The sequence below is a fragment of the Dama dama genome, chromosome 32 (assembly GCF_033118175.1).
Source record: "Dama dama isolate Ldn47 chromosome 32, ASM3311817v1, whole genome shotgun sequence".
Classification (NCBI taxonomy): Eukaryota; Metazoa; Chordata; class Mammalia; order Artiodactyla; family Cervidae; genus Dama; species Dama dama.
In genome coordinates, this window is record NC_083712.1 from 16,033,094 (window position 1) to 16,105,182 (window position 72,089).

Consider the following 72,089-nt stretch of genomic DNA (forward strand, 5'->3'; position numbering starts at 1 on the left):
AAAATACTACTAGCAAACAGAATCCAAAAATAATTAAAAGAATCATACACCACAATCAAGTGGGATTTATCCCAGCAATGCAATTCTTACATACACAAGTCAATATTATACACCATATTAACAAATTAAAAAATAAAAAATACATATGATCATATCAATAGAGGTAGAAAAAGATATGACAAAATTCAACACTTATTTATGATAAAAATAAAATAAAACTCTCCAGAAAGTGGGCATAGAGGGAAACTATATTAACATAATAAAGGCCATATGTGACAAATTCACAGAAAACAACATTCTCAGTGGTAAAAAAAGAAAAGAAAGAAAGAATTTTCTGTAAGATCAGAAACAAAACAAGGATGTCCACACTCACCACTGTTATTCAACATAGTTTTGGAAGTCCTAGCCACAGCAATCAAAGAAAAAGAAATAAAAGGAACCCAACTTGGAAAAGAAGTAAAGCTGTTAGTGTTTGTAGATGACATGATACTATACATGAAAAAGCCAAAAGACGCCACTGGAAAACCACTAGAACTCATCAATGGATTCTGTAATTTTGCAGGATACAAAATTAATGCACAGAAATCTCTTGCATTCCTGTATGCTAATAGCAAGACATCAGAAAGACAAATATAGGAAACAATCCTATTTACCATACAACAAAAAGAATATCCAGAAATAAACCTAAGGAGACAAAAGACCAATATTCAGAAAACTATTAAATAATGATGAAAGAAATCAAAGATGACACGAACAAATGGAGAGCTATACCATGTTCTGGGACTGGAAGAATCAATATCATCAAATTATTATCTTTATTGTGAAAATACTATCAGAAGCAACCTATGGATTCAGTGCAATCCATATCAAACTACCAATGGTATTTTTCATGGAATTAGAAAAAAATTTTACAATTTTTATAGAAAGATATGAGACCCCAAATAACCAAAGCAATCTTGACACAGAGGAACAAAGCTGAAGGAATCGGGCTTTTTTACTTAAGAAGATAATACAAAACTACAGTATTCAAGACAGTATGGTCCTGACACAAAAACAGAAATACAGGTCAATGTAACAGGATGGAAACCCAGAAATAAACCCATGCAACCATGGCCACCTAATCTATGGCAAAGGATGCAAGAATACACAGGGGAGACCACACGGTCTTCAATAACTGGTGCTGGGAAAACTGGACATATACATGTAGAAGAATGACATCAGAAAACTCCCCAAAACCATATTTTGAACAGAGATTCAAAATAGATTAAAGACCTTAATGTAAGACCAAATACTATAAAACTTTTAGGAAAACATATCAAAAACATTCTTTGACATAAATTATAGCAACAGCTTTTATGACCCAACTCCTAAAGTAACAAAAATAAAAAAAAATAAGCAAACTGGACCTAAATAAACTTAAAATCATACAGCAAAGGAAACAATAAACAAGAGGAAAACACTACCCTCAAATAGGAAGAAATATTTGCAATGAAGCAACTGACAAAGGATTAATCTCCAAAATACACAAACAGCTCATGCAACTCAGTAACAAAAAAATGAACAATCCAATCAAAAAATTGGCTAAAGACCTCAATAGACATTTCTACAAAGAAGCCATATAGATGGCCGAGTCACATGAAAAGATACCTATCACTCATCACTAATTATTAGAGAAGTTTAAATCAAAACTACAATGAGATATCACCTCATACTGATCAGAATACCCCAAATAAAAAAAATCTACAAAAAATAAATGTTGGAGAGGGTGGGGAGAAAAGAGAACTTTTTTATACTATTTTTGGGGCTCCAAAATCATTGCAGATGGTGACTTCAGCCATGAAATTAAAAGACACTTGCTCTTTGGAAGAAAAGCTATGATCAACCTAGGCAGCACATTAAAAGCAGAGACATTACTTTACCAACAAAGGTCTGTGTGGTCAAGGCTATGATTTTTCCAGTAGTCATGTATGGATGTAAGAGTTGGACTGTGAAGAAAGCTGAGCACCGAAGAATTGATGCTTTTGAACTGTGGTGTTGGAGAAGACTCTTGAGAGTCCCTTGGACTGAAAGGAGATCCAATCAGTCCATCCTAAAGGAAATTGGTCCTGGATATTCATTGGAAGGACTGACGTTGAAGCTGAAACTCCAATACTTTGGCCCCCTGATGTGAACAGCTGGCTCATTTGAAAAGACCCTGATGCTGGGAAAGATTGAAGGTGCAAGGAGAAGGGGATGACAGAGGATGAGATGGTTGGATGGTATCACCAACTCAATGGACATGAGTTTGAATAAATTCCAGGAGTTGGTGATGGACAGGGAGGTCTGGCATGCTGCAGTCCATGGAGTCACAGAGAGTTGGGCATGACTGAGCGACTGAACTGAACTGATACTGTTAGTAGGAGTGTAAATTGATACAGCCACTATGCAGACTACTACGGCGGTTCCTTAAAATAACTAAAAATACACCTACCTTGAAAAGAAAGTCAGTCAATTAGTCATGTCTGACTCTTTGTGACTCCATGGACTGTATCCCACTACACTCATCCAATGGAATTCTCCAGGCAAGAATACTGGAGTGGATTGCCATTTGCTTCTCCAACTACCTTATAATCCAGCAATCCCACTACTGGGCAGATACCTGAGAAAATAATAATATAAAAAGACACATGTACTTGAATGTTCAGTTCAGTCCCTCAGTCATGTCCGACTCTTTCTGACCCCATGGACTGCAGCATGCCAGGCTTCCCTGTCCATCACCAACTCCCAGAGCTTGCTCAAACTCATGTCCATTGTGTTGGTGATGCCATCCACTCATCTCATCCTCTGTTGTCCCTTCTCCTCCTGCCTTCAGTCTTCCCCAGCATTAGAGTCTTTTCCAATGTTCACTGAAGCCCTACTTAGTTAGTATAGCCAGGATATGGAAGCAATCTAAATGTCCATCAACAGATGAAAGGATAAAGATATGGTACATTTATACAATGGAATTGCAGCCAAAGATGGAGAAGTTCTTTAACAGTCACCAAAAAAAGACCAGGAGCTGTCTGTGGCTCAGATCATGAACTGCTTATTGCCAAATTCAGGCTTAAACTGAAGAAAGTAGGGAAAACCACTAGACAATTCAGGTATGACCTAAATCAAATCCCTTACGATTATCAAGTGGAAGTGAGAAATAGATTTAAGGGACTAGATCTGATAGATAGAGTGTCTGAAGAATTATGGACAGAGGTTTGTGACACTGTACAGGAGACAGGGATCAAACTCATCCCTAAGAAAAAGAAATGCAAAAAAGTGTGCTGGCTGTCTGAAGAGGTCTTAAAAATAGCTGTGAAAGGAATAGAAGCAAAAAGCAAAGGAGAAAAGGAAAGATATACCCATTTGCACGCAGAGTTCCAAAGAATAGCAAGGAGAGATAAGAAAGCCTTCCTCAGTGATCAGCGCAAGGAAATAGAGGAAAACAACCAAATGGGAAAAACTAGAGATCTCTTCAAGAAAATTAGAGATACCAAGGGAACATTTCATGCAAAGAGGGGGCTCAATAAAGGACAGAAATGGTATGGAACTAACAGAAGCAGAAGATCTTAAGAACAGGTGGCAAGAATACACAGAAGAACTATACAAAAAAGATCTTAAAAAAAAAAAAAAGATCTTCATGACCCAGATAATCACAATGGTGTGATCACTCACCAAGAGCCAGACATCCTGGAACGTGAAGTTAAGTGGGCCTTAGGAAGCATCACTATGAACAAAGTGATTGGAGCTGATGGAATTCTGGGTGAGCTATTTCAAATCCTAAAAGAGGATGCTGTGAAAGTTCTGCACTCATTATGCCAGGAAATTTGGAAAACTCAGCAGTGCCACAGGACTGGGAAAGGTCACTTTTTATTCCAATCCCAAAGAAAGGCAATGCAAAACAATGTTCTAACTACCACACAATTGCACTCATCTCACACTAGTAAAGTAATACTCAAAATTCTCCAAGTCAGGCTTCAACAATACATGAACCATGAACTTCTAGATGTTCAAGCTGGTTTTAGAAAAGGCAGAGGAACCAGAGATCAAATTGCCAACATCTGCTGGATCATTGAAAAAGCAAGAGAGTTACAGAAAAACATCTATTTCAGCTTTTTTGACTATGCCAATGCCTTGACTGTGTGGATCTAACAAACTGTGGTAAATTCTGAAAGAAATGGGAATACCAGACCTCCTAACCTGCATCTTGAGAAATCTGTGTGCCAGTTAAGAATCAACAGTTAGAACTGGACATGGAACAGCAGACTGGTTCCAAATATTGAAAGGAGTATGTCAAGGCTGCATATTGTCACCTTGCTTATTTAACTTATACACAGAGTACATCATGAGAAATGCTAGGCTGGATGAAGCACAAGCTGGAATCAAGATTGCTTGGAGAAATATCAATAACCTCAGATAGGCAGATGACACCACCCTTATGGTAGAAAGTGAAGAAGAACTAAAGAGCTTCTTGATGAAAGTGAAAGAGGAGAGTGAAAAAGTTGGCTTAAAGGTCAACATTCAGAAAACTAAAATCATGGCATCTGGTCCCATCACTTCATGGCAAACAGATGGGGAAGCAGTGGAAACTGTGGCAAACTTTATTTTGGGGGGGGGCTCCAAAATCACTGCATATGGTGACTGCAGCCATGAAATTAAAAGATACTTCTTGGAAGGAAAGTTATGACCAACCCAGAGAGCATATTAAAAAGCAGAGACATCACTTTGTCAACAAAAGTCCATCTAGTCAAGCTATTTTTTTTCAGTAGTCATGTATGGATGTGAGAGTTGGACTATAAAGAAAGCGTAGTGCTTTTGAACTGTGGTGTTGGAGACTCTTGAGAGTCCCTTGGACTGCAAGGAGATCTAAGCAGTCCATCCTAAAGGAAATCAGTCCTGAATATTCACTGGAAGGACTGATGCTGAAGCTGAAACTCCAATATTTTGGCCACCTGATGTGAAGAGCTGACTTGGAAAAGACCCTGGTGCTGGGAAAGATTGAAGGTGGGAAGAGAAGGGGACAACAGAGGATGAGATGGCTGGATGGCATCACCGACTCAGTGGACATGAGTTTGGGTAAACCCTGGGAGTTGGTGATGGACACAGAGGCCTGGCGTACTGCAGTTCATGGGGTTGCAAAGAGTCGGACACGACTGAGCGACTGAACTAAACTGATACAATGGAATATTAATCAGCCATAAAAAAGAACAAAATTGGGTAATTTTCAGAAGTGGATGCATCTAGAGTCTGTCATACAGAGTGAAGTCAGAAAGGGAAAAACAAATCTTGTATATTAGTGCATATATATAAATCTAGAAAGATGGTTCAGATAGGCCTGTTTACAAGGCAAGAATAGGAACACAGACATAGAAAAAGGACATGTGGACACTGCAGAGGTAAGAGAGGGTGGGAGGCATTGGGAGATGAGAACTGACATAAAACTACCATGTGTCAAATAGACGGCTGGTGGGAACCTGCTGTCTAGCAGAGGGAGCTCAGCCTGGTGCTCTGTGGTGACCGAGGTGGGAGAGATGGAGGGAGACGGAGGGGGAGCCACGTGTGGGGCCGGGGGGGCGGGGGTAGATGTGGACACGCAGCAGAAACTGACACGATATTGTAAAGCAATCGTACTCCAAATAAGTACTTAACCCTGCAATGTTATCTCGTTCATAGCTAACCGGTTTCAGAAAACCTCAGGTTATAAACATATAGGTAAAGTTCAGGTTTAAACAGACATGCTGATGTATTTTCTTTAATTTTTTAGTTTTCTATGGGATTAATGTAAATATTTTGCTAATCCTATGTAAAGACTCTGTGGAAGTGGAATCAACAATGATAATTGGGAAGTGCAACACTGAATTAAAAAGAAAATGCAAATTGATATTTGACTATATAGCATTTAAGTATAAAATGATGAAAATAAAGTGTGATCACACATTTTCTAATTTGGACCAAAATATTTAATATATTTATTATATTTAACAAACCTTTTTTTACCAATTAACTTATAAATTAAAATAATAAAACAGAATCATAAAAATTTAACACTGAATGTACCTTAGCCTAAGTTCAAAAGTTAAGAAATTTTGAAGTACAACTTATTTTCATCTAACTCTGATTCATAGTCAAGAATTACAAAGACCTACTTTATTTTTAATTTTCACTAGAAAAGAGGTCTGTTGCCAAAAGATTTACTTACATTTTAGACCTCCTTGATATTCCTTTTATATTTATAGGCATTGAAGAATGATAGAAAATAAATTATAGAAGAAACCTACAGGGCAATAAAAGTGTTAAGTTTGGAATAAAATATTGCTACAATTATGAGGGACATTTTGTAATTATACAGTGATCAACCACTCCAGTATTCTTGCCCGGAGAATCCCATGGACAAAGGAGCCTGACGCACTACAGGCCACAGGGCTGCAAAACATCAAACATGACTGAAGCGACTTAGTACAGGCATGCCTAACTATTTCTATTTTCTTGTCTGGTTGTCATAAGCAGTCCTTTTAGAACTTGCAGTAATATGAACATTAAGAAAGAATACGGATGACTCTTTTGAATAGTCAACGTGTTTTGCTTAAGGATTATGCAAATCAGTTCTTAAGTCTCATTAAAAGATAATATTTAAGCTGAACACTAAAAATTCTCAGTTAAAATTCAGGTCATCCAAGCATGGAGTCAGTAGGTAACACCTTACTGTTTTATTGTGCATGCTGCAACAGTATATGAATGTTCTATTTGCATCTCTTTTTTTTTTATGTATCGAGTATCTAGGACATCCTCTCTTTATTATGATATATGCATATATATTTTAGTATGTATGGCAGAATATTTCCACACAAATTTGAGGTCCATTTTAAGAGAAATTATAAAATTTTCAATATATAGTCTGAAAGCTTCAATGCAGAAAATTTTAGAACTCCATGTATAACTGAACTACTCTCAACACTGGGAACACAGGATTGGGAAAAGTATGAGAAACAATTAAGAAAACCCCTGTAAACTTAGCACACTTTGTTTTGCCTTCTTTGTGTGAAACAGAGAAATCAAGTGCTAGTAACTGAAATGTTAAAGATTAAATGTGTTCCCTTAATATCTGAGCCTAAGGGAACCTAAGCTTTTAGTGACTGACTTTGTCAAACTGTGTTAAAAACTGAGGCTCAACTCGATACATGTATTGATTAGCAATTTAAAATATATTTTAGATCATTTAAGTGGAATCATGAAAATCTGTTAAATCATAGTAATATTAGACCGGTCAAAATTAAACTTACAGAAGTTTGAATGTCTGGATACTTCTAAACAATTCAACAAATTTCACCAAGTGATGCAAGGATTATAATTTATAAAGAAAGCAATAGTCCCCAAAAGACAAACAAACCTAAGAAGGTGCTCAAACCAAAAATTCTCTCACACTTGATGCTTGCGGTATTTGTTTTCCATTCATATTTATTTACAGAGAATTGACTTGCTTCATAAATATAAAATTATGTTCAGGCAAAAAAATCTACATGTACATAAATATCCTTGGAAGCACTGATGATTGTTTACAGCAATATCTTTGAACGAGGAGAGGATCAAAGGGTCCTCTGTGTCTGTGTGTGTGTCTGTGGTGATAGATTTTTGGTCTTAATCTTGTTTTTAAAGCACCCTACATTATCTTGATAATGTGGATAATTGAAAGTACATTAGGGGACATTCAGACAAGCTGCCCGTATTTTCATTCCATTCCCTTGTGAAGGCCTATATATACTGTTTGTCAGAAACGACTTTCCCTCTTGGAACTTTTCAATGATGAGCGATACTTTCCAAATGTATACCAGTGCTATGATTTATTTTGAAGGGAGTCTCATTAAATTGTACACTGCTGTACTGAAATACATGGCAACACTAAAAGTGCTGACACAAATATTTTTCATATTACTCTTCAAGTTGGTTGATTTTCTGAGAATGTCAAATCAAGGATGAGAGCTTCCTCTTCTTCATCTGCATAGAGATGAAGGTGCTGCATGGACTCATTATTTCTTCCTGCACTGTCAGATATAAATATTTGATGGAAGAAAATAATCTATGGGAATGTTTAATAAAAATCACCACTTTTTTATATTACAGGTTAGCTATTTTAAAAATTACTTATAGTAATAAACATCTCTTTGTTCAAAGGCACAACATCTATATAATTGATGATTAATATTATATTTAATATCAAATTTTAATGCCATAGTGATAGTTAAGGATGTGATTTAACCAGTAAGTTCCTTCAACTGAAAGAGAATAAAGTGTAAGTTGCTCAGCCACGTTCAACCCCATGGACTATACAGTCCATGGATTCTCCAGGCCAGAATACTGGACTGGGTAGCCTTTCCCTTCTCCAGGGGAATCTTCCCAACCAAGGGATCAAACCCGGGTCTCCCACATTGCAGGCAGATTCTTTACCAGCTGAGCCACAAAGGAGGCCCAAGAATACAGGAGTGGGTAGCGTATCCATTCTCCAGCAGATCTTCCTGACCCAGGAATGGAACCGGGGTCTCCTGCATTGCAAACAGATTCTTAACCAACTAAGCTATCAGGGAAGCCTAAGTTTCTTCACAAAATATACTCAAATAATTAATATCTGCATCCTGCTTAAAAGTAAGTTTGTTACATTAGTGACTGCTTTCACTTAAAAAATATGTGCCTTCTTTAAAGAAATTAGTTATGTATAAAATGATAATAATGTGTCAATTTTCCAGATATTCCTTTGGCATGCTTTAGAAATACCTTTAATATCAATGAATTTTAATGTTTGTTGTGTTAGAACATATTTCACAAGTACAAATAGAACAAAATACTGTGATGCTTTATACGTCTCCTCCTCCCATTGATTTTAGGAGATCTAACATCTTTATGCGGGTGGGGGGTGGCAGAAAGGTAATAAGTTATACCATCCAAATTTGTTGCCTTGAAAAAAATTCTTACTACATATAACACACATAAGTAAATGAACACATAAAATTTCTGGATTTGACAACACTGTTGCTTATGACATTGAATGATCGATCTCCTCACTGGTCCACGCCTGCAACTGTACAGGACTTCAAGTATATGAATGCGTGAGTGATGGTCCAGTTTGCTCAACTATCACCTCACGGTGAGTGAAGCAGGAAAAAGTCTCAAGCTGCCCACTATTTCAGAGAAGCTCAGGATCCTGTGATCTGACTTGGCTCATGTATTCCACATCCTCAGTGGATTCTGGAGGTAAATTCAAGCCTGAGGATTCAGAGGTTCTTTAAGTTCATTTCCATGGTGATTCCCTGTCTTTATCAAAGTTAAAGCAAAGCATGTTATGAAGATGCTCTTGAAATCTGTCTTCAAAAATGTCAGAAAAGAGTTTCCTGTCTTCTGTTATTTTGTCAAAAGTACTTCTATTCTGCACTGATATTTTAAGTAACTGACTGAATTTTACTAGTTGTGATACATGGTAGGAAAACAGCTAAATATGTGTTCCTCTCTTTGCCAAAGTGGAGACTTCTTTTAGTACACTATTTCCTCTTAACTTTAATATAATCATATTTATTATTAGTTTTGTATAAAATTTGATATAACTATTTTAGTGAATTAATCAGAACATAGTTATAATTTAGAAACCACATGCTGTGTAAACTGATTTTTCAGTAGATCTGCCTATGACTTTGTGACAAGAGCTGCTTCTGGACCACAGTCTGGAATGTGATGTTGGTGTCTCTGGACAATAGTCATCCATCCATGTTGTGAAAAGCTGACTCATTGGAAAAGATTCTGATCTGGGAAAGACTGAGAGCAGGAGGAGAAAGAGGCACCATGGGATGAGATGGTTGGATGGCATCACCAACCCAACAGACATGAGTTTGACAAACTCCAGGAGACAGTGAAGAACAGGGAAACCTGGCATGCTGCAGTCTATGGGGTTGCAAAGAGTCAGATACAACTTAGCGATTAAACAACAACAAAATGGTGTCTATCCTTGGGTCAGTTGGCCACCTTTTCAAATAATGTAAGCATCAGGAAGCCAGGACATTAGTGCTATTCGCCATTACATCCATCGCATCTGAAAAGTGATACTTCGTGGACAATGAGACTTACTGAATAAAGAATCTCATATTTTTATTTAACAGTTGTCTAATATAAATAAATTCTTAGGTAATTCAGTTTGATTCACTTTTGAAATTTATCCATATTATAGCATCATATTTTGCTTATGTGGAGTACAGCAAGGAGGTCTAATACTGGTTGAAAGACCATGTACTATGTGTCATTCCTATGGGAGAATTAAATTTGGTTCCAGCATTCTCACACTAAATTAGGTCATAAATACATGTAGTGCAAGCAACCAAGTTATACTGACACCAAACGTATACAGTAGAAGAGAAGACGAGTGGTAAGATAAAACTACGAGTAGCTATACCCACATCCAGTCTGACTCATGAAGGGTTTCGTGGACTTGGGAAGAACTTAACACAGTCTGAGAAAGCTCTTAAAATGACTGTGATAAAGTTATATCTAAGTAAGTAATTTTCCTAAATGAAATTCACTCTGAAACAAAATTAGCCATAAGGGAATCCTTACTCTCTTTAGGGACAGGACTGTAGCCTTTATGTTCTCTTCTTTTTTTTTTTTTTTGACTAAATTCTATTCACACTTTCCCAGTCTCAGATCGGCTGATATTCATTGTGAATTAATATTTACCTTCAAATAACATTCGTTTGTACCTATTATAGTACATCTATTCTAATGATATGTTTGACACTTATTTTATCTTTTTTCCTTGTTAACATGCTGCTTTTACTGTTCATTGTGTAAACATATAAACTGGCTGCATATGCCCCAAAGTAGAATTGCTGCATCATAAAATGCACACATATTTAATTTCCCTAACCAGTGTATGGAAACCCACTCCAGTGTTCTTGCCTGGAGAATCCCAGGGATGGTGGAGCCTGGTGGGCTGCCATCTAAGGGGTCGCACAGAGTCGGACACGACTGAAGGGACTCAGCAGCAGCAACCAGTGTTATATATACTTTTTCAGAGTTCTGTAGCAATTTTGACTTAATTATGGGCTGTCAGGGGACATTTGACTTTAAGGAATCCAATATGTTGCCATTTCTCAAGGATTCTCTGTTCCTTATCAGTTCCTATTCCCGGAATGAGTGAAATAGCATGCTGTTCCCAGGACTGAGGTCATAGGATGAGACATGTATGAATCCCCTTCAGTGACTCTTTTCAGCATCAGCGACCTTGTATGTATTAGACTATCCATATTGTTGCTATTGATAAAATTTCATCCTGTGTAATAGCTGAGTAATCATCTTACTAAAGATATATAAGCCTGCACTTCTGTTAATAAAATACCCTTGCTCCATCAGAGCTTGGGTCCCCATGTCTTTCTTTCTCTCTCTTTCACTGTCTTATCATTGACTCTACACCACCAGGTTCTGGTCCATTTAAGGACCCCAACAATAGGCAATGTGTACTCCCATCAAGGTCCATCTTCCAATAGTTAACATTAGACTTTAATTTCTGATGATCAATTGAATGTAAATGAGGCTTTTATTTACTAATCATTTGTTTATTGATCTTTTGGACTTCCAATCTGTAAAATTCCAGTCTTTTCTCATTATGTTACTCTCTGTCATCATTTGGGAGGATTTCTTTAAAATTACACATAGAGATTTCCTGTGTTGAAAATACTCTCTATTTTTTAGCCTTTTTTGTTCTGGTAGCATTTACTTCGAAGAATCTCTCAATGTAACCATAGAACTTTTCAGACCTTCCCCTTATGACTTACATTATTTGCATGTTATTTAAACAGTATTTCCTACTTCATGCTCACAATGGCATTCTGATATACTGTATTTGTTTAAAATTATAAACACCATTCTGCAACACTACCTCTGTCACACAGTATTCAGATGTGTGATTTAGCTTTTTATTTCATTCCACTGATTGATTTTCTCTGTTTGTTTCTCAATATCTGGATACCTGATAAGAAACAGTGCTTTAGGCATTCTTGGGACCATGTAAATTTAGTTTTAGAAATATGTTCAGTTCAGTCGCTCAGTCATGTTTGACTCTCTGTGACCCCCTGGACTGCAATACGCCAGGCTTTGCTGTCCAACACCAACTCCCGGAGCTTGCTCAAACTCATGTCCATAGAGTCAGTGATTCCATCCAACCATCTCATCCTCTGTTATCCCCTTCTCCTCCTGCCTTCAATCTTTCCCAGCATCAGGGTCTAAAAAACTAAATCAAACAAGAAAACAATGGCAAAAAAAAAAGCTGTGGTGGTTGCATGGAATATTTAAATGCATTGCATAAAAATTGAACATTTTCTATATTGAATTTTTCAGATTTTCAGAATGATAACAACTAGAGATCTCTTCAAGAAATTTAGAGATACCAAGGGAACATTTCATGCAAAGATGAAAAATAAGACAATAAACAGAAATTGTATGGACCTAACAGAAGCAGAAGATATGAAGAAGAGGTGGCAATGACGTCATGGAATGCGAAGCCAAGTGGCCCTTAGGAAGCATCACTATGAACAAAGCTAGTAGAGGTGACTGAATTCCAGTTGAGCTATTTCAAATCCTAAAAGAGGATGCTGTGACAGTGCTGCACTCAACATGCCAGCAAATTTGGAAAACTCAGCAGTGGCCACAGGACTGGGAAAGGTCAGTTTTCATTCCAGTCCCAAAGAAAGGCAATGCCAAAGAATGCTCAAACTACTGCATAATTGCACTCATCTCACATACTAGTAAAGTAACAGTCAAAATTCTACAAGCCAGGCTTCAACAGTACATGAACTGTGAACTTCCAGATGTTCAAGCTGGATTTAGAAAAGGCAGAGGAACCAGAGATCAAATTGCCAACATCTGATTGGGTCATCAAAAAAGCAAGAGAGTTCCAAAAAAACATATATTTCTGCTTAATGGACTATGCCAAAGCCTTTGACTGTGTGGATCACAGCAAACTGTGGAAAGTTTTTAAACAGATGGGAATACCAGACCACCTGACCTGCCTCTTGAGAAAGCTGTATGCAGGTCAGGAAGCAAGAGTTAGAAGTGGACATGGAACAACAAACTGGTTCAAAATAGGGAAATATATACACCAAGGCTATATATTTTCACCTTGCTTATTGAAATTATATGCAGAGTGCATAATGAGAAATGCTGGACTGGATGAAGCACAAGCAGGAATCAAGATTGGTGGTAGAAATATCAATAACCTCAGATATGCAGATGACACCACCCTTATGGCAGAAAGCAAAGAAGAACTAAAGAGCATCTTGATGAAAGTGAAAGAGCAGAGTGAAAAAGTTGGCTTAAAGCTCAACATTCAGAAAACTAAGATCATGGCAACAGGTCCCATCACTTCATGGCAAATAGATGGGGAAACAGTGGAAACATTGGCTGACTTTATTTTTGGGGGTCTGAAATCACTGCAGATGGTGACTGCAGCCATGAAATTAAAAGATGTTTGCTCCTTGAAAGAAAAGTTATGACCAACCTAGACAGCATATTAAAAGGCAGAGACATTACTTTGCCAACCAACGTCTGTCTAGTCAAAGCTATGGTTTTTCCAGTAGTCATGTATGGATGTGAGAGCTGGACTATAAAGAAAGCTGAGCAACAAAGAATTGATCCTTTTGAACTGTGGTGTTGGAGAAGACTTTTGAGAGTCCCTTGGACTGCAAGGAGATCCAACCAATCCATCCTAAAAGAAATCAGTCCTGAATGTTCGTTGGAAGGAGTGATTTTGAAGCTGAAACCCCAATACTTTGACCACCTGATGTGAACAACTTACTCACTGGAAAAGTCCCTGATGCTGGGAAGGATTGAAGGCACAAGGAGAAGGGGACAACAGAGGATGAGATGGTTGGATGCCATCACCAACACAATGGACATGAGTTTGAGTAAACTCTGGGAGTTGGTGATGGAAAGGGCGGCCTGGTGTTCCGCAATCCATGGGGTTGGAAAGAGTTGGACAAGACTGAGCAACTGAACTAAACTGAAACTGAATCTTCCATGAAGTAAAAGTGATATTTCCACAATATGCAGGTAATAGTTAATGTTTATCAATGTAGTTTTTAATTTTTTAAAATGTTTTCATATATACTTTGTAGATCTATTCCTAGATACTTTAAAATATTCATTCACAAATCATATTTTACTACATTTTCTACGGACTTGCCACTGTGCATACAATTGTCACTTTTTATATATGTTGATTTCAGCAATATTTCTAATCACTTCTAGTACTTATCATATACCCTTTGGATTATAGGGTCAGTATTCAAAAATTAATGGAAGCTCTTGAAAATGCATACATCACTGATAATCCTAAGTAAGTGATTTTAAGAGAATGCTATCAACAATTTTATGCCAACAAAAATAAATGTTTTTATAAACTAGACAAATTCCAAGAAGGACACACTATGAATACCGAGTCAAGAAGCAACAGCAAATAAAAAAAATGTACAAAAAGCAAGCACTGTGTAATGGATTAACAATTTTAAAACTTCCAGCAAGGAAAAGCCAAGTCTTCACTGGCTTTTCTACCAGTTACTTAAGTAATTCTACCAAACACTTTAAAAAATTAATACCAACACTTCATAAGCTGCTATAAAAACAGAAGAGGAGCAGTTTTTAGTTTATTCCGAGGTCCACAATACCCTGATACCAAAAGCCTATCAAGGCATCACAGGAAAACTACATACATACCAGTACATACATACTAGTACATCTTTCAACAAGATGCAAAAGCACTCAAAACACTTTAATGCCATATCCACTATAATCAAGTTGGGTCCATACTATAAATACAAGATTATCTTAACATCCTATGATCAATAAATGTAATACCTCCAATAGAATAAAGGACAAATCATCTCAAATGCAGAAAAACATTTGACAAAACTCTAATACAGTTTCATGATCAGAACATCAGCCAAATAAGAAAAGATGTATCTTCCTCAAACTCATAAACGAGATCTATTCAAGACTCACAGGTAAGAGTGTTTCATGGTAAAAGACAACGCACACCCAAACAACAGAATACTATTTGTCACTGAAAAGAAATGACCTATTACACCATGAAAAGGCACGGAGGAAAATTGAATGCAACCTACTAACTGAAAGAAGCTAATCTAAAAAGACTAAAAACTACTTCCAATTACATGACATTTTAGAAAAGGTGAAACTATGCAGACACTGCATATTCTAGACAAACCTAGACAGTGTATATAAAAGCAGAGACATTACTTTGGTGGCAAAGGTCCATCGAGCCAAAGCTATGGTCTTTCTATTAGCCGGTATGGCTGAGAGAGTTGGACCATAAAGAAGGCCAAGTGCCAAAGAATTGATGCCTTTGAACTGTGGTGCTGGAGAAGGCTCTTGAGAGTCTCTTGGACAGAAAGAAGATCAAACCAGTCAATCCTAAAGGAAATCAACCCTGAATATTCATTGAAGGACTGATGCTGAAGCTACAATGCTTGCACCACCTGATGCAAAGAGCCAAATCATTAGAAAAGACCCTGATGCTGGGACAGATTGAAGGCAGGAGGAGACTGGGACAAGGGAAGAGATGGTTGAATGGCATCACTAACTCAATGGACATGAGTTCGAGCAAACTCCAGGATACAGTGGAGAACAGGGAAGCCTAGTATGTTGCATTTTATGGGGTTGCAAAGAGCAGGACACGACTGCTACTGAACAACAAATGGAAACACTAATAAGATGTGGGTTGTGGACCCAGGGAGGGATGAATAGGGAGAGCAAAGAGGATCTTAAGATGGTAAAATACATGTTACCATAATGATACACCCTGTTATACATTTGTCCAAACCCACAGAATGTACAACAGTAAACTGGAATGTCACCTATGATTTTGATATTTACTATACCTAAACATACTTTCTTCAGTTATGACAAAGATGGCATTCTGGTTGAGGATATTAATAATGGGAAAGACTGCTTGTGTGAGGCATGTGGTATATAGAAAATCTATCTTCTCAATTTGCTGTAAAGTTTAAACTGCTCTAAAAAGTTGTTCTAATTTTTTTTTAAAGTTTATATCTATCAAAATGTTCACATAATTATTCTAGTTCCTATCAATGTGGTGAAATACATTGATTTTTTAAAATATTAAGCTATCCTTGCATACTTGAAAAAATACCTACTTTTGGCTGGTGCACTGGGATGACCCTGGGGGATGGGATTGGGACGGAGGTGGGAGGGGGGCTCTGGATGGGGAACACATATGTGAATGTGGCTGATTCATATCGAAGTTTGGCAAAAACCACTACAATATTGTAAAGTAATTAGCCTCCAATTAAAATAAATAAATTTTAAAAAAGTTATATTCCCTTTTCAAAATTTCATACATATTAATTTTATCAGTTCACCAAAATACCTAGAAACCTTAGTCTAATCTATTCACACCACACTTGAATTCCACATGGGTCCCTTCCAAAATAACGTAGCATTTAGGACACAGAAACCCAGGGTTATTGGTTTAATTTGCAAATGTGTAACGAATATAATGATTAGGTGTAACCATATGCTCTTCATCAAATGAATATGGGAAAACCCCAAATCAGTTCATGGGCCATTTTCTTAGCTCTGTGAGATTAAATACATCTCAGATTTGCATCCCTTTAGAGATATATGTGTGTGTATGATTTGGTGATTATGTGTCATTGTGATCCTGTGATGAGTAACTTAATACTCTTGCTACAGAACTAATGGGATAGTAAAGGTTAATGCCTATTTATGCCCAGACTAAATGTGAAAGAAAAATAATTATAATAATTGTATAGATATGTAATGCCAAATGTGTGTTGATTTTAGCATTCCTTTCAGGTAAATATTTTCCCACCCATTTGCGAATGAGGAAATTGAAATTCAGACTTTAATTTATCCCTGCTAAATTGTTACTATTATTGCTCCCATTCAACCTTTTAAATGAAAAATATTATATACTAAGATTTTAAAATTATATTCTAGTTAAAACTATCTGGGAAAGAAAATACATATCTAATAATTTATAACTCATGAAGCAAGATATCATATGGAAATCTCAAAACTGTTTCTAAAATATTTGCACCAACTTATTAATTCTTACAAAAATTATGCTTTGGACCAACACATTATCATTTAATATTTGCTAATATTTGCTTAATATTTAAGATTAATATTTTATTTAATAACTGAAACTATACATATTTTAAATGAGCTTTGACAAATTTTATAAATCTGCATTTCAAGTAATGACAAATTAATTTCAGAATATGTATAGCTTTAAATAACTTGCTTTAGTATCTACTGAACAAATATATTTATACAACATATTCCTAAAATATCTGGTGAAAGACTTGACCCTAGAAAACACATTATGCCACAAATTATGTTTCCAGATTCACTATGTGTGTCTAATTATTTTCAGGATTGGAATTTAAATGAAAATAATTTGCAGGTGCTATGTCATATTATTCACTTTCTCAGTGAGTTTTAGTTTTGCAGGAAAAAAAGGGTGAAATCTAGTGCTAATTTAGTCAGTTCCTGGAATTGTTTCATGGTTCAATATGACAAAGATTTCCATATTTAAGCAAACATTATATTTATTTTAAGTTTTATAAAACAAGAAACATTTCTGACCCAGATTTTATGGAGCACAGATGGATAAGGAGATGTAAATACATAGATAGCTGGCAAACAGATGGCTTTCACTTTTCTATTTAAATGCTGTCCCTGGTTGAATGTGGCCTCCACTGATATTTTTCCATGTATTTTAACATTTGGTGTCTTTAATAAAATGTGATAGAAATTAACAGAAAAGGTGGGAAAAGTATGTATGTTTAAACTAGGTAGTGGTAGTGAAGGTCATTTAGTCACATCCAACTCTTCGCGACCCCATGGACTGTAGCCAGCCAGGCTCCTCTGTTCATGGGATTTTCCAGGCAAGAATACTGGAGTGGACTGCCATGCCCTCCCTCCAGGGTATCTTCCTGACCCAGGGGTCAAACCCGGGTCTCCTGCATTGCAGGCAGATTTCTTACCATCTGAACCACCAAGGAAGCCCAAACTAGGTACAATTTCTCCTTATTTGGGGAATATTAATGCATCACAATGAATAAAATACAATTTTATAATTATGCCCACACACTGCTTTTTTTCATATCATTACTCTTTTCCAAAGCAAACTTGGATCTTTAAGCACTTAAAGCATTTTCCTATAACTAATAAGTGAATGGACTAGGTTATCCATTTCAATTTCAAATCAGATGTGTATACATTATTCACTGCTTAGACTTTATGAAAGCAGACATTCTTGCAGTTAGCATTTATAAAATTAAGATGCTAAAATATCAAATGTACATTTTTAAATACTCCAAACCATGAAATAGTAGTTTAAATGGTTATTTCAGCATCAAGAAAGAGATAATAAAATTTTACAAAAATGTTTATTAACCTTTAAATACAATGTTACATGAGTTATACTCATAAGCTAGTTTCCTTAGGATTTTTATTTTTAAATTTCACTTAGTTTATTAAGAGGGGCCATGTCACCACATCTGCAATGACTGTTTTCTTTGCATATTTGAATTTTATGAAATTTCTCAGGCCTCTTGCCAGAATCTGATCCTCCCTGTAACGCACACATTTCATCCTGTTATGCCTCTAGTTTTCATTCTATCCTCAAATGCTCATGCACACTCTTATGCTTTTTAAATACTGCTCCCAATTTTTCACATATATGAATATTATCTGTCCTATAAATTCAAGGACATAAGTTTCATCCTTATATCTGATATATATGTTACACATTGAAATAAACATGATTCAATTGAATACAGTTTTATTTAAGCGTGTTTATATCTGAAGAATTGATGCTTTCAAACTGTGGTGCTACAGAAGACTCTTGAGAGTCCCTTGGACAGCAAGCAGTTCAAACCAGTCCAGTCTTAAAGGAAATCAACCCTGAATACTCATTGGAAGGACTAATGCTGAATCTGAAGCTCCAATACTTTGGTCACCTGATGCAAACAACTGACTCATTGGAAAATACCCTGATTGAAGGCAGAAGACAGAGGATGAGATGTTTGGATGGCATCACCGATTCAATGAACATGAACTTGAGCAAACCCCAGGAGATGATAAGGGGCACGGAAGCCTGACACGCTGCAATCTATGGGGTTGCTAAGAGTGCGACATGATTTGGAGGCTGAAGAGCAACAACATCCGGAGTAGATGTAATTATCACGCGTGTGTATGTGCATGTGCTCAGTCATGCCTGACTATTTGCAACCCCAGGACTGTAGCCCACCAGGCTCCTCTGTCCGTGGAATTCTCCAAGCAAGAGTACTGGAGTGGGTTGCCATTTCCTCCTCCAGGGATCTTCCCAACCCAGGATTCGAACATGCTTCTATTTGTGTCTTCTGCATTGGCAGGTGGATTCTTTACCACAGTGCCACCTGGGAAACCACAGTAAATAATTTTGGTTCAAATTTACTGTATCAATACTTAAAATATGTCCATTTTATCATATGTACCACTCACTCACCAGAGAATAGTAATCTAGAATAGAGTCTAACATGGAAATTCTAAAATGACAAAATACACCATCTGAAATTATGCACTTTCATTGAGATTAATAACACATAAGAAATGCAAAAGACAGGATTACTTAACTGGAAAGAAAGTCATTAGAAAATATCTGAACTTAAGCACCACGAAACTATAAAACAGAGACTGAGAAAAAATTAGAACCACATGGGACACAATGAAGACATCTATCTTGCATGTAAATAGAGGCCCCACTGGAACGGAAAAAGAACTGATATATGAGGAGATAATGGACAAAACATTTCTGAAACTGATAGAAGAAACAACCCCCCAAATTCAAAGATCTGCAAGCATTCCAGGAGAACACGGGAAAAAAAAAAAATCACACTGTTGAAAACGAAAGACAAGAGATGAGCTCAAAGCAAATCCAAGAAAATATGTACTAGATTCCAAGGAACAACAGTTAAACTGAGATCTGAGTTGTGAGAGTTAGGTTGGATCCAGAAAATAATGCAAGGGCACCCTGTTTCCAAAACACACTCTTAGAGTCCAGACATGAATCATGGTGACTTTCAGACTGATATCTAGGAAGATGAAAAAGGGAACAATATGGAAAAGATTTTCAATGTATAGTAGACAGGATTTGATGAATTACATATTTATATTAGAGGAAAAGCAAATCTTTAAATAAAATTATATACACAGTTCAGGTTTTTCCTTCATTGTTGTTTTAATCAAGTTGCTGACTCCAATTATAGATATGGGTAAGCCTGGGGTAGTCTGTGTGGGAGGGAGAAATGGTCAGCTATGTTTACTTACATTGAGTTGAGGGGCATGTTAGACATCAAAGTAAAGAGATATACATATACATTCTTTGAGGAGCTAGGAAAATTTGTGAGAGGGTTATATTTAAATATGGCAGTCAGGGTGACTTTGCTGAAATGATGTTTTGGTCGACTCAACACTTTACTCCTCAGTAATAGAATCATACCTTCATACTTGTTCCTTTCAATGCTGAATTGCCTTCCAGGGTGGAGAGAGTACATTTTCCTGTCATCTTGCTGTAGGCACTGTCATGCAATTTGCTTTGCTTACTGTATCATGCAGTTACATGTAATCCCACTGAGATACAACTGTGGTTACACGGTCTAGTTTGTCTTGGTATCTGCAATGAGAAGAACATGCCTCAGGTAGCTTCTGGTGTCATAACAGACAGAAGCAGAATGGACCTGACTTGAAGCCTGGATTTAGCTTAGCTCAATGTCATCAGTATCACCCAGACTCTCCACTCTCAGATCACATACTCATAAAACAAGTGTCTGCTTTACAAATCAGAGGAGCTTAAGTTCATTTTAGCTCACCTACAATATTCTGTTAGGTTCAGAAGTATAACATATGAATCAATGTCTTTATTAAAAAAAAAAGATTAACAGAGATATTGGTACTAGAACCGTGGTGTGGGCTGTTCTATCACAAAATATGTGCCATTGGCTGTGGGAAAGTGCACTGTGAAGTGATAAGAAGATATGAGATAGCAACATAGTGTGGTGAAACTTTTGTGTAATTCTCGCCTGTGGTAGCCTGGCAGTAATGACACTTGTGGCTCAAGTCTGCTTGGCAGCTGTACTTAACAAAGGTAACAAAAAAAGAAATGGACTCAGCAGAATTGACTGGTACTTCAAGAAAATTTAACTGAATAGGGAGACCCCAGAACTTCTAGGATTTTGATTTAGAAAATGAATTAACCCTCAAGAGAAACAGTGTGCATTCATTAAATCATGAACTCAGGGAGAAGAGACAGTTCAGATGTCTGCCCTTACACCACAGTCTGAAGACAGAAATCACATTAAGGTCATTGACATTAAGACTGAGAGATATCCTTTCAACTGGACCTAATGGGTCCAAGAAGAATACAAACATTGTTCCATGAAGCCTTTTATACCATCAAATTTTTCCTTAAATCTAGACAGAGAAAATAACAAATTGTGGACATAACTTTTGGCACATAAGATGAATCAGAATAAAATAAACAGGATATCTCAAAGCTTTTATTAAGTTATATTGGCCAGAGCATTATCATCCTGAATTTAAAAACATTGAGACCACTCAAGGTATTAAAAAATTTCTACTACTCTCTTCAGAAGTGGCCAAGGAGGATGATGGAAGAGCAAAGGGCACCCGAAAGATACAGAAAGTCCCAAATAAATTAGCAGACTGGAGACATGCATTCAGGGAGCAAAATGCAGATTTAATAAAGGATGGAGAGATGGTAAAGAATCTGCCTGCAATGCAAGAGACTAAGATGTGATTCCTGGGTTGGGAATTCCTGGGTTACCCTGGAGAAGAGAATGGCCACCCACTCCAATATTTTTGCCTGGAGAATTGCATGGACAGAAAAGCCTGGCAGGCTATAGTCCATGGGATCACAAAGAGTCAGACACAACTAAGTGATTAACACTTCCACTATTTCAGAGGGATCTCAAAGACTCTGGGCCCAGTCTAAGAGAACATCATAAAACTGGCCCACTGATTTCCAAATTACTGTGAACTACTGATGCTGAAGTTGAAACTAATACTTTGGCCACCTGACCTGATGCGAAGAGCTGACTCATTAGAAAAGACCCTGATGCTGGGAAAGATTGAAGGCAGGAGGAGAAGGGGATGACAGAGGATGAGATAGTTGGATGGCATCACCGACTCAATGGATGTGAATTTGAGTAAACTCTGGGAGTTGGTGACGGACAGGGGAACCTGGCATGCTGCAGTCCATCGGGTCGCAAAGAGTCGGACACAACTGAGCAACTGAACTAAACTGAATTACTGTGAACTAGTGACTTCTGGGTGCCAGCCCTTCTTTGCATTACCAGATGGAAGTATTCCTGCAGTTATCCTGCCTCTATTTTGGATTTGGGGAAAGAACAAAGAACTAGTCTTTGATTTCCTATGTTTCTTACTCAAGAGGATTGATTCACTTCTGGACTTGGGAAAGATCACGGAAAAGTTCATAAAGATACTGAAATGGATTATAATGCAACAAAAATACAGCCATTTTAAACCATATTAGAGCAATGGAACCATGTCATGAAAATACCCTGAGAACAAACTTCCAGGCATAAGATGTATCAAGTACCCAGGCCCTGACGTAAGTGTTAGAATCAAAACCAAATGGAGGGACTTCCCTGGTGGTCCAGTGGTCAAGACTCCTTGCCGACGATGTAAGGGGCAGATTTGATCCATGGTCAGGGAAATAGATCCCATATGCTACAACTAAGACCTGGAACGGTAAAAAAAAAAAAAAAAAAAAAAAAAAAAATGGAGACAAGCTTTGAAAGCTCCCTGAGCACACAAGACCAGTTTTGTCACACGCATACACACACCTTACCTTAGTTTATTTTGCAAGGCTAACTTAACCTGAGTCATTTCTTGTTACACCTCTGGAAATCATCAGCAAAACAAACTGTTCCCTGAAGTTGATATGAGGTAACTGCTGACCAATTTCCTATCATTTAAAAAGATGCTAATATTAGAACCAATCACTGAAAAATAAGCAGTCACTGCTTTCTCTTTTACAAGCTGCTTAATAAAAATATGCCCTTGAGACTCATCTTGTATTTGGGTTTGAATGCTCACAATATTCTGTCTTCCTGGTGTGTGCACAACAAATTTTTACTAATTATTACTTCGGTGATCCACTGGCTTTCAATCTATTACATGAGTTTTTGACAAAAGCAAGAACACAGAAATCAATGTGGCTAGATCCAGTTAGTCAAGAAAGAAGAAAAGTTATAGAAGGGGATGAAGACAGGGAAGAAATGGACCATGAGTAAATAATACATGGGGCCTTGCTAGAATTTCAGATTTCACCTAAAGAGGAAAGGAGAACATTTAAGGGTTTTGGATATTAATAACAGGATGTGACTTATTAAGATTCACTTCCACTTTGCTATGGAGTGCTGGAGGGGTCAAGTGCAGAATCAAGGTGTTCTGCAACAATCCAGGCAAGGGATGAAGGTGGTAATGAATCAGGGTCTTGGTGCTGGTCTGATGAGAAGTGTTTAGATTTGGGGTTTATTTTGAAGGTTAAGTTTTCATGATTTGTTGGTCTGTTGATTTATTTGGAATATTAGAATCATCAAGAACAGCAGCAAGTTTCTAGACTAAAGCGTGAGGTTGACAATAACGAAGGTAAAGATGATTGACTGCAGGAGGAGTTTAACTTTGTATGTATGTGTGCATGTGTGTGGAAAGTGAAAAAGTGAAGGTGTTAGTCACTCAGTCTTGTCTGACTCTTTGCGACACTATAGACTGTAGCCTGTCAGGCTCCTCTGTCCGTGGAATTCTCCAGACAAGAATACTGCAGTAGGTTGCCATTCCCTTCTCCCGGGGATCTTTCTAGCCCAGGGGTTGAACTTAGGTCTTTTGCATTGCAGGTAGATTCTTTACTGTCTGAGTCACCAGAGAAGCCATGTGTATATATGTACATATTTATTTTTGTGGGACAGAATGGTTTCAGAAATTTGCTTTTGTACATAGCCAGTTTGAGTTGCTGGTTAAATATCCATGCAAGATATTAAGGGGGCTATTTTCCCTAATAGTTTGGAGTCCATGAGAGATATCTAGATGTAAATATAAGTTTCAGAGTTATTTATCTTTAGATGCCATTTGAAATCATAAGATAGCATATGATTATCAATGAATAAAGCTGAAAGACTGAACCCTGGGGCATTCCAAGGCAAAATAAGATATGAAAAGAAAAGTGCCAACTAATTTCAAACTAAGCATAGTCATCGAGGACCAAAATAAAGACACTAAGGTGTCACAGACACTAACTGAACAGAATGTTGTAAAGGGAAAATGGTAATCAACCAGATCAAATGCTTTTGTACACCAAGTAAGAATAGGGATAAGAAACTCACCACTGGATTTAATAACATGGATGTCATTTTCCAGTGACTTCCCACACTGATAATGTTGGCAAAACCCAGTTTCAGTGGGTGGTAGGGGAAGAAAACATGACTGAGTGATGGTTTGGTCAAAGGATAAAAGTGGCAAGGGAACTGAAGGCGTAACAAGGAATATAATTATAGTTACTTGCCATGAAATTTAATCTACCTAAGAAATAAAGATAAGGTACCTGAGACAGAGAAATACTGATATGATCACAGGAGTTTAGATTTTGTTAAAGTTGTGAATTTCTGTAAATGTAAGATAATGATATTACTAAGCTAGGAAGTGGTAACCCAAGAGGAGAATAGTTAAGGAGATATGACCAGTAAAAACAATGTCATATCCTGGAGGGGTTCAAGTATTACATCAAAACTAAAGAAAAATGACAGAACTGAGGCAGAACTGTGTTTAAGCATCTCCTGTGGAGGTACAGGTCAGCAGTGGACTGCCACAGGGGCAGGGGCTCCGGGTGCAGCAGACCTGGGTATGGCATAAGCCCTCTTGGAGGAGGTCGCCATTTACCCCAACTTAGAGCTGCCAGAACTTACCCAGGACTGGGGAATAGACTCTTGGAGGCACAAACGGAACATTCTGTGCACCAGGACCCAGGAGAAAGGAACAGTGACCCCTCAAGAGACTGACCCAGACTTGCCTCGGAGTGTCCCAGAGTCTCCATGGGAGGCCTGGGCCGGTGGTGGCCTGGTGCAGGGTTGAGGCACGGAGTGTAGCAGTACATGCATGGGCCCTTCTGAAGGAGGTCACCATCATCTTCATTACCTCCACCATAGTTCGGCCCCAGGTAAATAGCAGGGAGGGAACACAGCGCCACACATCAACAGAAAACTGGATTAAAGGTTTACTGAGCATGGTTCTGCCCATCAGAACAAGACCCAGTTTCCCCCTCAGTCAGTCTCTCCCATCAGGAAGCTTCCATAAGCCTCTTATCCTTCTCCATCAGAGGGCAGCCAGACTGAAAACCACAATCACAGAAAACTAACCAATCTGATCCGTCTAGTCAAGGCTATGGTTTTTCCAGTAGTCATGTATGGATGTGAGAGCTGGACTATAATGAAAGCTGAGCACCGAAGAATTGATGCTTTTGAACTGTGGTGTTGGAGGGAGGACTCTTGAGAGTCCCTTGGACTGCAAGGAGATCCAACCAGTCCATCCTGAAGGAATATTCATTGGAAGGACTGATGCTGAAGCTGAAACTCCATTACTTTGGCCACCTGATGCAGAGAACTGACTCATTGGAAAAGACCCTAATGCTGGGAAAGATTGAAGGCAGGAGGAGAAGGGGACAACAGAGGATGAGATGTCTGGATGGCATCACCGACTCGATGGACATGAGTTTGAGTAAACTCTGGATGTTGCTGATGGACAGGGAGGCCTGGCGTGCTGCAGTCCATGGGGTCGCAAAGAGTGACTGAGTGACTGAAACGAACTTAACTGGAACAAAAATGAGTAATGTGGAAACTATATTTAATAAGGATTTATCTATACTTATAAGTTCCCTGGTGGCTCAGACTATAAAGCGTTTGCCTACGAGATCCAGGTTCAATCCCTGGGTTGGGAAGATCCCCTGGAGAAGGAAGTGGCAACCCACTCCAGTGCTCTTGCCTGGAAAACTCCCATAGACGGAGGAGCCTAATGGGCTACAGACCATGGGTTCTCAAGGAGTCGGGCATGACTGAGCATCTTCACTTTATCTATACTAGCTTATCCATAATAATAAATACACAATGCAAATAAGAGATATTAATTAAACTGGAACAGTTTAGAATAACAGCTCTATACTGTATTTTAATTTCTTTAGAAACCTCAAACCATTATAAACTCTAACAAGTAATTATAAGTGAATACTTGAAGCTAGGTATTGATTTTTAAGTTATTAATAATAGTGATATGGTGATAAGACCATATGAGGAGTAGCTGAAACTGAATGGAGAACTTCAGAGTTCAGATTGTTAAGGAGCTGGGAGGTCACTGACTTAAAGGTCAAAGAAATAACCAAAATGAAAAGTGAGAGGTGATTAAGTGCTGGGGAAAGTTCTGGAAAGAGCAGTGTAGTTTAGGAGAAACTTACCCCATTTCCCAGCCCAATTGATGAGGGCTGAGGAAGAGAAAAGCTCACCATTTGACAGGTTGAAAGGTCAACTGTGTAGTCAGCAAAGAGCCAAGCTGTAGAACAAATGGTGAAAAGGGCTTGAGGTTATAGAGATTTTTCAAAACACTAAGGTAAAAAGGCAGAGAGAAATATAGGAGGAGTTTGGACAAATGGTAGGAATGGTTAGCAAAGTGTTTAGAGCTAGTTAATTCCTGAGACTGAATGATTAGGAAGATGTCCTGGACTTCTTGTGATGACTGGAATAAACTGGGAAAAACAGCATAATAAGGCGAGTCTTGATCTTCTTAGAGCAAAAACATGTAGTAGGGATGTAAGCGTCCACAGAAAGGGTATTTGGGGAATTTTCCAGAGGCACTGAAGTGTTAGGACTCACTCTACATTGCCGATGGTGCTTTTCACGGAGGTGATGAAGGGCTGTTTTACTAACATATAAGGTTTTCCCTCGCTCTCTGTGACTGGTAGGGCCAGATATATAAATATGGAGCTAAGAGAGACGTAAGGACTCATAATAAACACCTGAAGGCATCAATTATGATTTTAAAATGTGCAACTGAATGAGGTGTGTCTTGTTAGAGTTAAAATAGAAGAGGATCCAGGACCAAATCTCAGACTAAACCAATTATTAGAGGTGAAGAGATAAGTACAAAAACTGACCCAAGATAATGATTAAGACACAATAGTATAAGTATTAAAGAAGTCTATCTGGTGGTTAGGAAGATTTACATTAATAATATGCTGCATACAAAAGTCAAATTGATAAGAAATCTTGAAATAATCTGAAAGTATTAGGATTCTTAGAAAACCAAACACTGCCAAATTGTTTGTCACTGAGTTTTATAAATCAGTGCAACATTTTACCTTTTTCTTCTGCAGCACTAATTTTATCATGAGTTGATTAGTATATTTTACACACTTACCATTGTAATTGAGGGCTGTATGCTACAAGAGTCAATTTTTAACTGTTTGAAATTATTATATCATTTACAAATCTAACAACGTATTAAGTACACCAGGTATTTAATTATTTTAGTTCAAGTATTTAAGGGATTTCCACGTTTGATTTTCATCAGAGCATGTAAACCAGAAAATGTCCCTGAAATACTTATGTTTTATGTCAAATGGACATTTTCCAAGAGTACTCTAATTATTCTGAAGAATATTACATTGCTCTTTTAGAAATACGAGCAGAATTCAGACATCAAGATGAAATAGTATAGTTGTTTTGCCATAAAATATGAAGATAAGTTTGCACAAAAGTTCTACTAAATTAAAGGTGATTCAGAGAGACAAATATACTCTGGGAAATACTTCTGAAAAGATATTAGGAAAAAATGCACTTTCACAGAAACTCTTTAAAAGTCATTATTCTGGAAAAAAAAATTCACTTGATATATTTTGAGTGAGACACAGTGAACAGGGAGACGTCTAACCTGAAAGTGATATTCCTCTGAGCCATGCCATTACAGGATGGCATAGAAAGTGAAAATTAGGAAGTTGTTTAAACTTTATGATGGTTGATTATTACAGTGGACTTTCCAGTCAGTTTTAACCAAAACTCTGCTATCTTGGACCATTGTAGGCAGATGACAAGTTTTATTTATGATTATCAGAGGCATTTACAAAAAATAACCAACATTAATTCTAGCTTATGTTTATGAAATGAGTTTGATTAAATTACGCTTGTCTTGGCCGTTTTGTCTGCTTGAGGTATCTTCAAGTCTGGTCTCCATTTTAACAACAGAGAACTACAGTAAATATGAAAATATTAAAAGGGATTTTCTTCTCTTGTTATTCTAATCCAGTGGTTCCAGGCTGGAGGTGATCTTGCCCTAAGGGACACTTGGCAAAATCTGGAGACACTTCTGCCGTTACAACTAGGGGAGCTACTGGTATCCATGGGTAGAGGCCAGGGCTGCTGCTGAACGTCCTAGAGTTCACACGATGGCACATGATAAGAAGATACTGTCCTACCCAAAATGTCAGTAGGACCTTTTTTGAGCAATTTTCCTCTCACATCTCTTGTAATTCAATCTTATTCACATCTATAGTTTGCATTCCCACATCTACACAGAGGACTAAGCAATTTACTTATCTACATTACATCTCGTCTCTCAGATCCGGACCTCTGATTTCAGTTTCTACTTGATATTTGCTTTTGATCGTTTCACAGAGGCATCTGAACTCAACATCATCTTATCTAAATTCCTGTTCATATTTCAGCTCAATAAACAGGGCTAATCTCCATTCAATTTGAACATTCAAAAAACATGGAAATGTCTTTATTCTATTCCCCAGCTGCCATTTGTGGTAAGAAGGTGAACAAAAGGTACAAACTTCCAGTTATATAATAAATATTAGGGATGTGATGTACCATCTGGTGACTATGGCTAACACTACAGTTCTATGACACGTAGCAGTTGTTTTGAGTAAATTGTAAGAGTTCTCATCACAAGATTTTTTCCTCTGTTCTTTCTTCCTATTCTATTTATCTGTGTGAGAAGATGGATGACTAACAGGCTCAACCATATATATTTCACAATATATATGTAATCATATATATTAAATCATAAATCAAACCATCATGCTACATTCTTTAAACTTAATACAGTGATGTATGTCAACTATTTCTCAGTAAAACTGGAAGAAAATAAAGTTTATTTTAATCATGGACAATCTAAGCAAAAACCAAGATGATGTAATGAAATTACACATGGGACCCAAAGTGCTGCTGGATCTAATACTTCTCCTTCACCGCTAAATCCGACCTATTTATAGTTAACTGCTCCAGGAATAATCATTCCTCCCAGGACATTTTTGTCCTCGTCCAAACTCATTCTCCCTCCTGACACTGTGGCTGGTGCTGATATTAGAACTCCTAAATCTTGCCACTACAGCCAAAAGTAGTGAAGGATGAAGTATGTGGGCTGGGGGAAGAGTGTGGGGTGCCATGAGAAGCACAGGTACGATTTTAAAACTCAGACCAGAGCTACAGTGATGCATTGGTTACCAGACGCTGTGGAACAAGTCACCTGGACTTAGAGGCTACAAACAATTATTAACGGTTTCTGCTGGTCATTAATTTGGAGGACATACGGAGATGGTTTCAGTTCCTACTCCACAGCGTCTGGAACAAAGCTGGAAGACTCAAAATCCAGGCCTGGAAATATCTGGGAGCTCATTTGCTCACGTTTGATCATAGATGCGGATGTCCCGCTGGGGGACTCGCTGGGACTATCAGTCAGAATAACCCACAAAGGATCCTCCGATTCCAGGGGCAAGAGCTCCAGGAAAAGGAGAATCAGGAGAAGTCACGTTGCCACTTCTGGTCCGGCCTCAGGAGTCATGCAGCATCACTGCTGCATTATATTGGCCGAATTAGCCACAGAAGGCCACCCAGGTTTGAGGGGAGGGAACATAGATCACACCTCTCAGTGGAGACATGTCAACATTACACTGTAAGCGGAGTATACAGATGGTATGTATTATACACATGTCTGTACTTTCCAAAGTACACACACACATACCCTTCCACAAGAAGTACTAGAAGAAACGAAATATTGTGCAGATGGAATTCTGAACTTGAAAACTTTTCCAAATAATTGAGGAATTAGTAGTAACATTAACTTCAACACCATTGTCCTCTTATCCAGTATGTTGTCTAAAATGCATAAATACTAATATACATAAATACGAGTGCTTATAACCTTTTCTGAGATTGCCTGGGACAACCTGCCATTTTTAAGACTTTTTATCAGAAACTCTCCAGCTTTCACGTCTCACTCTCAGATCAGGAGCACTCCTAAATTTCTAGTTACACACAGTGCAATCCCAGGTGAGCACTGCTTATCTGCTCTTCTTCCTCAAGTGCCCCTGCCCTCCTTCCCCCCAGCAGACTCACATTCAATTGTGGATAAAGGCTTCATAGGATATGAAATTGTAACACACACCAGGAACTCTGCTATTTCCAGAGAATGCATTCCAGCCCTAGTATCTTCTTTTTCAGCATTTTATCACTTGAAAAAATAAAGAAAAGCTGCTGTTATATAGAAGTGCTGAGTTCCAGGACTAATTATTGGAATAGGATGTGGTCACCATGGGCTCTATAAACTTGCCTTGGCTCAGTCATTCTCTAGTGAAAATTGAATATGAAATGCTATCTGGAGTCATGTTTATAATGACTGTTCTCAGACCATCACTAGGGCATCACAAGCCAATAAGGGCTTGCATATTCCTAGCTACATACTCCATAGTCCTGTCTGCTGACACAATTATGAGAAAGGTATATATTTTTGTCAGAAACATAACTATATGACTCAGTAACAAGGATTTTACAGACTGCATCATAGTTTTCCTGAAAATGTTCTATGATCTAATTTTGTTAATGATTTAATAGGTCTCTAGATATAACCAAGTTACCCAATATTTTGGAGAAAGAAATGGAAATCCACTCCAGTATTCTTGCCTGGGAACACCCATGGACAGAGGAGCCTGGTGAACTACTGTTCATGGGGTGGCAAGAGTCAGACACGACTTAGTGACTAAATAACAACCCAATATTTTGTTTTTAAATATCAATCATTACTTATGGATGTATATATAACTGGTCAAAAATTATTAAAACTATGAGTTGAGCCAAAAGATATCTTGTCAGGAGCTTATCTTCACAACACAGACAACTATTAAATCTGACTTCTAAAATGAGTTGTAAAATGCATACCCTCCAGTTAGTAACTGAGTGAAATATATTAAAACCACAGCTGTTAAATTTAATATTGTATGTGTATTTGTAACTCTGTAAATAGTTCAGTTTTTTTAAGATACCATATGTACAACATATATTCATCACTTAGTTGTTAAATACTTATCAAGGAGAACAGAAAGGTAAAATATTGAATTTCTCACTGGATTCATAAATTAGTTTTAGATTTTTATTATAATTTAACCTCCATCTTTATCAAATCTGTTACTTGGTTTTAACAGATGTATAAAAACATCCCTTATGTATGGGGTCAGTGGCATAGAGTGAGAAAATCATATTCCTTTAATTCCAGAGTTCAGGCCATATTATAAAGCCTGTGGGATTGGACAGCACTGAGAATATAACCAATGGGACCAAACTTTCCCTGCATCTACAGGTGACTTATCTGACCACTTCTATTTCACTGTCGGCCTCAAACTGTAGCACATACAGGAAGCCTCAATGTAATTTTAGGAATCTAGAAAAACAGTATTAGGATGTGGGCCAAGGAGTATTGGACTAGTTATCCAACAATATACAAGCAGTGCAATTCAATATTTATTAGACTAGCTTTGTGTTAGTCACTTAGTTGTGTCCTACTCTCTATAACCTCATTGGCTATAGCCCATCAGGCTCCTCTCTCCATGGAATTTACCAGGCAAAAATACTGGAATGGGTTGACACTTTCTTCTCCAGGGGATCTTCCCAACCCAGGGATCAAACCCATGTCTCCTGATTGTCAGGCAGATTCTTTACCACTGAGCCACCTGGGAAGCCTTGAAACTAGCTTTAAGCACTGCATATAGAACTGCCTATTGCAGCTCAGATGGTAAAGAATCTGCCTGCAATGCAGGAGACACAGGTTCAACCCCTGGGTCAGGAAGATCCCGGGAGAAGGAATTGGAAACCCACTCCAGTATTCTTGCCTGGGAAATCCCACGGATAGAAGAGCCTGGCAGGCTACAGTCCATGAGGTCACAGAGTTGGACAACTGAGCGACGAACACTTTCACTTTCAGCTTTATGCACAGTATATACAACTGCCTATTATACTTAGTTGAAAAATTTCAAGACATTATAGTATCTCTTGCATAAAATAGGCCCCATCCCTGCAGCAGAATATGGAATTTATAGTATCTTTTGTTAAATATTACCATTATTTAAAGGTTAGCGTTTTAGAAAGGCAAATATAAAAGGGTAGGTAGATGTTTATTTTTATGCCTAGTTTTGTGACAGACTGTCAAATTCTCATTTTCAGTTTTTAACAAAATTTGGGGACATAAATATGCCTCCACCCATGCTGAAGGTGAAGATGGCCAGTTAAATTCCTCTGTTAACTTCAAGATTGACTTAATCCAAACCATAACAATCACATTAAATGTAAGTGGCAATACCACAGTTAAAAGGCAGAGATTGTCAGCTTAGATAAAAATCAAGTTCCAATTTTATGCTTCTTAAAAGAAATGCACTTTGAATATTAATACCTGTAGGTAAAAAGGATCAAAGTGATAGCCCATTCTAAACTAATCAAAATAAATCTATCACTATAGTAATAAGTAAAGTGAATTAGAGATGAATATAATCAAGAATTAAGGTCTTTTCATAAAGAAATTCATAAAGACAACTCTTCAACTTTATGTACACAACATTTTCAAAATACAGAGGAAAATCTGGTAGAACTGCAAGAGGAAACAGATACTTCCAAGGCCATATTTGATGATAAAATGCTACTTTCTCAACAGTCCATAGGCAGAAAACACATAAGTGTATGGAAGACTTCAACAATGCTATCAACTAAATCAGCTCAATTGTCAATTTTAGAATAATCTTCTCAGCATCAGAACATACAGTCCTCTCAAGTATACATAGAAGTCTTACTGTGATAGACCCATACCCAAAACCATATAACAGAAGTCTAAAATTTAAGAGAATTTATACAAAGAATGTTCTGACCACATGATAACAGATCATTAACAAAGATTTTCTGAGAAATCTTTAAGTAGCTGAAAATTAAATAACACTTCTAAAAAACTTGTGTCAATGCAAAAAAATCAAAAAGGAATTTAGAAATATTCTGACCTCAATGTAAATGGAAGTACAACATATAAGTGTATGGCTAGTATATATACTTTAACATACAACTGACCAAATTTCAGGGAGAAATTTAGACCATAGAATTGTATTAGAATAAAACAAATTCACGACTTCATGTTCTATTTTAAGCAACTAGAAAAAGAGCAAATTAAACCCAATGGAGGGTTTAATTAAACCCAGTGGAGGAAATGAACTGATAATCTGAACAGATATAAGAAGAAAAATATGGGGAAAAAAAATCAATGTACCCCAAAACTAACTGAAATAACTTAACCTGATAAAAGTCTAGTCAGTTTAGCCAGGAAAAAGAGAAGGATAAAACTCAATTTAACTGTGTGAGATTTAAAAGAATATAATTACAAATATGTCATAGTCTACAAAAATTAACAGAATTTCAAAGGAGTATCATGAACGATTTTGTGCCAGTATGTTCAATCAGTTCAGTTCAGTCACTCAGTCATGTCCAACTCTTTGTGACCCCATGAATCGCAGCACGCCAGGCCTCCCTGTCCATCACCAACTCCTGGAGTTTACTGAAACTCATGTCCATCGAGTCGGTGATGCCACCCAGCCTTCTCATCCTCTGTCGTCCCCTTCTCCTCCTGCCCCCAATCCCTCCCAGCATCAGGGTCTTTTCCAATGAGTCAACTCTTCTGCATCAGATGACCAAAGTATTGGAGTTTCAGCCTCAGTCCTTCCAATGAACACCCAGGACTGATCTTCTTACAGTCCAAGGGACTCAAGAGTCTTCTCCAACACCACAGTTCAAAAGCATCAATTCTTCGGCGCTCAGCTTTCTTCACAGTCCAACTCTCACATCCATACACGACCACTGGAAAAACCATAGCCTTGACTAGACGGACATTTGTTGGCAAAGTAATGTCTCTGCTTTTTAATATGCTATCTAGGTTGGTCATAACTCTCCTTCCAAGGAGTAAGCACCTTTTAATTTCATGGCTGTAGTCACCATCCGCAGTGATTTTGGAGCCCAGAAAAATAAAGTCTGACACTATTTCCCCATCTATTTGTCATGAAGTGATGGGACCAGATGCCATGATCTTAGTTTTCTGAATGCTGAGCTTTAAGCCAACTTTTTCACTCTCCTCTTTCACTTTCATCAAGAGGCTTTTTAGTTCCTCTTCACTTTCTGCCATAAATAACTCCAATTAAATTCTATGATTCATATGAAAATTCCAAGTAATTAAAACAGGCAAAACAACTCTGAAAGAACAAATACTGGAGAGCATTATCTGAATATAAGAACTAAAAAATCACAGTAAAAGTTTGTTACTTGCCTCAGTATAAACAAGGAGATCAATGAAACAGAATAGGAAATCTAGAAGTGGGTTCACACACATGAATAATCGATTTTTCATGAAAATCCAGAGGCAATCATCCAGAGATGAAAGAATAGTGGTTCCACAAATATTGTTCTAAAAGTTGTATGTCCTGGTGCAGAAAATGTGATTTTGTTCCCTACCTTGTACAATATATAGAAATTAAATCAAAATGGATGATATACTTAAAGGTAAAATTAGAACTATAAAAACTTTCGAAGTTAAATGAAGACCTTTGAAATTGGACTGGCAAAGACTTTTAAAGTATGATAGTTAAAAAATAATCCAAGAAACAAATTGGTAGCATGAACTTTATCAAAATTTCCAATATTTTTATTTTCACAATATACAGCTAAATAAAATGTAATGGCAAACCACAGTCTGAGAAAATTTTTCCAAGGTATTTATCTGATAAAAAAAATTTATTCCAGAAAAAAAAAAGAATGCTCAAAACACAGAAATAAAAAACCTAATATTAAGGAAGATAAATATGTGAAAGACATTTCACCAAAAAAATGGATGGCAAAAAGACACAGGAAAAGATGCTCAACATGATTAGTCATTAGGCAAATTAAATCCGAATTATAAACCACAACATGGCTTCTGGATTTCCTAAGATTTTTCTTAAATTGAAATGGCTGATTTACAATGTTGTTAGTCTAAGATGTACAGAAAGTGATTCAGTTATACATATGTAAATACATATGCTTTTTTTTTTTTTTTACATTCTCTTCCATTATAAGTTACTAAAAGTATCAGGTATAGTTTCCTGTGCTATACATTAGGTCCTTGTTGGTTATGTATTTGAAATATAATAGTATGTACACTTTAGTCCCCAACTCTTAATTTATCCCTCCTTTCCCATCTATTGATAGTAAAATATAAGTTTATTTTCTGTAAGTCTATTTCTGTGTTATAAAAAGTTCCTTTGTATCATTTTGGTAGAGTCCACATATAAGTGATATCATATGATATTTGTTTTTCTGCCTAGCTTACTTCACTTACTATGATGATCCCTATGTCCATCCATGTTGCATTATTTCAGATGGCATTAATTCATTTTTATGGCTGCGTAATATTCCATTGTGTGTGTATCCATGTGTGCGCACACACACACACCCCCCCCCCCCACATTGTTGCTTCCATGTCTTGGCTATTGTAAATAAGTGTTACTATAAACACCGAGGTGCAAATATTCTTTTGAATTATGGTTTTCTCTGGTCATATGCTCAGGAGTGTAATTATAGGATCATATTGTAGTTCTACTTTTAGTTTAAGGAATCTCCATATGTTCTCTATATTGGCTGCACCAATTTACATTCCCACCAACAGTATAAGGGGGCTCCTTTTGCTCCACACCCTCTCCAGCATTTATTATTTGTAGATCTTTTTATGATGGCCATCCTGAATGATGTGAGGTGATACTTCATTTTGGTTTTGGTTTGCATTTCTCCAACTGTGAAGTTGAGAATCTTTTCACATGCCTATTGACCATCTATAAGTCTTCAGAGAAATGTCTACTTATAATTTTTGCCCATTTTGTGATTTGGTTGACTTTTTTATATTGAGCTGTATGAGTTGCTTGTATATTTGAAGATTAATCCCTTCTCACATCATTTGCAAATAATTTTTCCCATTCTGTAGCTTTATTATTGTTTTGTTTATGGTTTCCTTTGCTGCGCAAGAGTTTTTAAGTTTAATTTAATCATTTTGAGTTATAGTTTTACTTGGTACAGAATTCTAGACTGGCATTTTTTCAGTAAATTAATGTGTAATTACATTTTCCTTTTCCTTAGTTTATGATAAGTAGTCTGCTGTCATTAATTTTTGCTTCTCTGTATATAATGTTTATGTTTCTACTTGTTTTGAATAAGGTATATTTAATGATATCTCTGCCTTGGAGAGGTTCTCTTTTATTATTTGGCATTGATTCAATTTTATAAATAACCCTTACATTTGGCAGATTTTAGTCATTTATGATTGTACTATTTTCTGTTCCCTTCTCTGCTCTGAGAAAGTTCACACATTTTAGAAAATGGTTGCAACTACCAAGTAAGAGATTATAGTACCTTGTAATATGGTAGAAGCACACGTGATGAAAAGTGATTTAACATAAAGAGAATGGATTTCAGGACAAGAGTTTATCCTGGAGTTAAATATGTAGAGTCATTGGTTTATTTGGTATGTAATATAGAAAATGAGAATGTTAAAATCACCAAAAAGAACGTCTAGATAAGGGTCAAGACAACTATAAGGAAAGTCTTTTGAGTAAGATGAAACTGAGCTCAAGAAGAGATAAAACTGTGCTCAGCCTTATTAATTATTAGAGAAATGCAAATCAAAACTAAAATGAGGTATCACCTTACATCATTCAGAAAGGCCATCATTTAAAAATCTACAATCAATCAATGCTGGAGAGCATGTAAAGAACAAGGATCCCTCATGCACTGTTGGTGAAACCACTGTGGAAAAGAGTAGAGAGGTTCCTTATAAACCTGAAGACAGAACTACCACATGATCCTGTAATTCCACTCCTGAGCATATGCCCAGAAAAAGAAATGTAATTCAAAAAGATACATGCACTGCAGTGTTCAAAGCAGCGCCATTTACAACAGCCAGGACATGGAAACGACCTTACTGTCCATACGTCCATCAGCAGAGAAATAAAGGTACAGTAATATATGCAATGGACTATTACTCAGCCATTGAAAGGAATGAAGTTGGGTCACTAGTAGAGATGTGGATAGACTTAGAAAATATCATACAGAGTGAAGTAAGTCAGAAAGAGAAAAATAAATATTGTGCATTAATGCATATATGTGGAATCTAGAAAAGTGGTATAGATGACCATTCTTGCAAAGCAAAACTAGAGACACAGATGTAGGGAGCAAACATATGGATACCAAGGGGGAAGAGCAGATGGGAGGAACTGGGAGGCTGGGATCGACAACATACACCCTGATATCATGTGTAAAACATAACTGATGAGAAACTACTGTTAGCACAGGCAGCTCTATTTACTGCACTGAGGTGGCCTGGGTGGGAAAGAAGTCCAAAAGGGAGGCAGTGTGTGTTTATGAATGGCTGATTCATTTTGCTGTAGAGCAGAAACTAACACAACATAGAAAAGCAACTATACTCCAATAAAAACTTAAAAATATTAAAAAGTAATAACGATAAAATTGGAAGGAAATTGAGGTTTCTAGAAAAAAAGTAGTATCTTGGAAAGTAAGTAATACAAATTTCCAAAAGGAGGCAGCAGGCACTTGTGTTAAATAGTGTGGAATAAAAAAATCAGAAAAATCATGGACTATGACAAAATCAATGTATTCAATAAGATGAAGGTCACAGTCATTGGCAGAGTGATTTAAACAGAGGTGGAAATAAGTCCTTAAAGGTTAAGAAAATAAAAAAGTAAACATAGTTAAGTACAGACTAACTCATTCCACAAGTTACTAATAGAAATAAAGTTTAACCATATTTAAGGGGAATGTAGGCAACTGTAGTCCTTAATATAACTACATTGCTTAGTATGTTTAAGCAAATATGTAACTTTGTCATAACTTACGCTGCTTTATTTACATAATTATAATGCCATATTCAACTGCATTTTGCTTTTATTCAGTTCTTTATATTTTATTCTATTTTGATAAAAGTAGATATAATGAATCCTTTTAACAAATAGTATTTTGACAGTATGGCACACCTATTGTATTTTTCATGGGCACTTAACATTTTTTTCATTTATTCATTAGACACTTGCAATGAACATTTTTGTATTATTTTGAGAAGTTACAAGTTTTATGTACAGAAATGAAGTAGCTGAATACACGTGTCAAACGTTTAACCTTACTCCTGCTGCCGCTGCTGCTAAGTCACTTCAGTCGTGTCGGATTCTGCGACCCATAGACAGCAGCCCACCAGGCTCCTCTGTCCCTGGGATTCTCCAGGCAAGAACACTGGAGTGGGTTGCCATTTCCTTCTCTTATGCATGCATGCTAAGTCACTTCAGTCATGTCCGACTCTGTGCAACCCTATGAACTGCAGCCCACCAGGCACCTCTGTCCAAGGGATTCTCTAGGCAAGAATACTGGAGTTGGTTGCCATATCCTTCTCCTTAACTTTACTAGATACTGCCAATTTTCTCACAAGTGTCCATGATAGCTCTCATGTTCACCAGTAACAGGAGAGTAAAATTTCCCCTTTTATCCTTACCATTCTTGTTGTCAGAGTTGGGATTTTGCCAATATATTATGTTTTAGTGTGTGTTTCAAATTTCAGTTTCTAGACTGGAACAATGGAACAATTCTCAACCACACATGAGTTGGACATTTTTATGTTTTTCCCACTGAATTCCTATTTAGATCCTTTACCTACCTCTGACATGTTCTTACCTTTCTTATTTCCCCTCTTGGGCTAAAATGGGAAGCACCCCAGGAGGAAGCCTCAGTACCCCACCCACTGAGCTTAACATGACCTGCCCCTCAGAGCACCATCCTGCCTCTGTGTCCAGGACAGCTCCCACTTTTGTTAGATGCCCCATCTCAGGCCCTAGCTCAAAGGGAAGGAGGAGACCCACAAGGATCAAGCAGCCTGACCAGTCCCTCTGTGGTGCCTCAAAGCATCTCCCTGCCAGGTGCTCCCAAGTCTCTCTGGCTCCTGGGGACCTCCAGACATACACTGCCTTTAAGGTGCCCCATCACCCATGGACCTCCCCCACATTTCACTCTTCATTATCATCTCACCTACTTTCTTGAGAAAAGTCTCACAGCCCCTGCTTCTCTAAGAAACCCTTTTGTTCTTTTTGACCACTCTGTATTTGTGTGTTCCATCATTATAGAGTTCATCTGGTCTGAGGGACGGAGAAGAGACTGATGCTTACAACTACTCTGTCCCAGTTCTGACAGTTTCAGAGCATCCTAGCAGGAAGAAAGAGCAACAATAGCCACAACCAACCTTTACCTTCAGAACTCTCAAGGCATCTCACACACACATGCTATTCAGCCACTAAGAAACAGAACTGCCATATGACCCAGCAATCCCACTCCTGGGCGTACACACTGAGGAAACCAGAATTGAAAGAGACAGGTGCACCCCAATGTTCATCGCAGCACTGTTTACAATAGCCAGGACATGGAAGCAACCTAGATGTCCATCAGCAGACGAATGGATAAGGAAGCTGTGGTACATATACACAATGGAATATTACTCAGCTATTAAAAAGAATACATTTGAATCAGTTCTAATGAGGGGGATGAAACTGGAGCCTATTATACACAGTGAAGTCAGTCAGAAAGAAAAATACCAATACAGCATATTAATTCATATATATGGAATTTAGAAAGATGGTGATGATGACCTTATATGTGAGACAGCAAAAGAGACACAGATGTAAAGAACAGACTTTTGGACTCTGTGGGAGAAGGCAAGGGTGGGATGATTTGAGAGAATAGCATTGAAACACGTATATTATCTTATGTGAAACAGATCACCAGTCCAGGTTCAATGCATGAGACAGGATGCTCAGGGCTGATGCACTGGGATGACCCTGAGGGATGGGATGGAGGTTCAGGATGGGGAACACATGTACACCCAAGGCTGATTCATGTCAATGTATGGCAAAAGCCACCACAATATTGTAAAGTAATTAGCCTCCAATTAAAATAAATTAACTAAAAAAAAAAAAAAAAAAAATGAGCCTGATCCAGAACAAGACAACAAAACTTTCCATGTACATCCCTTGACATCATTTAACTTTTAGGTTGTAAAGCCCAGCCACACACTAAAAGAAACCACAGATGACTGGCATTAATAATTCATCACATTTATAAAATGATGACACTTATGTTAATAGATTATTGAATTAGTATTACAATACATAAGGCTATAAAATTTTAAGGGGAAATAAGTACTTTCAGTTAAAGCAAGATAACTTTTAATGGCCTCACATCTGCAAAATGTGTTTCCCATTTTGTTTCCTTCTCAGCTGAATTAAAGTATTTTAAAGGCCTGTTAAAATATTTTTACATTATAAAATATAAAATGCTGGAGATCAGTGTAAATAAGATTTGTGTAAAGAAGGAGGATTTATTAGAGTAAAGAATGGGATTCTCAGCACTAGGATGATTCTCCTAGAAAGGGCTGTTCAGTATCCACCCTCCCACACACCCACTACTGGATCCCAGTTGTACTTTTTTTTTTTTTTAAGCATGGTTGTTTTTTTTTTATTATTATTATTTTTTTTCCCAGTGGGTTTTGTCATACATTGATATGAATCAGCCATGGATTTACATGTATTCCCAATCCCGATCCCCCCTCCCACCTCCCTCTCCACCCGATTCCTCTGGGTCTTCCCAGTGCACCAGGCCGGAGCACTTGTCTCGTGCATCCCACCTGGGCTGGTGATCTGTTTCACCATAGATAGTATACATGCTGTTCTTTTGAAATATCCCACCCTCACATTCTCCCACAAAGTTCAAAAGTCTGTTCTGTATTTCTGTGTCTCTTTTTCTGTTCTGCATATAGGGTTATCGTTATCACCTTTCTAAATTCCATATACATGTGTCAGTATGCTGTAATGTTCTTTATCTTTCTGGCTTACTTCACTCTGTATAAGGGGCTCCAGCTTCATCCATCTCATTAGGACTGGTTCAAATGAATTCTTTTTAATGGCTGAGTAATATTCCATGGTGTAAATGTACCACAGCTTCCTTATCCATTCATCTGCTGATGGGCATCTAGGTTGCTTCCATGTCCTGGCTATTATAAACAGTGCTGCGATGAACATTGGGGTGCACGTGTCTCTTTCAGATCTGGTTTCCTCAGTGTGTATGCCCAGAAGTGGGATTGCTGGGTCATATGGCAGTTCTATTTCCAGTTTTTTAAGGAATCTCCACACTGTTTTCCATAGCGGCTGTACTAGTTTGCATTCCCACCAACAGTGTAAGAGGGTTCCCTTTTCTCCACACCCTCTCCAGCATTTATTGCTTGTATCCAAAAGTCTACAGTTGTACTTTTTATGAGAGGAAAAAATGGGTGGCAGGAGCCTTAGTTTTTAGTTTTTTTTTTTTAAATAATTTTATCTTTTTAATTGAAGGATAATTGCTTTACAGTATTGTGTTCATTTCTACACAACATCAACAGGAATCAGCCATAGGCTTACCTATGCCGCCTCCCAGGTGAACCTCCCTCCCACCTTCCTCCCCACCCCACCCCTCTAGGCTGTTATCAATCCCTACGTTGAGGTCCCCGAGTTATATAGCAAATTCCCATTGGCTGTCTATTTTAGCAGTGGTAATGTATGTTTCCATGCTACTCTCTCCCTACATCCCACCCTCTCCTTCTCTCCTGCCCCCCGAAGCCAAGTCCATAAGTCTGTTCCCTATGCATCTCCGTTTTGACAATATTGAGTTTATCAAATCATCAAGGCAGCTATCCTCCGTAATAGCTTAGGCTGAATCACTGCTCATCTTTCATGGAGGAAATAATGCCATACTGAAACCTCCGAAGGCTCTGCCAGCCGAAAGTTGGTGTGTGTGTACCTTGTTTTATCTTTTTGTAATCAACAGGGGACATGTCCATAGCGTGAGGTTGGAACCCAGCAGTGCCCCAGGAAGAAATGCTGGCTGTGTGGCAGGCCTGGCTGACTACTACAAACACCCAGGGAGAAAGAGGCTTGAAAACCCATCAGACCACACCCCATACCAATTTAGCCTGAGTCTCTGCTGTAGGAATCAGGTGTAGGACATTGAAAGACCCCCAGGTGATACCTCTGTACCCTCAGCCAGAGCTGAACAACTGTCAGAGCTTCTGAGCCTGCAACTTAAAGCTTCCTAGTATCCACTCCATCAAGACAGTTCTATTTGACTCTACCCTATTTTACAAGCTTATGATTCCTCCCATTACTGTTTACCACAACTGAAACTCTTTCCAGATAAAGTTACCAAATTCAGAGAACCTTGAAACAAGTACTTTCAAGAATTTCCATTTATTGATTCATTCACCTGAAAACAAATGAATGTTTTAAGGTCACTGTCTGCCTGTGCTTCTTCTTACATTGAGAATCACACACACACACAAAAAATTCAAAATAGATTTTTAAACTATAGCTTTCTTTCTCTGTAAAACATTCCATTGTAATGATAGCCATTACACAAACATTTGTATTTAATTGAGTGTTTCATTATCCCTAAAGTGATTCAACCTGCAGTGCTCTCCACACAACCATTAGTCTGAAGAAAATCACTCTCAGATAACTTGCAAGGCAGCAAAAAATACATAGATACTAGGATCCAATGAACAGTTCTTCCAAAAAGGTAGCTGCTATTGTAAATAAGTTTGGCTTTCAAGAATGATGTGGCACGTGTTCACCTTAAATTTCACTTTTCTAAACAGAAACCATTTTACCTTCTCCTCCTGAAGTCCTAAGTGACCAATATGTGCTCATGAGTTTGGAGAAAAGAGATACAAACCCTGGCTCTCTATTTCGAGCTTCAGTAAAACGTACAGAATTTTATGCCCATCCCATTAGCAGTGACGAGTTTGCCCTGGGTCACCCTTGGCCAAGTCAGCAAGACCCTCCTAACCAACAGGACACATTTAACACAGGAACAGCTGGAGGCGACAAGGTGGTTATTCTGCCAGTTTGACCGCAGAGAAGAGAGAAGCTACAGGGCGGGAAGGTGGTGGGACACACAGTCCTAGACGCTCAGAGAAACCCGGGGACCAAGGCCGGGCCCGTGAGCATCCTCAGGGGGACCGCGGTCTCCAGGGGCGGCAGCAGAGACACTGCCGAGCTGCCCCAGGCTCCCCGACAGGCCCGCGTCAGCTTCCCGTCTCTGCCGCAACAAACCCCCGCAAACAGAGCACCACAGCACAAGGAAAGTGGGTTCCTACCTTCAGACGTGGGAAATCAGGGTGCTGGGCAGCGCTGGTTCCTCCGGGGGGCTCTGGACAGGAATTCCTTCCCTCCGCCTGCCACCCGGTCTTCACCTCACCCACCATCTTGCTTCTGCCCAAGGCTCTGAGCCACCGCCTGCGTTTATGTAAGGTTCCTTCGTGTTGACTCCACCTGCGTTACCTAATGTCCCATCAGAAGACTCTTAACTTAATGCTGCCATGCGAGAGAGTGTACTCACAGGTGCCCAGAATTAGAATGTGCACATCTCTGGGGGGGAACGGTCAAGCTCAGCACGCTTTCCATTGTTAGCATACACTTGTGTGATTTTTCTCCTGTAAATGATTTAGGGATCATACAAGAAAGATGTTGCCCAAAGACCTTTGGGTAACTCATAATGAAAGGGAGCAGGACCCTGTGGTCCTTGCCACCCCTCCCCCACCACATGCCCTCTGTCTGCCTTTTGTCAATGGAAAACTGTAGTCAAAGAATAATCACAAAAGTGTGAACATGCAGAAACAAAGGAAAACAGTCAAAGGAGACCAAATAATAATAACATAGTCACTAAGCAAAGCCAAGACCTTTAGCTCCTCCTCACAGTCGGTAGATAAGGTCCTAAGCCATATCCTGTGAGCCGTCTGGTAGATACTGAAACCCCACCAGGTGAAGAAGTTAACTGCATGATGACAAGACTGTAGCCGTGACACAAGCCGAGAATTGGCCTCAAAGAATGGAAACCAACTGACCCTGGAACTGAAGGCTGCTGCTGCTGCTAAGTCACTTCAGTCGTGTCCAACTCTGTGCGACCCCATAGACGGCAGCCCACCAGTCTCCCCCATCCTTGGGATTCTCCAGGCAAGAACACTGGAGTGGGTTGCCATTTCCTTCTCCAATGCGTGAAAGTGAAGTTACTCAGTTGTGTCCGACGCTTAGCGACCCCATGGACTGTAGCCCACCGGGCTCCTCCGTCCACGAGATTTTCCAGGCAAAATTACTGGAGTGGGGTGCCATTGCCTTCTCCAGGAACTGAAGGCTAACTGCAACTAAAACAAGCAAGATGACACTGCTCAGACCACCAACGACCAATTTTAAGATGACTGTCAGAGCTGACTGTGCTGTTTCTGCATGGAGCCCCCTCCCCTGCCATTAAAAACTCTTGTCCCACTAGGTTGTCAGTGGGGGGAATCTGCCTCTGGACAGATGTCTGCCCTCCCCCACGACCCCCCAGTTGCCAGCATCTGAAATAAAGCAAACTTTCCTTTCCACCAAGGCTTCCCTGATAGTTCAGTTGGTAAAGAATCTGCCTGCAACACAGGAAATCCTGGTTTGATTTCTGGGTTGGGAAAATCCACTGGAGAAAGGATAGGCTACCCACTCTAATATTCTTGGGCTTTCCTGGTGACTCAGCTGGTAAAGAATCTGCCTGCAATGCAGGAGACCTGGCTTCAATTCCTGGGTTGGGAAGATCCCCTGGAGAAGGGAAAGGCTACCATCTCCAGTATTCTGGCCCGGAGAATTCCACGGAGTGTGTAGTCCAAGGGGTCACAAAGAGTCGGGACACGACTGAACAGCTTTCACTTCACTTCCTTTCCACCAACCTGGCCTGTTAATTGGATTTTGAGCAGTCCAAGAGCAGGCAGACCCCAGCTTTCAGAAATAATAATACCAGGCGAGATGAGAAGACCGATAGAGCCTATTTGTGGGGTTTTTTTGTTTTTGTTTTTTTACTTAAAATATTCTTTATTTTAAATTTATGGCATGTTTCTTTACATGTCGAATTTAATATCAACACATTTTTCATGTAGGCAATGAGTCTACAAATAAGGCTTTCATAGTGGAACCTGGATGACCTACTGGAGTTTTTTAAATTAAAGGTTAAACTGTGCTTGGATGTACATCAGTTATCACTGTGGTAAGATTTCCATAGAACACATTAGATATGGAATAATATGTAAACACATTTGAAGCTGTGCTGTACTGAAGAAGGACTGAATAAATTCACTGTATGCATTTAAACAGGGGATAAGGATGAGAGGTTATAATAGGGAGAGCCTATCTGAATTGTAAGTTTTCTCACCAAACATAAATGAGAGAGAACAGTGACAGAGGGGACTCATAAAGCTTGGTTTCTACTACTGCAGTGTAGCGATACCTATTAATACTGTTACCACTGTGCTTTCTGTGGGCCAACGGCTGCAGTAGGTACTTGACACCTGGGACCCCCGTTAGTACTGCAAGGATATCTCTTATTTGCTAATAAATAAACTGAACCAGATGGAATTTAAATAACTTAGCCAAAGTCACAAAGCTAGTAGGTGGCAAGGGGAGGTTCTCATGCTGGTCTGCGGGCACCAAAGCACGTGCTTATTCCTGCTGCACGTGGTGCCCTGACTTCCGAGGGCGCAGGAGGCTGGGTGAGCAGCAGCAGGGCTCAGAAACCTGCTTCCTGCCCGAGCTCAGTTGCCACTCAGGCTGTGAGAAACATCGTCATTTATAAAAGGAAAGATCTCCATCAACCTGTCTCTTCCTTCTTGATTTCTCTAAGTCTCAAAGGAAAAACTTCTTCACTTCTTCCAAAAGAAGACTTAATGACAACGGTCATCCAGGTAAACTTCTCACTCTCAGGAGCATCTCCTAACAGAGGGTTTTCCTGAGAAACTGTGTAATCTTGCCTCCTATCACTGGTAGGACATCACCTTTCAGTCACCTTTAAATCTCTTCCTTCAGAAAAATGATTTTGACACACCACGTCAATATGACAGTTCTTTCTCTAATCTGTGTGTGTGTGTGTGTGTGTGTGTTTAACATAGTTCATTGAAGTTTAATTTATATTACAGTGCACTCACTGAGATGCACATTTCAATGCATCTTGATAAATATATGTCACCACCTCCCAAATTGAGTTCCCATCACTTCAGAAGTTCTTTCCTGCATCTTCTCAGTCAATCCTCTCTTCACCTGTAGTCCTCAGTCAGTTCAGTCACTCAGTCGTGTCCGACTCTTTGCAACCCCATGGACTGCAGCACGCCAGGCCTCCCTGCCCATCACCAACTCCTGGAGTTACTCAAACTCAATGTCTATTGAATCAGTGATGCCATCCAACCATCTTATCCTCTGTCGCCCCCTTCTCCTCCCTGTCGTCCTAAACAGCCACTAACTAATCTGTTTTCCGTCATGGTAGATTATATTGGTCTTTTCTTGAGTTTAATGTGAATAGAGTCATATAGTAATACTTTCTATACCTGGCTTCTTTCACTCAGAGTGATGGTATTTCGAGATTCCAGTTGTTGTATCATCAGTAACTAATTCATTTGTATCAATGGGTATTATACACTCAGAGCTGTATTTCTAAGAAATTAGAGCACATTGATGTGAAGGATGTGTTCGACTTCATAGCACTTACTCTAAAGAGAAAAAATAGTTGCTATAAAATTACAATATTTTACCCACAGAATCTAGCAAAATAACCACCATGTTTACAATACAGCATTTTATAATCCATTTAATTATTTCATTAAAAATGCATAGTTACCAGTAGCTATTAAGTTACAGAAGCTCAAGTACTAATATGATTCCTGTCATATTCCTACTTTCAACCATTGCTTAGCATGAGTTTCCTTTGCAGTTTTCATTTGGTATTATTAAAAGAAAAATGGTTTATCATTTGATATTTACAGTGCCATTACAGCATACTCTAAATATAAATTAGGGATTATGGAACATGTAATATTTATTCAAAAGATCAGCTATATAAATACATATTCAGAGATTTAATCATTTGCTTATACTGGAAATTACAATTGAATGAGTTGAGATGTGCCAGATACTATTTGTGGGCACTCAGCATATTTCATATCAATCTCTAAACTCTCTGCTATATGTAGAGGTATAAACCTGAATGCTTCACTTGCAAGTGTGTTTTGCCAGGGAGGTTATAGACAGACACTGCCAACTCCGTGGCTTTAGGAAGGTGAAAGAGATTATTCTCAAGTGGCCACTGCAATTAGATGCATGGGTGTCTGCAACTTGCTGACTTGGGATGCTGCCTGTGGATTTTGGATGCCTTGTTGTGAATCATCTACTTTAGTAGAAACATGGCTAAGGCTGGTGGAGCAGCTCCCCTACAACCCCCAAGCTTTTGTATTTTTGCACTTCTCACATTTGCCAATGATTTTGTTAGCCTCTCAGGTCATGTATTAAAAGTATTAAAATATTAAAAGTATTACTGGTAGTAGGAAACAATCTTACCATCTGAAGAGGGGAATAAAAGAGAATATGCAAAAACTTAGCTGAGAGTCCTAATGCAATGACAACTGAATACCAAGGACAGAGTATTGGTATCTCCGGAGAGAGGCTGAAAGAAAAAGTGTCCTACCCGTGGCAGAGCAGGAGAGGAAGATGTGGCTGCTCCGGAAGTGAGGAGGAACAAACCAGCCAGAATGTTAAGGCTGAGTGTGCTTAGCGTGCTAGGGATAACTGGAAGTCCTACACAAAGGAAGGGTTTTTACACTCACTGAAATCTGTTCCTCATGGTCCTGCATCATCTGTTGACTTAAGAGATGGGGAGAGGACAGAGGACCAGAGACAGCTCCTTAATGATGAGGAGAGAATGATGCAATCAGCTCCCCCCAAGGAAAGACATGAAGCATGTCCCCAAGCTCATGTCTTACACTGGGTCGGTCAACAAAGTTCATTCAGATTTTTCCATAAGATGTCACAGAAAAACCCAACCGAAGTTTTTGGCCAGTCCAATATGACTGGCCAGTAATCAGACCCATATCCCACAGAACTTGTGGTTTGTGACTTAAAGTTTCAGGAAGACCTAATGGAACTTCTCTTTTTCAAAAGTCAACTAAATTCAACACCACATTTCTCAAGGAATTTCCAATGTAAAGGAATGTTCAAAGACATTTTCAAAATGTGATGATTTCTATGATGTGTCTACTTAATTTTCCTATTAGCCTTTGAATAGGCAAATGTATCTTAGAGAATGGCAATGCAATGTCATTATGTAACCAGGAAGCATTCCAGTCGCACCCATGTCTTATCTTTGCAAGTGCAAATTAATACAACCTCTGGTACCTGCAATGAAACTATTTGAAAAATGCTTTATTATCTATACCAAGCAAGAGAGACACAACATGTGGTTTTCCTTCTTTTGGTAGCAATGTTGTTGTATTAGTCGCTCAATCATGTGTGACTATTTGTGACCCCATGGACTACAGTCCACCAATCTCCTCTGTCCATGGGATTCTCCAGGTAAGAATACTGGAGTGGGTTGCCATTCCCTTCTCCAGGGGATCTTGCCGACTCAGGGATCGAACCTGGGTCTTCTGCATTGCAGGCAGATTCTTTACCATCTGAACCACCAGGAAAGCCCTGTGAGTATATGTAATTTCTCAGTTCTCAGGGCTGTGTCATCCCCATCACTGTCAAAGACTAGTCTTAAGGTATCTTGATCACTTGATACCAGTTTGGACATGATGCTACTTTGCCAGATTGGTCACATGATGATTAGATGTGTTATTCATGGCAGGATGGCTATTTTATTCTATTTAGTTATAAAATGGTCTTATCAAAGAGTGAAAATCAAATGAAAACCAAGGGCCAACCAACTTATGGAAGGTTCTTTGAATCTAGTTAGCTGGAGTATGTTAATATTGTTTCTCTAAAGATAAAAACAAACAAGAGAAGTGTTTTGCAATTTTCACCTTTTAACTCTATGAAGAGACACACTTCTCTGCACTGTGAAAGTTATATAACACAGCTGTGTGTGTGTCTGTGTGTGTCTGTGTCTACTCAGTGGTGTCTGACTCTTTGTGACCCCATGTTCTATGGCCCACCAGGCTCCTCTGCCCATGGGATTCTCCAGGTAAGAATGCTGGAGTGGGTTGCCATTGCCTACTCTAAGGGACCTTCCCCACCCAGGGATTGAATCCACTTCTCTTGCATCTCCTGCATTGGCAGGGAGATGCTTTATAACTAGTGCCACCTGGGAAGTCATGTAACATTAGATCCTGTCCTAATTTGAGTTATTTACTGAATAAGCTATACGGCTGCTACAAACTATTAATACCAAGCCTCTTGCATTTTGTAAACCAGATCAAAGATGTTACAAGTATCTGTGGCTGACATGGTGGGTATAAGGAGCCTCTGGCAAGATCTCATAAGACATATATCAGAGTTGGGGAAAGCATGCTTTTATCTTCCAATATATATTCTCCTTTGACAGCAGCTTCTGCCTTAATGATGGGCACTGGTAGGGGCAGAAAGCTTGACCTCAAGTCACGAAGCAAGCTTGAGGTCTGACCTCCCTATCACAACATATATGTAATCTAATCTATGAAGGCATGAGGTTAAGGTTAAGCACTCCATTACCAAGTATAAGTGCAATATAAAATATCAGACCTAAACTGTTTCATAAGGCAAATAAAGTCTTATAAGCAATGGTTCAGACTCCTGTAGCCTCTGCTATTTTTCAGTGACCGCATCTCCCGCATCTACCTCAACCCAACCCTGTGGCTTACTGTGGAATTCTCTATGACCAGTCAGACTGCAAAAGCAAACTGACATTTTGTCCATGATCATTCCACAATAGTATGCTGACACAGCCTAAAATAACACTGGTTGGTCACATAAGTGCTCAAAGGAATATTCCTGAATGACAGTGGGTAATGAAACTCCCAGTTGAGAGATTTGGGCAATTAATCTGTCTACAAGAAGAGATTACTAAAGTATTGGAGTTACATTAACATTAATATATGGAGAGTGCCTCAGCTGATGCTAACAGACTTGGAAGGAACATCACTAGAGGAATGAACACAAGGTATATGAACGGATGCTCAGTGTAAGAACTGAGTGTACAAACCTTATACTGCCATAAGCTGGATCATCAAAGTGAATCTTTTACAAATCAAGCTCTTAGTGATCAGGTGCATGAAAATGACCCATTTAGTGAAGGTTTATCTCCCTCCTTTTCCAATTGACCTAGTTTTCACTGAAGGGACACATGAAAAACCCAGCCATGGCAGTGGACGTAAAATGATTGCACAATCTTTGCCTTAAGAAGGTTGATTTGGCCAACATTACTACTGCATATGCAATATATCAACAACAGAGACCACTGCTGATTTCTTGCTATGGCATCATCCTTTGGAGGGAAAGAACAGCCAACTGGCTGCAAATTAAGATTGATTACTTGGCATTCTTCCATCATGGATGGAGCAGTAATTTGTCCATAGTAAAATAGACACATGCTTAGTGTGTAACTATTGATACATCTACCTCTGTGATTTTCGCCAACAGCACCACTCGTATATTTATTAAATACCTTATTCATCATCACGAAACTGTAGTCAGCATTGCTTATGATCAAAGAATTTACTTTTTATTATTTTATTTCTTGTGGCTAGAACTTTTAAGAACTTTCAGGATAAAATAATTGTGGAAACTGGAACTTCCCTGGTGGTCCACGGGTTAAGAATCCACCCGCCAGGGCAGGGGACATGGGTTCAGTTCCTGATCCTGGAAGGCTCCACACACCACAGGGCAACCAAGCCCATGTGCCACAACCACTGAAGCCCATGTGCTACAGAGCCCATACCCTGCAACAAGAGAAGTCCTGCAGTCAGAAGGCTGGGCGCCCCAACTAGAGAGTAGTCATCACTACTCTCTAAATAAACAAGTTAAATTTAAAAATAAACAGATAAAATAATTGTAGAAATGGCCTTAAGTTCCAAGATTCAAAGTTTTAAGTTTTCTCTATCAGAAAAAAAAAAAAACAAAAAAAAAAACCCTGAATTAAACAATGGAATGGGAGTCCTTAGTAATAATGGACTAGCCAACTGAAATAAATCTGTATTCAAAACAAAATAAGAAATTTGAATGATACAGCTAAAATAGATTCCTGAAAGAATCAAAATACACAAAAGTATAAAAAGGAATTGTGAGGCTAAGATGTGGAATACAACAGGCATCAGTGAGATGAGCCGAGCCTTTGGGATCATTCTGCCCAGCATGAAAGCAAGACAAACAACCGAGAGAGTGAACAGAATACCTTCAGTCTTCTGAATCTAGCAGGATGGGAGCTGGGCTACAGAGATGCTAACTTTGCAGCACTGAACCCACCTTTATTTAAATATGAGGCTTTAAAGTGCTGTATGCTGAGGGTAATTAGAGATGGAAGCAAATAAGCCCTTACATAGACTATAGCACCTCTCTGAGTTATATCAGTGACCCCAAAAAACTCATGTCCTGATATTAGGTTAGATTAATCATGTATTTCTAATGTCCTCAGATGCCTGAAAGAGGTTAATAAATTCTCTCTGGAAGAATATGACCGCACCCAACATTTTTTGACAATTATTTTTTTTTTTTAATTTTTTTATTAGTTGGAGGCTAATTACTTCACAACATTTCAGTGGGTTTTGTCATACATTGATATGAATCAGCCATGGATTTACACATCTTCCCCATCCCAACCCCCGGACAATTATTTTAAAAATAATATTTCAACTAAAGTGTTTAGCACACAATCAATGATATCTAGGGTCACAACATCTAAATGAAGACCAAAAATACAAAATATTAAGCAAAAATAAGTTCTTAGTCATTCCTGATGGTAGAATCAATAGATATGGATTATAGAATAACTGTATTTACTGTGGATATAGAAGGAAAGCATAAGCATTTCAGTAAAGACACCACTAATTTATGTCTTAAATCCCAACATCTAGATATGTTTCCACCAGGAATAACAACAATGGTTGCTCTGAATCACAAGTTGAGGCTACCATATCGTAGTTTACGGCTCATCAATCAGCAACAAATGGGGATCAAAGTTGACTGATCCTGTTTATCAAAGGGAAAATGGAATTGCTACTATAAAACTGGCTCAAGAAGAAGAATGTCTAGAATTCAGGTAGTTCTCTTGTGGTATTGTTTGTGGATGTGCCTGTGCAGTACTGCAAGTTAATGAAGGACCACAACACCCTCAAATAAGTAAGATCATTAATGACTCAGAATTTTTAATAATTATTAGGCTCAATCTATGAAATTAAAAACCATAATTTGATGAGGCTCTAGCTGAAATTGGTCATAGAAAAAAGAACTTATATATATCAACTACAACTTTGTAACAATCAGTACAAATGTTTGCCGAATATCATCCTCATATGCTAATATTGAATATAAGATGAATTAGTGATGGTACTCCTTTAGATATATGTTATCTAAAGGGAATGATGGTTGGGCTAGCAGATGAAAACACATCGCAGCAAACACAGAGACTTATAAGAAGGTTTGATCTCTTATTTTAGGGTTCATAATGGGTACGTCTTCCTGACACAGCATCTGGCAAATATGACATTAACACCAATGACTAGAAGTTTAATTAAGAGTAGAAGATGTACATAAAACTAATTGCTCAAGAGGGTGGACTTACCAGGTAGAGTTTGTTGATTTTCAGAAATATTCTCGCTCTTCAGTGAATTTCTTGGATTCTTTTCAGAACAGGGTTCAGGCTATATTCTTCCATGGAGAGACACTGTGTGAGATGGGGGAGGCAAAACAAAAGAGAGGTAATCCTGACGTGGTGGTGACTACTGGGGGTGCGCATGTGGTTTTACTCATGACTTGGAGTCTCATCTTTTGACAAGTACTAACTACAGTGCTACAGGCAAGTCGGATCATTCATAGTTAAGACCAGCAGCCTTAGGAATCAAGCACAGCATCCTGAACCCACTTTATAAGGTTAGGATAGTTGCAATCAAGTTTAGTTATTTGCTATTGTAAGAAGAGAATTTTCTTATCCATGTAAAAGTGGCTGACACTGGGATTAAAAAATTACCTTGTGAAGGTATCAGGATGTAAACACTTAAATTATACATGTAATCATAAATAATGATAATTATATAATTATAAAACATATAATTATATAACTATATATGTTATTGTTGTTCAGTTGCTGAGTCATGTCTGACTCTGTGATTCCATGGACTGCAGCACGCCAGGCCGCCCTCTCCCTCACCATCTCCCGAAGTTTGCCCAAGTTTATGTTCCTTGAATCAGTGATGCTATCTAATCAACTCATCCTCTGCCTTCTTCTCAGTTTGCCTTCAATCTTTCCCAGCAACAGGGATATATATACATATACATATATGTATATATATATATATATATATAAATGTAAAATAATATATATTGTTGTTTAGCAGTAAAGTCGAGTCTAACCATTGTGACTCTATGGACTGCAGCTTGTCAGGCTCCTCTGTGCATGCAATTTCCCAGGGAAGAATACAGACTAGGTTGCCATTTCCTTCTCCAGGGGGCCTTCCTGACCCAAGTATCAAACCTGCAATGGTGTGTGTGTGTATATACACACAATATCTTTTCTCTTATGTCTTCCTTTCTGAAAAATTGTGAATATGGATAGTAACAATATTCTTTAATGGAACAGCAGTGTCTAACAGAGTTAGTAGTTAAAAATAGGCACAAAAACTCACTGAATTTCAGGATGGAATTCCACCAAACATTTAAAGAATTAATGCCAATCCTTCCTAACTCAAAAACGGAATAAGAGAGAACATTCCCACATTTATTTTATGAGGCCAGTTTTCCTTGACACCAAAGCTAGATGAGGACACGGAAAAACAGAAGACTAAAGGCCAATCAATATCCCTGATAATATAGATACAAAAATCCCCCAAAGTACTAGCAAACAGAAATCAAAAGGAGAATAAAAGGACCATACACCAAGATCAACTGGGATTTGTACCTGAAATGTCAGGATGATTCAACACATGCAAATCAGTATATGTGATAATCACATTAATGGAAAACAAGATAAAAAACAATGATCATCTCAGTAGATGCAGAAGCAAACATGACCAAGACAGCATCCTTTCATCATCAGAACTCTCAACAAATTGGGAATATTTACCCTTTCAACATAAACTTTCTTCTAAAGAGTGAATCCCACGAGTGTATCAAGTTTCCTTTTCAGAAGCATTCAGGATAGCACTAGCCTTAATTCAGAATCCCTGTTATGTTGTCATGGTGGTGGTTCATGTGTGTGTGTGTTTGTGAAAAAGAGAGAAAGAGAGGTATTTAAAATATGTCCCTTTACAGACAATAAACACAAAGAAACGGAGACTTGACTATCTGTGGATCTGTTAATTCTCCCTCACCTCCTGTTTGCCAGTTTTACAATAAAGTTCTCAAATACTTCTTCAATGGATGATGAAAATAACCATCCCTTAATCCGCCTGCAATGCAGGAGACCCCTATTTGATTCCTGGGTTGGGAAGATCCGCTGGAGAAGGGATAGGACACCCACTCCAGTATTCTTGCCTGGAGAACTCCATGGACTGTATAGTCCATGAGGTCGCAAAGAGTTGAACACGCCTGAGCAACTTTCACTTTAGTTATATTTATTGTTTCATTCAAATAGAAAGATAATATATTTACTAGCAAGAAACCAAGAGTGAGACAAAAATTAGTGAAAACATTTAACCTGAAAATCTGTGCTGGACTCAAGTACAGAATTAGAGTTGAGAAGAAAATGTTTAAAAAAAAAGTGTAATCCCAAATGAGACACTTCTAAGAGTTGGTGAATGTTCAAAAATTAATTATTTACATTTTATGTACAATTGTAAAATATTTATTGAACAGAATGTTGGGTTTATTATATCCTTTACCATAGACATAGTTATATTCAAAATATCACTGAAACCAAATTCCTTCTATAAAATGTATCTATCTGCATTTTAAATTGAAATTGCATAAATGTGTTTTGATTATATAAGCTTTAAAATACCATAAATAAAACTATTATTCTATGCTATATTTCCATACATGAAAATTTATAATCTTATCTGATCTAATATTTAATACTCTTATGACTAGTATTTTCTGAAAAATTTATTTCTAAATTCTGTCTTATTACATATTTCTTACAAAATTGCCTGCAACAGTCTTCAAAGTTGTATTTTAGGATTTAAAAACTTTGACTAGATTACACCTTCATTTATGCTTTGTTGTAGATCATAATTTTTCTAAATTAAGGAGACACTTTTTCTACAGCTTACCTGGTAAATTCAAGAGGGAATTCTTAATTATATGTTTGTTTTTGAAATGTACAAATATTTTCCTAAATATTTTCACAAGTATAGTCTGTTTGGCCTTCATTAGATCATAGATTTTGACAAATAGTGTTTAAACAGAAGAAATTTGCTAAATTAGATGACTATATGCTTTGCCAAATCTAGATGCTATGAAAAGTTTAGGACTCAATGTAATTCTATTATGTTATGAAACATAATTTCATTCAATTACAAGTAGAAACTCCTTTGAAAAAAGTTTCCCCACTTATAACATTTAAAAGTTGACTTTCGTACACAATTTAAAAGTCATCATTTAAAATTTTTAGTTTGTCCTTGACAGTAAAGTGATATATTTTAATGTTCTACTACTCCAAATGGTTTATTTAAAAAATAGCAACTGAATTCAATTTTAAAATATTAAAATTATTGGAGATATCATATTAATTAATTAAAGAATTTACAAAAGTCATGAGCAAACAAGACAAGCAAAATCAAGGAACTCATTAAAATAAAAATTAAAACAATTGTAAGACACCTATATTGATTTGTAAATTCTTACATTTAAAAATTTCAACTGATAATAGGCAGGACAGATTTAAAATAGATACTGAAACATCATTTTGTCTTCAATAACACCTTCCTCACCAAACTTAGTTACAGCAAACTGTATAGAGAACCTACTTACGCATTTTGAAACTGACTTCTGATTCAGTTGCCTAAATAGTATAGCTTATTTGGAAACACTTGAGAATTATGTCTGCAATAGCAACAATTCCAAGTACATTTCATTTCTCTTTTTCTTGTGCACCTTTGCAGAAAATCAATTGACCATGTATATGGCAGTATCCTTATACTTTGCAGCAGACAGTTCTTGCACATATTTGTGTAGGATTTACATCTATATATTTATATTTTTTGTGTTGTAGTTGTGAATGGTACTCTTAAAACTTCCAAGATTTCATTTCTAAAATGTAGAAATATTATTGCTTTTTGTATATTTAACTTGTGTTCTGGAGCCCTTGTTAAACTCATTTATTTGTTGTCATAGCTTCTTAGCAGATTGTGTGGGGTTTTATATGTTGAAAATGATGTCTGAGAATAGGATTTTTAAGACTCTTCCAATCTGTATGTCTTTTAATTTGATTTTCTGGCTTAATGAAGATTTTCAATAATAAAACTTTAAAAATTAAGTGATAATAATTTTTTCCTGTAATGTTATATATTATGGAAAATTCTCTTTGTGTTACCACTTCAAGATAAACAGTTTTATCATTACTGTTTCTGGAGAAGGAAATGGCAAACCACTCCAGTATTCTTGCCTGGAGCATCCCATGAACAGAGGAGCCTGGTGGGCTATAGTCCATGGGGTTGCAAGAGTCAGACACGGCTTAGTGACTAAACCACCACCATCACATCTTTATTGTTTAACTTTTTAACCAATTTTAAGTAGCATTCATAAAATTCCTGACATCCCACCTTTTGGGGACTCTAGATTAGCTGTTCTCCCTACCCCTGCCTCCATTCTGAACTTCCTCTGGTCATGTGGTCATAGGACCACATGTCTACGGGGACAATTGGAAATAACCACCCAAATACCACTCCTCAGCTATGCGAATTTCTTAAAGTTGTTCTTGTGATCATATTGGGCAGATGGTGATAAGTAACGGGCACATGGGGCTTCCCAGATGGTTCAGTGGTAAAGAATCTGTGTGCGATGCAGAAGACGCAGTGGATTGGATCCCTGGGTCAGGAAGACCCCTGGAGAGGGCATGGCAACCTACTCCAGTATTCTTGCCTTGGAGAATCTCATGGACAGAGGAGCCTGGCAGGCTGCGGTTCATCGCACACAGTCAGACAGGACTGAAGCGACTCAGCATGTCCAATGGGTACGTGATCGCAAAATCAGTTTCAAGAGATTAATTATATTGTTTATCATATTCTCTCAATAAAGCGTGTTATAGTCAGTGTTTGTGTTATTTCTTTCTTTCTATGCATGTGTGTGTATGTCTATCTGTTCTCAGTGATTGACTGCAAACTCATTGAGAAGAGAATCGTGAATGACTCATTTAGGTGTCATCTAAAGCATATAGCAGGTTAAATGCTTACTGCATATACCTGTTTTTCCTGTGAAAGTTAGGAAACGTGAAATTGGATTTTGAAAAGCCAAAGAACTAGAATATACTACATGTTATATGAATTGATAGTTTAATTTATCTTAAGACATATTCTTTTGTTAGTGATGCCAGATATTGAAAAGCAAGCTATAGCCTCTCTACACTGATGATAGTTTTATTCATAACTAATATGAATTTAATAAGCATTCACTCACTCCTTGTTTCAGAAATCCAGCATTTGTTAGCATGTTTTCTTGTGATGAACTGGTTTGTATTCTTTAAGCCTCCAAATTAAGTGCATTTTAAGATGTAGACAGTGACACAGAAAGACATATAAGACTATAATTGAGAGTAAAATAACACAGTTGTGTCAGTTTGCATTTAAATTACTGCTATTATGAGCTATGGTGCTTCCTGAAATTGTAAAATAACAGTTGGCTTATAATTTTAGTAGACAGTAACTTTAGCTGCCCCTGAGTATTCATTATAGATACACAACTATTTATTCAGAGGATATGGCTTTTACCTAAAAGTGTGGCATCTTGACAAGCGTATCTGACAGCATATAAGTATTTATTAGAAAACTAGCTGCCAGATCCACATGCTTTACTCAGTTAGGACAAATTTATAGCATTTCAGTTTGCTTAAGAGTCAGAGACATTAAAAGTCTCACCATACACAGCATGTTGAGAATTGTTAAATCAACCATCCCTGACCCTCTCCCTGACAATAATATATTTTTTATACATCAATATTTTGCAAATGGTGGATTTTGTTTTATATCAATATCAATAGTCCATCTTCACTCCAAATATAATTAGGGTTATAAAAAGTGCTAACTGATATATACTCATGCCAAGAAATGATCACTTGGGCTTGGTGGTTATATTTGTTTTGAAGTTCCCATGACTTGATGACCTCCAGGACGTTAAAACATTATTTCTGGTGCTTACTTAGAGGAATAATGATTTAAAAAATTTTTTGTCATGTTAATGTGCAAATTAATGAATCAGAAACATTTTAATGAAAGCACTTAAGCTGCTTTTAGTTGATTATTTCTTTGTGGCTTTTCCATTTACATTTTGCCTTTAAACTATAGAAAAATTACTATAGCAAATAATGGTTTTAAATTTTATATCCAAAAATAAATAAAAAAAATAAATTTTATATCCTATTTGGTTTATGTATAATATGCAATGAAACTACAGATTATGTAATGGTCTTGATTTCAGAAATGGATAAAGTTAAATATTTTAAGATGTTAAAATATTCATTTTTAGATATTTTAGAAGAGAAAAATAAGTACTATAAAAATAGAGATTTGCTAAAAAACAAAACAAAACAAAACAAAACCTCCCCAGAGAAAGAATATTCTTCAAAAATATGATTGTATTAAGACTATCCTTCTAATCAAATAGGAATGAAACACATACTAAGCCAAATAAGGAAGCTGCATGAAATTAATTAGAAAGTTGCTTAGAAAAACCTCAAGTGACACTAAGTCCTAATTTCTTTTCCAAGGACTGCCTGAGTGGGACCTGCAGCCTGGGCTACCCTTGATGCACACCTCATATCTATTGCTGATTGAAGGAGGAGGGCACTCTTGATCCAAATAGGGCCAATGAATGACTTTCTCAATGGGATTTTTAAATGGGGTCAGTTTTTGGCAAATATTAGGTTATTAAGCTGACTTGAGGCAATGGGAGTCCTCTGGGACTGTGATTTTGCATGAATAACCAAAACAGAGGAACTGTACAGAAAGAGGGGAAGATTCCTAACATTGCTGGAATAATAAGAGAGTTTGTTACAGTCTGAGGCATTGTTCATTGGACTTAAATTTTATGAAATGGCTTTAAATATTTCTAAGAAGCATACTTTCTTTTTTCCAATTTAAACTTGTACATGTGGCTTCTATTCTCTGAAAACAAGGATTATTGATTAAGACTTTACTTCACTCTGTTTAATTATTCTCCTATCATGGATTCAGCATATACTTGATTTTGGCCTATATCTTATAAATACATTTTAACTGAGATAGTGTTGTATTGATAAAAAAAATTAATATATTATATAATAAGGAAATACTAATTATTACAAATACTATTGTGCATAGCTGGGGCCAGCTCTACCCTTATGGTAGAAAGCAAAGAAGAACTAAAGAGCCTCTTGATTCAGTGAAAGAGGAGAGTGAAAAAGTTGGCTTAAAATTCAGCATTCAGAAAACTAACATCATGCCATCTGGTCCCATCACTTCATGGCAAATAGATGGGGAAACAATGGAAACAGCGACAGACTTTATTTTCTTGGACTCCAAAATCACTGCAGATGGTGACTTCAGCCATGAAATTAAAAGACACTTGCTCCTTGAAAAAAAAGCTGATCAACCTAGACAGCATATTAAAAAGCAGAAACATTACTTTGCCAACAAAGGTCCCTCTAATCAAAGCTATGGTTTTTCCAGTAGTCATGTATAGATGTGATGGTTGGACCGTAAAGAAAGCTGAGCGCTGAAGAATTGATGCTTTTGAACTGTGGTGTTGGAGAAGACTCTTGAGAGTCCCTTGGACTGCAAGGAGATCCAACCAGTCCATCCTAAAGGAGATCAGTCCTGAATATTCACTGGAAGGATTGATGCTATAGCTGAAACTCTAATACTTTGGCCACCTAGCAGAGCGTGGGTCAACAATGGCCTGCTGCGGGATCAGAGGCACTGATTACAACAGTCCTGGAAGCCAAGGCTTGCTGGTCTAAGTCCTTTTGAAGGAGGTCACCATTACCACCTTTACCCTTACCATACCCTTGTCCTGAGGCCAAACTATAGGGAGGGAACACAGCCCCACTGATCAGCTGAAAGTTGGACTAAAGATTTACTGAGCATGGCCCTGACCAGCAGAGCAAGACCTAGTTTTCCCAAAGCCAGTCCCTCCCTTCTGAAAGCTTCCACAAGTCTCATCCTCATCCATCAGAGGGCAGACAGAATGAAAGCCACAATCACAGAAAACTATCCAAACTGATCAGATGGATTACAGCCTTGTCTAACTCAATGAAACTATAAGCCATGCCCTGTAGGGCCACACAAGATAGACAGCTCATGGTGAAGGGTTCTAACAAAACGTGGTCCCCTGGAGAAGGGAATGGCAAACTGCTTCAGCATTCTTGCCTTGAGAACCCCATGAATAGTATGAAAAGGCAAAAGGACATGACACTGAAAGATGAACTCCCAGGTCGATATGTACCCAATATGCTACTGGAGAAAACCAGATAAATAGCTCCAGAAGGAATGAAGAGGCTGAGCCCAAGTGGAAACAACATCCAGCTGTGGATGTGTCTGGTGCTGAAGTAAAGTCTAATGCTGTAAAGAACAGTATTGCATGTGAACCTGGAATGTTAGGTCCTTGACTCAGGGCAAATTGGAAGTGGTCAAACAGGAGATAACAAGAGTGAACATTGACATGTTAGGTATCAGTGAACTAAAATAGATGAGATGGGCAAATTTAATTCGTATGACCATTATGTCTACTACTGTGGGCAAGAATCCCTTAGAAGAAATGGAGTAGCCCTCATATTCAACAAAAGAGTCCAAAATGCTGTACTTGGATACAAGCCCCAAAATGACAGAATGATCTCTGTTTGTTTCCAGGGCAAACCATTCAATATCACAGAAATAAGTCTGCATCCCAACCACTGATACTGAAGAGGCTGAAATTGAACAGTTCTATGAAGACCTACAGGGAGAAGGCAATGGCACCCTACTCCAGTACTCTTGCTTGGAAAATCCCATGGATGGAGGAGCCTGGTGCGCTAGTCCATGGGGTTGTTAAGAGTTGGGCACGACTGAGCGACTTCACTTTCACTTTTCACTTTCATGCATTGGAGAAGGAAATGGCAACCCACTCCAGTGTTCTTGCCTGGAGAATCCCAGGGACGGGGGAGCCTGGTGGACTGCCGTCTATAGGGTTGCACAGAGTCAGACACGACTGAAGAGACTTAGCAGCAGCATGAAGACCTACAAGACCTTCGAGAACTAATATCCAAAAAAGATGTCCTTTTCATCATAGGGGACTAGAATGCAAAACTAGAAAGTCAAGAGATACCTGGAATAATAGGCAAGTTTGGCCTTGGAGTACAAAATGAAGCAGGTCAAAGGCTAACAGAGGTTTGTCAAGAGAACACACTGGTCATAGCAAACACCCTCTTCCAACCACACAAGAGATGATTCTACACAAGGACATCACCAGATGGTGAAAACTGAAATCAGATTAATTATATTATTTGCAGCTGAAGCTGTATACAGTCAGCAAAACAAAACCAGGAGCTGATGGTGGCTCAGAACATAAACTCCTTATGGCAAAATCCAGACTTAAATTGAAAAAAAGTAGAAAAAATCACTAGGCCATTAAGGTATGACTTAATTCAAAACCCTTACAACTATACAGTGAAAGTGACAAATAGATACAGTGCCTGAAGGACTATGGACAGAGGTTCGTAACATTGTACATGAGGCCATTTCCAGAAAAAGGCAAAAAGGAAAAATGGTTGTCTGTGGAGACCTTACAAATAGCTGAGAAAAGAAGAGCGGTGAAAAGCAAAGGAGACAAGGAAAGATATGTCCATTTGAATGCAGAGTTCCAAAGAATAGCAAGTAGAGATAAGAAAGCCTTCCTCAGTGATCAATGCAAAGAAACAGAGGAAAACAAAAGAATGGGAAAGACAGAGATCTCTTCAAGAAAATTAGAGATACCAATGGAATATTTCATGCAAAAATGGGCACAATAAAGGCCAGAAATGGTATCTGCCTAACAAGAGCAGAAGATATTAAGAAGAGGTGGCAAGAATACACAGAAGAGCTGTACAAAAAAGATCCTAATGACCCAGATAACCACGATGGTATGTTCACTTACCTAGAGCCAGACATCTTGGAGTGTGAAGTCAAGTGGGCCTTAAAAAGCATCACTACGAAGCTAGTGGAAGTGACGGAATTCCAGATAGGCTATTTCATATCCTAAAAGATGATGCTGTGAAAGTGCTGCACTCAATATGCCAACAAATTTGGAAAACTCAGAGGTGGCCATGGGACTGGAAAAGGTCAGTTTTATTCCAATCCCAAAGAAAGGCAATGCCAAAGGATGTTCAAACTACTGCATAATTGCACTCATCTCACATGCTAACAAAGAAATACTCAAAATTCCCCAAGCTACTCTTTAACAGTACTTGAACTGAGAAGTTCGAGATGTTCAAGCTGGATTTAGAAAGGGCAGAGGAACCAGAGATCATATTGTCAACATCCACTGGATCACAGAAAAAGAAAGAGAATTCAAAAAACAATCTACTTCCGTTTCATTGATTGCACTAAAGACTTTGATTGTGTAGATTACAACAAACTGTTGAAAATTCTTAAAGAAATGGGAATACCAGACCACCTTACCTGCCTCCTGAGAAATCTGTATGCAGGTCAAGAAGCAACAGTTAGAACCAGACATGGAACAACAGACTGGTTCCAAATCCTGAAAGGAGTATGTCAAGGCTGTATATTGTCACCCTGCTTATTTAACTTCTATGCAGAGTACATCATGTGAAATGCCCGGCTGGATGAAGTGCAAGCTGGAATAAGATTGCTGGAAGAAATATCAATAACCTCAGATATGCAGATGACACCACCCTTATGGCAAAAAGCAAAGAGGTACTAAAGAGCCTCTTGGTAAGTGTGAAAGAGGAGAGTGAAAAAGCTGACTTAAAGCTCAATATTTGAAAAACAAAGATCATGGCATCCGGTCCCATCACATCATGGCAAATAGACGGGGGAAAAAAAGGGAAGAGTGACAGACTTTATTTTCTTGGGCTCCACAATCCCTGCAGATGGTGACTGCAGCCATGAAATATAAAGATGCTTGCTCCTTGGAAGAAAAGCTATAACAAACCTAGATAGCATATTTAAAAGCAGAGATATTACTTTTTTGACAAAGGTCCATTTATTCAAAGTTATTATTTTTCCAGTAGTCATATGTGGATGTGAGAGTTGGACCATAAAGAAAGCTGAGCATCAAATAATTGATGCTTCTGAACTGTGGTGTGGGAGAAGACTCTTCAGAATCCCTGGGACTGCAAGGAGATCCAACCAGTCCATCCTAAAGGAAATCGGTCCTGAATATTCATTGGAAGGACTAATGCTGAAGCTGAAGCTCCAATACTTTGGCCACCTGATGTGAAGAGCTGACTTGTTAGAAAAGACCCTGATGCTTCAAAGATTGAAGGCAGGAGAAGAAGGTGATGACAGAGGATGAGATGGTTGGATATACTCACTGACTCTATGGACATGAGTTTGAGCAAGCTCAGGGAGATCTTGAGGGACAGGGAAACCTGGCATGCCGCAGTCCATGTCGTCGCAAAGAGTCAGACATGACTGAGCAACTGAAGAGCAACAGCAACAACATAAAAACAAAACAAAAAAAAAAACAAAAAAAAAAAGAAGAAAATGCTAAAAACATTGTAGCAATCATACAGGCAGGTGACAAAACAATTGAAATTAAACCTGAAATAGTAGAAATATAAGGAAAGTTCAGTTTTAACTCCAAGTTTTTCAGAAAATTACTTAGAAAAATTTACTTTATATACAAAACAAAGAATTAAAAAATGTAAACTCTTGTGAATATTCTTCAGTTGTATTATCAGTCTGATTTATAGAAAAGTGCTGTCATTTACTTTTTTTTTTTCTTGTGCATACTATGTCCAATACTTTGGCCACTTCATGCGAAGTGCTGACTCACTAGAAAAGACCCTGGTGCTAGGAAATATGGAGAGCAGGAGGAGAAGGGGACACCAGAGGATGTATGGTTGTATGGCATCACCAACCCAATGGACAAGAATTTGAGCAAATTCCAAGAGATAGTGAAGGACAGGGAAGCCTGGAGTGCTACACTCCATGGGGTCACAAAGATTCAGACACAACTTAGTGACTGAACAGCAACTACAATGTAGAATTATTGGGGATAACTGGTAAATGTATAAAAACTGACTCTCTCTAAAAAAATGTGTACATTTACATACAATTTCAGTGTAAGTTGTGTTGATATAAAGCATTTTAAGACATAGTTCAAATAATAAAAATAACATGCAATATTCTTCATTATCATTTTCATACAGCCAATCAATTCTCACAGAATGTTTTTGTTGGTTTGGCTGAATGTCTGTATTAGCAGCCCACTGCTATAGTAGCATCTGATGAATAACTGTCATTCCAAAATGAGAGTTCTTTGATCTTTTCATTTAAATTAATGAGTGAGAAAAAAGAGAAACAGTGAAGATATATGTTGAAAGTAAACCTTCAACAATGACATGAGTAGCTTCTTATCTGAAACTGAAAGAACGTTTCCTCAAAGTTTTAGCTGTTCTCCATGCAATGGCTATCGACACAGCACACTTTTACACCTACACTACATTATTAGTATTTTCTGCACCATCTTCTGAAGTTTAGACAATTTCTGTTTTGTTTTGTTGAAACAATAACTCAAAGCCTGATGTGTAGAGCTTTCCGACTGCTGTGATACAAATATTCCCATTATCTGACTCAAGCTGTGCAGCGTTATTGAAGGTGATGTTGAGAGGCACAGTACCACCGCATTGCAGTGTCCTCACACTAGACATCTATAACCTCATAACATATAGCAGCAAACTGATTATGAAACAATGAGCTTTGAGTATTTACTATTTCTTTTTTAATATAATTTAATTATAATTTTACATAATTTAATTTTTAAACAATCTCAGTATTGAACAAGTTATGCACAAAAATCCCTGAAGATATAACAATGGGCTCCCACGACTCATTAGGAGCTGGCTCCAACACACCTCTAGAACTCATGTATTATAACTAATAATAATAAAGTCAGACACAGATGTTCTATACCTCATGTGATATGGAGAGGGTGGATAATCAGGATATTTAATTGGTGTGGGTTTGGTACCAGCCTACATTCATATAATAGCACTGCCATCTAATCAGTCAGCTACCAGCTCTGAATTAAAGTGCTCATAGGAGGGGATTTTTCTGTGTAACGAACAGGGTCTAGGGTTTAGGAGCAACTTGATCATAGCAGCAACTCGGAGGCAGGGATAAGAAAGCATTGTAAGCTGATACGAGTGGCAAGTAGGCACTGGGGAAAATGCCGTGGAGGTCTGAGCGCATGAGTTCAGGCACTGCTTGGTAGGCAGCACAGGCAGTAAAGATTTTAATCAACTCATTCAAAGTGCATGGTGCTGAAGAAGCAAGTGTGAATCAATGGTTCCTACATCCTCAAAGGGAGCCTGGGGAACCCTCTGACTCAGCAGATCCAATCTAACACATCCTGGCTGCAGGCAGAAATACTCATGAACAATTTAATCATAGAAAAAGCAAGAGAGTTTCAGAAAAAAACATCTACTTCTGCCTCATTGACTACGCTAAAGCCTTTGACCGTGTGGATCACTGAGGAAAATTCCTCAAGAAATCAATACCAGACCACCTTACCTACCTCCTGAGAAATCTGTATGCAGGTCAAGAAACAGCAGTTAGAATAGGACATGGGACAACAGACTGGTTCCAAATTGGGAAAGGAGTATGTCAAGGGTATATATTGTCACCCTGCTTATTTAACTTATATGCAGGTACATCATGCGAAATGAAGCACAAGCTGGAATCAAGATTGCTAGAAGAAATATCAATAACTGCAGATATGCAGATGACACCACCCTTATGGTGGAAAGCGAAAAGGAACTAAAGAGCCTCTTGATGAAAGTGAAAGAAGAGAGTGAAAAAGCTGGCTTAAAACTCAACATTCAAAAAACTAAGATCATGGCAGTGGTCCCATCACTTCAAAGCAAACAGATGAGGAAACATTGATGTACTTTTATTTTCTTGGGCTCCAAAATCACTGCAGATGGTCACTGCAGCCATGAAAAGATGCTTGCTCCTTAGAAGAAAAGCTATGACAAACCTACACGGCATATTAAAAAGTAGAGACATTACTGACAAAGTCTGTATAGGCAAAGCTATGGTTTTTCCAGTAGTCATGTATGAATGTAAGACTTGGACCATAAAGAAAGCTGAGAGCCAAAGAATTGGTGCTTTTGAATTGTGGTGTTGGAGAATGTTGGAGGAGACTCTTTAAGAGTCCCTTGGACTACAAGGAGATCTAACCAGTCTATCCGAAAGGAAATCAGTCCTGAATATTCATTGGAAGGACAGATGCTGAAGCTGAAGCTCTGATACTTTGACCAACTGATGGGAAGAGTTGACTCATTGGAAAAGACCCTGATGGTAATGTTAGTAGGACTGAACCTGCCCTCAGCTGGTGGGGGAACTGAAGCAGGGGTCCAATCTCCACATTAGGGCAACTGTCTGGATCAGAGGAGAAACATTTAAGGCTGAGAGTGAAGCAGCTGACCTGTGGCAGCCTAAATGGAATGAGAATCAGACAGTCCTTGCCGCAGCCATACCTACCCCGGACAGGGATGCAGATCCCCTGGAAGGGATAGCAGCTGGGAGCTGGAGTGTAGGGATTGTGGAGCAGTCCTAGGGTGAGGGCTGCTGTTGACTGTGGAGGGGCAGACAGAGGGGACCTGAACTGAGGGAGGAGATTATGGCGGGAAATGCTGTCGAGGAAAGCCAGGCAGCCTTGGAACCAAGGCGATATTGCTAAGTCATGCATAGGGGGTGGAGCCACCACCATAGCGTCTCTCTCCCCAAAAGCCAGCATCCACAGATGAACAATAGAGAGGCTGGCCCGTCAAGCTCCTGACCCGTGGAACAACAGAGTAGGACCTCATCCAGGGTGCCCCTTTAAGTGCCTCAAGCTCCAGTCTACAGAGTTAGACCCTAGCCAGGCGGCCCCTTTATGTGCCTGATGCGCCAAACAACAGAGAAAGGCCCCAGGCAAGGGAGCCCTCTGAGTGCCTGAGTGGGTGGAGCTATGGAGAAAGACTAGCCAAAGAGGCCTTGTGATTACCAACTACCAGAGCCCCGATAAAAGGCTCGGATCAGGCCATAACTCCTGCAGCTGAGGCACTCTCTCAGGGCCCCCGTGTCCCAAGCAGCTGCGCCACATTCACGCTCAGTCCTCACTGGGGCAGAGCTGCCACAGGCAAAAATAGTCTTGTATCTATGCACGTGGGGTCAGTTCAGTTGTGTCCATCTCTTTGTGACCCTGTGGACTGTGGCCTTCCAGGCTTCTCTGTCAGTGGGTTTCTCTAGGCGAGAATACTGGAGTGTATTGGCCAATGCTGGTTGCCATGCCCTTCTAGAGCACTTTATTTCCTGCTGCCCTAGCCGCCAACTCCCCTGAGTACCTGGTGCTGCCAGAGCCCCTGGGACCCAAGCAGCTGCACCACCTCCACACCTGGCACTCACTGGGGCAGACCCAAGTCCTCCAGGGCAGCTAAACCCCAGTGGACGACCCACATGCAGAAGTGGAAATAAAGCCACAATAAATCCAGAGGCAGTGTGGATAAGGAAGTAGACCCAAAACCTTCCCACCAGCTGTGCAAGCTTCAGCTTAAATTCACATGATTAAAGCTCGGCAGACACGGTATCTATGCAATATACAAAAGGAAACCAAGAGCTCCCATAAAAGAAAACACACTGGTTCTGACAGCTGTGGACATTGGAGGCAAGAACACACAGGAGTAGGGCCAGATTAGAATCTGAGCTGCCCCCACAGCAGGTCCAGAGACCAACACGTTGTTGGAGGGCATCCTAGGGAGTCAAGGTGGACTGCGACTCCCAGAGAGGGATATGATGCTGACATCAGAGATTCAAGGAAAACATTTATTATTCTTAAATTTTGACTTGTTCTGTAGTTTCTTTAGGATTTTTTTTCCTCCCCCCTCCTCTGTTGTAGTTGTCAATTTTATTAGCACTGTGAAATCAAATTAAGCTTTTGAATTTTTTTTAATGACACTTTTTATTGCTGTTATAAACCTCTGCCTCTACATTGGCCTTTTGCAGTTCTGTGGAGTATTCCCCCCCCCCTTTTTTTTCTCTCTCTTTTTAATTTTAATTAAAAAAATTTTTTTAAGCTATGATTATTTTTCTACATTTATTCCTTTGCTTGCTTTTCCTACTGTTCTTTTCCCCTTGCTGGTAATCTTTAATATATATAAATCTTCTTTATCTACCTCTATTTAACTTTGCATTTCTATTCTTTCTTTCTTTTCTTTCTTTTTCTCACTATATTTTTTGGTTTTGTTTTCATTTCTTTATTCCTCAGTTGGCACCTTGCTTTAGTTTTGTTTTCTAATTTGTGCTTTATTTAGTTTTATTCTTAACTGGTGGATATCATTTTTTATATGCTTTGTTCTCCAGGCCAATCTATTGTACCTTATTTTTGTTGGGCTGTTTTGATTTTGCTTATGGGGGGTATATGTGTAGGTGTACATTACATTATTTTAATTATTATTTGTCTAATTTTATACCTGCTGTTTGTCTAGGGTTCATCTTTGGTTTCTCACTTTTGGGTATTTGTTTTAATCTCGTTTAATGCCATAAAAAAACCATATGTGGAATCTCTGTTCTGGCCAGAGATCAACCCATGAGCCTTTGGAGTAGGAGCACTGACTCCAAGACCCTAGACTACCAGAGAACTCCTAACCCTAGGGAGAATCAAATAGAAAACTCTCACAAAGGAAACCACTTGAATATAAGACCCAGCATCACCCAATTACCAGTAGCACCCTGTGCAGGATGCCTCATTCTAACAACAAACAAGACAAAAGCACAAACCAAGTCATCAGCAGACAGGATTACCACCTCACTCACCCCTACACATAAGAGGGAAAAAAAAAACAGCACAAATCTCACCCTATATGAAACTTACACAAAACTGGACCAAACTTAGGAGGGCAGAAAGCAAAATAATAAAGAATTCAACCTTGAAGCCTGGGAAAAGGAGACCTCAAACACAATAAGTTAAAAAAATAATGTAAAGGCAGAGAAATACTGCACAAATGATGGAACAAACTAGAAACACAGAAGTCCACATAAATGAAGAGGAGATAGGCAAACTACCTGAAAAAGAATTCAGAATAGTGATTGTAAAGATGATCAAAAACCTTGAAAATATAATGGAGAAAATGCCAGAATCAATTAACAAAGACATAGAAAAATTGAAGAATAAACACAGAGATAAACAACACAATTACTGAAATTATAAATACTCTAGAAGGAATCAATAACAGAATATCCAAAGCAGAAGAATGGATCAGTGATCTAGAGGATAAAATGGTAGAAATAAGTGCTGAAGAGCAGAATAAAGTAAAAAGAATGAAAAGGATGAGGATAGTCTCAAAGACCTCTGGGTCAATATTAAACACATGAACATTTGAATGATGGGGGTCCCAGAAGGAGAAGAGTAAAAGAAAGGGTATGAGAAAAATTTTGAAGAGATAATAGTTGAAAATTTCCCCAACATGGAAAAGGAAATAGTCAAGCCCAAGAAGTGCAAAGAGTCTGGTACAGGATAAACCCAAGGAGAAACCTGTCAAGTCACGTGCTAATCAAACTAACAAAGATTAAACAAAAAGAAAGAATATTAAAAGCAGCAAGGGAAAATCAACAAGTAACATACAAGGGAAATCCCATACATTTAAGAGCTGATCTTTCAGCATAAGCTCTGCAGGCTGGAAGGGAAAGGCAGGATATATTTAAAGTACTTAAAGGGGAAAATCTACAACCAAGGTTACTCTATGGCAAGGATCTCATTAAAAATTGATGGAGAAATCAAACTCTTTACAGACAAGCAAAGTTAAGAGAATGCAATACCATCAAACCAGCTACAACAAATGTTAATGGGACTTACACAGTCAGGAAATACAAGAAAAGAAAATGATCTACAAAAACAAACCCCAAGCAATTCAGAAAATGGCAATTGGAACATAAATATCAATACTTACTTTAAATATAAATGGATTAAATGCTCCAACCAAAAGACCAGACTGGCTGAATGGATACAAAAACAAGACCCATATATATGCTATCTACAAGAAACCCGCTTCTGACCTAAAGACACATATAGACTGAAAGTGAGAGGATGGAAAAACATATAGTCCATGTAAATGGAAAGTAAAAGAAACATGGAGTAGTGAGAGAGTTAATTTCTAGGTAGGTTGATATGAAGTCTGGGGTCCCTGAGGAAGAGAGAGAGGTCTGGGGTTCTCAAGGAGAAGAAAAGGACAAAGGTTTCTTTTCTAACCTGGAAGAAATGGACAGATTCTTAGAAAAGTTCAATCTTCCAAGACTAAACCAGGAAGACATAGAAATTTTGAACAACCCAATTACAAGCACTGAAATCAAAGCTGTGATCAAAAATCTCCCAAAAAAACAGATGCCCAGGACCAGATGGTTTCAAAGGTGAATTCTAGCAAACATTTAGAGATGAGGTAATGCCTTTCCTTCTAAAAAGCTTTCAAAATTTACAGAGGAAGGAACGCTTCCAAACTCATTCTATGAGGCCACCATCACCCTGATACCAAAACCAGACAAAGACAACACAAAAAAAGAAAACTACTGGCCAATATCACTGATGAACACAGATGCAAAAATCCTCAACAAAATTCTAGCAAACAATTTCAACAACACATTAAAAAGTTCATACAACATGATCAAGTTGGGTTTATTCCAAGGATGCAAGGATTCTTTAATATATGCAAATCAATCAATGTGATATACCATATTAACAAATTGAAAGATAAAAATCATATGATCATTTCAATACATGCAGAAATAACCTTTGACAAAATTCAGCACCCATTTATGATTAAAACTCTTCGAAATATGGGCATAGAAGGAACCTACCTCAACATAGTAAAGGCCATATATGATAAGTCTGCAGCAAACACCATTCTCAATGTTGAAAAACTGAAAGCATTCCCCGTAAGATCAGGAACAAGATAAGGATGTCTACTTTCACCACTACTATTCAACATAGATTTTGAAATCCTAGCTACAGCAGTCAGGGAAGAAAAAGAAATAAATCCAGATTGGAAAAGAAGAAGTAAAGCTCTCACTGTTTGCAGAGGACACGATACTATATATAGAAAATCCTAAAGATACTATCAGAAAATTATTAGAGCTAATCACGGAATTTAAAAAAGTTACAGGATACAAAATCAATA